This window comes from Dendrobates tinctorius, unplaced genomic scaffold, assembly GCF_039654945.1.
Source record: "Dendrobates tinctorius isolate UK_male_01 unplaced genomic scaffold, ASM3965494v1 ptg000073l, whole genome shotgun sequence".
NCBI lineage: Eukaryota > Metazoa > Chordata > Amphibia > Anura > Dendrobatidae > Dendrobates > Dendrobates tinctorius.
The window spans coordinates 2,173,588-2,245,676 of NW_027361741.1; positions in this window are offsets into that span (position 1 = coordinate 2,173,588).

Consider the following 72,089-nt stretch of genomic DNA (forward strand, 5'->3'; position numbering starts at 1 on the left):
ATGCTATATATGTCTTTTCAACTATGCAAGCTTATATCTGGTAACCTGCTTTTTCAATCTCTGCTGTGAATCAACTCCTGTGTGCCTCCATTTCATTCAATGTCAGCAAGCATTTAATCCTGAATGCTATATACAGTGTTGGCCATAAGTATTGACACCCCTGCAATTCTGTCAGATAATACTCAGTTTCTTCCTGAAAATGATTGCAAACACAAATTCTTTGGTATTATTATCTTAATTTAATTTGTCTTAAATGAAAAAACGTCTATACAGCAGTAAGTGAGGTTAAAAAATAACTTTTAATATGTAACTTGAAAGCTCCAAAACGATAATGTCACCAATAGTGATTAAAAGGATGCCAATAAATGGGTAATCCCTAAGAAGAGATGGGAACACCCAAACGCATCAATCAGGATATAAAACGTTGCTAATGTATCATATCAGGCAACAATTTATAAACAGGATACAGCATTTAACAGTTAGCACACAATGCCATAACCAAATGCATTTATGTCTATTGTGTTTGGCTAAACCAAAAGAGGTTTATAGCCACAAAATACTAGAAGGTGAGATATATAAAATAGGAACAATCTCACCGGTTTTTGCAGATGGCCAGGAGTCTCCAGGGATACTCTGTGTACACACAGGGAGGTAGCGATAGGAAGACAATACCCTGTCAAATCCCTCAAAAACTAACCATCATCTGATCCCCAGACTCCTGCCCTTACAAGGGCAGTCCACAGCTCACCCTATATTGCACATGCCCTGCACTTTCCCTTAGAAGAGCGTCCCAACGCGTTTCATCCAAGTAAATCTTCAGGGGACTAACTTGTTGCAAAGTGCCATAGTGCTAAAGCTCAAAATATGGATCCTTCCACTATAAATGCTGTCTGCTGTCTGCAGAGAGTGAAGGACAAAGGGCATATTTATATGGTAAACCATCAACACCTGATGCCACAATCAAACACACACTCCCATATATGATTAATCAAACATCGGTCATTAGGCGGTTCAGCATCTGTGGAACGCACGCCGAGGTCGGCGCTAACTCCGCCCATACCAGCCTCACAAGAATCAGGCAAATCAGAAAATAGAAAAAATGCCCCACTTCCGGTTGGACCACCAAGATGGAGGAGTGCCCCACTTCCGGTGACGTTCATCTAGAGGCGGGTCGCCTCAAAAACTAATACCAATGACGTATCTAGAGGCGAACCGCCACAGATGTAAATGCCACCGTTCCGGTCAGTGGACATACCGCAATAGCGCCCCACTCCCGGTAACACTTCATCTGCGGTATCGCTAGTCAGCGAAAAACCGCCACAGATGTAAATGCCACCGTTCCGGTCAGTGGACATACCGCAATAGCGCCCCACTCGCGGTAACACTTCATCTGCGTTATCGCTAGTACGCCTCTTGGAAAGTATTTTCCTTCTTGCGGTTGCGCCGTTTAAGCGCTACTTTTGCTGACAGGATCATCAGGCGACGTCGCAGATGAGATGTTACCGGAAGTGGGGCATTATCTTAATATGTCTGCTGACCGGAAGTGTGGCATTTGCATCTGTGGCGGTTCGCGTTTTAAAAGCGTCACTGGAAGTGTGGCATTTGCATCTGAGGCGATGTCACCGGAAGTGGGGCACTCCTCCATCTTGGTGGTTCAACCGGAAGTGTGGTATCCTTCTTCCATTTTGATTTGCCTGATATTGGTGACACCGTTGTGGGCGGAGTTAGCGCCGATCAGGCGCCTTTTTCGCTGACTAGCGATACCGCAGATGAAGTGTTACCGGGAGTGGGGCGCTATTGCGGTATGTCAACTGACCGGAACGGTGGAATTTACATCTGTGGCGGTTTTTCGCTGACTAGCGATACCGCAGATGAAGTGTTACCGGGAGTGGGGCGCTATTGCGGTATGTCCACTGACCGGAACGGTGGCATTTACATCTGTGGCGGTTCGCCTCTAGATACGTCATTGGTATTAGTTTTTGAGGCGACCCGCCTCTAGATGAACGTCACCGGAAGTGGGGCACTCCTCCATCTTGGTGGTCCAACCGGAAGTGGGGCATTTTTTCTATTTTCTGATTTGCCTGATTCTTGTGAGGCTGGTATGGGCGGAGTTAGCGCCGACCTCGGCGTGCGTTCCACAGATGCTGAACCGCCTAATGACCGATGTTTGATTAATCATATATGGGAGTGTGTGTTTGATTGTGGCATCAGGTGTTGATGGTTTACCATATAAATATGCCCTTTGTCCTTCACGCTCTGCAGACAGCATTTATAGTGGAAGGATCCATGTTTTGAGCTTTAGCACTATGGCACTTTGCAACAAGTTAAGCCCCTGAAGATTTACTTGGATGAAACGCGTTGGGACGCTCTTCTAAGGGAAAGTGCAGGGCATGTGCAATATAGGGTGAGCTGTGGACTGCCCTTGTAAGGGCAGGAGTCTGGGGATCAGATGATGGTTAGTTTTTGAGGGATTTGACAGGGTATTGTCTTCCTATCCCTACCTCCCTGTGTGTACACAGAGTATCCCTGGAGACTCCTGGCCGTCTGCAAAAACCGGTGAGATCGTTCCTATTTTATATATCTCACCTTCTAGTATTTTGTGGCTATAAACCTCTTTTGGTTTAGCCAAACACAATAGACATATATGCATTTGGTTATGGCATTGTGTGCTAACTGTTAAATGCTGTATCCTGTTTATAAATTGTTGCCTGATATGATACATTAGCAACGTTTTATATCTTGATTGATGCGTTTGGGTGTTCCCATCTCTTCTTAGGGATTACCCATTTATTGGCATCCTTTTAATCACTATTGGTGACATTATCGTTTTGGAGCTTTTAAGTTACATATTAAAAGTTATTTTTTAACCTCACTTACTGCTGTATAGACATATAAGTTTTGGGATGAGATATATGTGTCATTTTTGACCAAAAATTGGCATTTTTTGCTATATTTCTTAAATGAAAAAACACAAAAAGAATTGTCCTAAAGCCAAATTGGATATAATTCCACACCAAACATAAAAAAGAGGGTGGACAAAAGTATTGGCACTGTTCGAAAAATCGTCTGATGCTTCTCTAATTTGTGTAATTAACAGCACCTGTAACTTACCTGTGGCACCTAACAGGTGTTGGCAATAACTAAATCACACTTGCAGCCAGTTGACATGGATTAAAGTTGACTCAACCTCTGTCCTGTGTCCTTGTGTGTACCACATTGAGCATGGAGAAAAGAAAGAAGACCAAAGAACTGTCTGAGGACTTGAGAAACCAAATTGTGAGGAAGCATGAGCAATATCAAGGCTACAAGTTCATCTCCAAAGACCAGAATGTTCCTGTGTCTACCGTGCGCAGTGTCATCAAGAAGTTTAAAGCCCATGGCACTGTGGCTGACCTCCCTAGATGTGGACGGAAAAGAAAAATTGACAGAGATTTCAACAAAAGATTGGGCGGATGTTGGATAAAGCAGTGGTCCCCAACCTTTTTTGCACCAGGGACCGGTTTCAAGCAAGACCATTCTTCCATGGCCCGGCAGGGCGGGGATGGAGGTGTGGCAGGGGCGGGGCTTTTGTCATAAGGGGGCGGGGCTATGGACACGGTTGTAGTGTAGCAGTGCATACTTATAATTAAATAACATTTATAATGTGACTCAACTCACCATAGGTTTCGAATGAGTGCTCCATCACCCCCTTCTCCCCATCATTGCCTTCACCCCATCACTCCCTTCTCTCCATCATTGCCTTCACCCCATCACTCCCTTCTCCCCATCATTGCCTTCACCCCATCACTGCCATCTCTCCATCATTGCCTTCACCCCATCACTCCCTTCTCCCCATCATTGCCTTCACCCCATCACTCCCTTCTCCCCATCATTGCCTTCACCCCATCACTGCCATCTCTCCATCATTGCCTTCACCCCATCACTCCCTTCTCCCCATCATTGCCTTCACCCCATCACTCCCTTCTCTCCATCATTGCCTTCACCCCATCACTGCCATCTCTCCATCATTGCCTTCACCCCATCACTGCCATCTCTCCATCATTGCCTTCACCCCATCACTCCCTTCTCTCCATCATTGCCTTCACCCCATCACTCCCTTCTCTCCATCATTGCCTTCACCCCATCACTGCTGTCTCCCCATCATTGCCTTCACCCCATCACTCCCTTCTCTCCATCATTGCCTTCACCCCATCACTGCCATCTCTCCATCATTGCCTTCACCCCATCACTCCCTTCTCCCCATCATTGCCTTCACCCCATCACTCCCTTCTCTCCATCATTGCCTTCACCCCATCACTGCCATCTCTCCATCATTGCCTTCACCCCATCACTGCCATCTCTCCATCATTGCCTTCACCCCATCACTCCCTTCTCTCCATCATTGCCTTCACCCCATCACTCCCTTCTCTCCATCATTGCCTTCACCCCATCACTGCTGTCTCCCCATCATTGCCTTCACCCCATCACTCCCTTCTCCCCATCATTGCCTTCACCACATCACTCACTTCTCCCCATCATTGCCTTCACCCCATCACTGCCATCTCTCCATCATTGCCTTCACCCCATCACTCCCTTCTCCCCATCATTGCCTTCACCCCATCACTCCCTTCTCCCCATCATTGCCTTCACCCCATCACTGCCATCTCTCCATCATTGCCTTCACCCCATCACTCCCTTCTCCCCATCATTGCCTTCACCCCATCACTCCCTTCTCTCCATCATTGCCTTCACCCCATCACTGCCATCTCTCCATCATTGCCTTCACCCCATCACTGCCATCTCTCCATCATTGCCTTCACCCCATCACTCCCTTCTCTCCATCATTGCCTTCACCCCATCACTCCCTTCTCTCCATCATTGCCTTCACCCCATCACTGCTGTCTACCCATCATTGCCTTCACCCCATCACTCCCTTCTCTCCATCATTGCCTTCACCCCATCACTGCCATCTCTCCATCATTGCCTTCACCCCATCACTCCCTTCTCCCCATCATTGCCTTCACCCCATCACTCCCTTCTCTCCATCATTGCCTTCACCCCATCACTGCCATCTCTCCATCATTGCCTTCACCCCATCACTGCCATCTCTCCATCATTGCCTTCACCCCATCACTCCCTTCTCTCCATCATTGCCTTCACCCCATCACTCCCTTCTCTCCATCATTGCCTTCACCCCATCACTGCTGTCTCCCCATCATTGCCTTCACCCCATCACTCCCTTCTCCCCATCATTGCCTTCACCCCATCACTCCCTTCTCCCCATCATTGCCTTCACCCCATCACTGCCATCTCTCCATCATTGCCTTCACCCCATCACTCCCTTCTCCCCATCATTGCCTTCACCCCATCACTCCCTTCTCTCCATCATTGCCTTCACCCCATCACTGCCATCTCTCCATCATTGCCTTCACCCCATCACTCCCTTCTCCCCATCATTGCCTTCACCCCATCACTCCCTTCTCCCCATCATTGCCTTCACCCCATCACTGCCATCTCTCCATCATTGCCTTCACCCCATCACTCCCTTCTCCCCATCATTGCCTTCACCCCATCACTCCCTTCTCTCCATCATTGCCTTCACCCCATCACTGCCATCTCTCCATCATTGCCTTCACCCCATCACTGCCATCTCTCCATCATTGCCTTCACCCCATCACTCCCTTCTCTCCATCATTGCCTTCACCCCATCACTCCCTTCTCTCCATCATTGCCTTCACCCCATCACTGCTGTCTCCCCATCATTGCCTTCACCCCATCACTGCCTTCTCTCCATCATTGCCTTCACCCCATCACTGCCATCTCTCCATCATTGCCTTCACCCCATCACTCCCTTCTCCCCATCATTGCCTTCACCCCATCACTCCCTTCTCTCCATCATTGCCTTCACCCCATCACTGCCATCTCTCCATCATTGCCTTCACCCCATCACTGCCATCTCTCCATCATTGCCTTCACCCCATCACTCCCTTCTCTCCATCATTGCCTTCACCCCATCACTCCCTTCTCTCCATCATTGCCTTCACCCCATCACTGCTGTCTCCCCATCATTGCCTTCACCCCATCACTCCCTTCTCCCCATCATTGCCTTCACCCCATCACTCCCTTCTCCCCATCATTGCCTTCACCCCATCACTGCCATCTCTCCATCATTGCCTTCACCCCATCACTCCCTTCTCCCCATCATTGCCTTCACCCCATCACTCCCTTCTCTCCATCATTGCCTTCACCCCATCACTGCCATCTCTCCATCATTGCCTTCACCCCATCACTCCCTTCTCCACATCATTGCCTTCACCCCATCACTCCCTTCTCCCCATCATTGCCTTCACCCCATCACTGCCATCTCTCCATCATTGCCTTCACCCCATCACTCCCTTCTCCCCATCATTGCCTTCACCCCATCACTCCCTTCTCTCCATCATTGCCTTCACCCCATCACTGCCATCTCTCCATCATTGCCTTCACCCCATCACTCCCTTCTCCCCATCATTGCCTTCACCCCATCACTCCCTTCTCCCCATCATTGCCTTCACCCCATCACTCCCTTCTCTCCATCATTGCCTTCACCCCATCACTCCCTTCTCTCCATCATTGCCTTCATCCCATCACTGCCATCTCTCCATCATTGCCTTCACCCCATCACTGCCAACTCTCCATCATTGCCTTCACCCCATCACTCCCTTCTCCCCATCATTGCCTTCACCCCATCACTCCCTTCTCCCCATCATTGCCTTCACCCCATCACTCCCTTCTCCCCATCATTGCCTGCACCCCATCACTGCCATCTCTCTATCACTCCCCTCATGGCCTTCTCCTCATGTCCCCATCTCCTCCAGGGCCAGGCTACACAAACACAGACCAACACACATACACACACACACACAGACATACATGTACACACACAGACAGACATACATACACACACACACCACAACTCTCCTCTCACCTGCCCGCCGCCCGCGCTTCTTCGCTCTGACACAGCAGCGGCCGCGCTCTCCTCTCTGTGTCAGTCAGAGACAGGAAGCGCAGGTGCTGGGCAGGAAGCTGGACGCAGTGGACGGGTCCTTGCAGCTCCGCTCCTGCTATTCCCTCTTGCAGGCAGCGGAGCTGCTTGGATCGCTCCCTGGCCGCCGCTAAGAATTGCTGCGTGCCGCCCCAGCCCCCGCTACGCCACTGACCGCCCCTGGCTCCCCTTGTGTCCGCGGACCGGCAAGGGCACTGCAGCGGCCCGGTGCTGGGCCGCGGACCGGCGGTTGGGGACCCCTGGGATAAAGAACCTCGACTAACATCCAAACAAGTTCAAGCTGCCCTGCAGTCCGAGGGTACAACAGTGTCAACCCGTACTATCCGTCAGCGTCTGAATGAAAAGGGACTGTATGTAGGAGACCCAGGAAGACCCCACTTCTTACCCCGAGACATAAAAAAGCCAGGCTGGAGTTTGCCAAAACTTACCTGAAAAAGCCTAAAACGTTTTGGAAGAATGCTCTCTGGTCAGATGAGACAAAAGTAGAGCTTTTTGGGCAAAGGCATCAACATAGAGTTTACAGGAGAAAAATAGAGGCATTCAAAGAAAAGAACACGGTCCCTACAGTCAAACATGGCGGAGGTTCCCTGATGTTTTGGGGTTTGTTTGCTGCCTCTGCCACTGGACTGCTTGACCGTGTGCATGGCATTATGAAGTCAGAACACTACCAACAAATTTTGCAGCATAATGTAGGGCCCAGTGTGAGAAAGCTGGGTCTCCCTCAGAGGTCATGGGTCTTTCAGCAGGTCAATGACCCAAAACACACTTCAAAAAGCACTGGAAAATGGTTTGAGAGAAAGCACTGGAGACTTCTAAGGTGGCCAGCAATGAGTCCAGACCTGAATCCCATAGAATACCTGTGGAGAGATCTAAAAATGGCAGTTTGGAGAAGGCACCCTTCAAATATCAGGGACCTGGAGCAGTTTGCCAAAGAAGAATGGTCTAAAATTCCAGCAGAGCATTGTAAGAAACTCATTGATGGTTACCGGAAGCGGTTGGTCGCAGTTATTTTGGCTAAAGGTTGTGCAACCAAGTATTCGGCTGAGGGTGCCAATACTTTTGTCTGGCCCATTTTTGGAGTTTTGTGTGAAATGATCAATGTTTTGCTTTTTGCTTCATTCTCTTTTGTGTTTTTTCATTTAAAACAAATTAAATGAAGATAATAATACCAAAGAATTTGTGTTTGCAATCATTTTCAGGAAGAAACTGAGTATTATTTGACAGAATTGCAGGGGTGTCAATACTTTTGGCCAACACTGTATGTCTTTTCAACTATGCAAGCTTATATCTGGTATATAGTTATTTCAACTTACTCAGCTTGTCCCCTTATGTTGTGAGGTCAAGAAACTTTTCAGATTGGTTTATGATGCATGTAGGCCAGGACACTGGTTATCTGACCACTATATTTATTGGGCCCTGCTGTCTTAGTTTAGTTTGATTGATTAACGAGAAGAGAGAGGAAAAAAAAAAGATCTAAGCCTCAGCCTCCTATTTATTCAGACATAGCTTGGGGAAGGCATTTATGCAGGGGGAATTTATACACATTTAATCGAAGTACATTTTATCAAAGTATGAGGCAGTTATAACATGGCAGTTAGACAGGGCAGGAGACAGGTAAGACATTTATATACATGTATTCCCTGTACTTCTGGATTACAACAAATATATACCATATGCATTTGTGTAATTTATATCCTGGCCGCTGCGTTCACACACATCCACCGCCCTGGCATTAACTCTCTACACTCCATCCATATCAGCCCCTCACTCCTTTCCTCTCCTATGTAGAGCACTCACGCTCTTTTCACATTGCTACACAGAACAGATCCATTCAGTCCCACCATTCAACATCAGAGACGCTCTCACAAATCACTTAACCATCTGCTCACTCTTTCTATCCTCCTTCTCCTAGTCGCAGGGGATATTGCTCCCAACCCTGGTCCCCCATGTTATAGAAAGTCAAACCCCCCAACTGCTACACTCAGAAACCCCTCTAATCTTATTAATATTCCCTGCATGCCATCTGTCTCTCTTAATTGTGCCCTTTGGAATTCTCGCTCAGTGTGAAATAAACTCTCCTTCATCCATGACTTCTTCCTTTCAAATTCTCTGAACCTTCTGGCTCTTACTGAAACCTGGATCCAGCAGTCAGACACTACCGCTGCTGCTGCTCTTTCATATGGGGGACTACAGTTTTCTCATACCCCAAGATCAGACAAAAGAGCAGGTGGAGGCGTTGGTCTGCTCCTATCACCAAAATGTACATTTCAGGTTATCCCTCAACTACCCTCACTTGTCTTCCCTTCTTTTGAGGTCCATGCCGTCAGACTCTACACCCCCTTCTCCATGCAAGTGGCGGTGGTGTATCGTCCTCCCGGTCCCTCCCATCAGTTCCTGGATCATTTTGCCACTTGGCTTCCACATTTTCTCTCCTGTGACATCCCCACCCTCATCATGGGCGATTTCAACATCCCCACTGCTCTTCCCCTCTCCCCATCTGCTACTCACCTTTTATCTCTAACCTCCTCGTTTGGCCTTTCACAGCTTACTAATTCTCCAAAACATGAAGACGGAAACTCCCTCAACTTGGTCTTCTCTCGGCTTTGTGCAGTGGATGATTTCACAAACTCCCCTCTCCCGCTCTCTGACCACAACCTTCTTTCATTCTCTATCAAGAACTGCCAGGCCGCTCAGGTCACCTCCACTGTCTATATTTATAGAAACATACAGGTCATTAACACCCAGAAACTTATGAAGGACTTGCAGTCATCACTGGCTCCTATCTCCTCCCTCTCATGTCCTGATTCTGCACTGAAGCATTACAATGAAACACTTCAAACTGCCCTGGATGCGTTTGTGTTACGGCAGCGGAACACGCTTAAAAAAATATAAATAAACGTGTTCGCCGCCCGGGGTCCATCGTTCGGCAGGTATAATAACCTCTGCTGAAAAGGCAGAGCACCAGGACGATAATGTGCACAGGAAGAACTGAACCTGGTGCACAAAAGCAAACTCTGTTAAAACTCACAGAGCTGTACCCAAAACACATGCAAAAAACGCTGAGTCTGTATTAGCCTCACAAACACTCAGCGGCACACGTGCGGTAGCCAAAGCCGGAGTAGTTAAGAACAGCACTACACCCGAATGGACTTACCATAAGTAGGCATGTGCACGGCGTCGCAACTGCGAACGCCAAAAGTGGGCTGCAAGCGTGATATAGCAGGCGCGAAGCAGGACGCTGGCTGCTGCAACTGGCGGAGCTTGAGCACGCTGGCGCTAGCGCGCACACTGGCTGTATCCCAATCACTCACACATTCGTATTATCAGAGGGAAGGGGTTTCTTAATAAGTCATTCACCAGTCCAAGCATCTGTCACCAAACACACAGCAGCAAGTATGGAAAATACTAGCGCATGGCATAGCGGCCATGCACACTTTTTATAGCGTACGGGACCTGCCGGAAACCTCCAGAGGCCCGAGCATAACCAATCAAATCAGGGGCAGGACCTGAGCACCAGACTCCTGAACTCCAATGAGAGCTAGTCCTGTGAGCATGCTCAGAAGCAGGGAAAAAGGACTTAGCCTCAGGAGACAAATGTGAGAATCTGGGTTGCTGCATATACATAGAATGACCTAGATTCCTAACATTACCCCCCCTCCTAGGGCCCCCTCCTCCCTGAACCCTCCGATCCACCAGCCTGTGCCCGAGAGCAGCACAGGTCTCAGACTCGTCAAAAGGTGAGCCTGATCTCCCGGTAGGTGAAACCGAAAACCGGGAGATGTGGACGGTATCGGGGGAGACCAGATCACCAGGTCTCAGGAGGGACACCCGGGAAACAATGGGAGTTTTGGGAGAAGGCCGCTGTGTACTGGCGGGCGTAGCCGCTTTCCGTTCGGGAAGGCTATCCCAAGCACATAGGGTGCATGTCCGAATGAATTTCTTTACATTCCGAGCCCTGTGCGGCCACCAATACGAACCGGCCAGTGACTTCGTGGTCTGCATATAGCCACGATGGCCGTACGCATTGGGCGCGTGTGCCCACGTGAGAACTTTAGGCCGCTGGCAAGGAGGGACAAAAGTCTCGCCTACCGATTCGCAATCAGACCATTGCTGGGCGTTGTCTTCCTGAGAAGCAGCAGGCAGATGGTGACAACCGCACATGGTCTCTTGCGCCGGACATGTCTCCGAAATGGTGCGAGACACCTCCATGGGCTCGGGGGGTAGAACCTCTGGCTCGGGCAGATCCAAAGGCTCAAAAAATTTGGGAGCCGGAGTACCTCTACGTTTGGTGTGACAACGCTCCAAATCACGCTCCGAAAAACGGAGGTCAATACGGGAAGATATGGAGATTAGCTCCTCCAGAGTGGTAGGGGTTTCTTAATAAGTCATTCACCAGTCCAAGCATCCGTCACCAAACACACAGCAGCAAGTATGGAAAATACTAGCGCAAGGCATAGCGGCCATGCACACTTTTTATAGCGTACGGGACCTGCCGGAAACCTCCAGAAGCCCGAGCATAAGCAATCAAATCAGGAGCAGGACCTGAGCACCTGATTCCTGAACTCCAATGAGAGCTAGTCCCGTGAGCATGCTCAGACACAGGGAAAAATGACTTAGCCTCAGGAGACAAATGTGAGAATCTGGGTTGCTGCATACGCATAGAATGACCCAGATTCCTAACAATTTGCACCTCCTTCACATAGAAGAACACGACACAGATGGCGACAACCCTGGCACACCCTGCAAACACGTTTCCTGCAGCGGTGCTCTAGGTGTGCCGAACGTCTGTGGAGAAAACCTAGTCTACAGATTTCATCCATTATAAGTTTATGCTTAGAACATACAACACTGCCCTTCATCTCTCCAAACAAACCTATTTCAACACCCTCATCACCTCACTATCCAATAACCCTAAATGTCTCTTTGACACTTTTCATTCTCTGCTCAACCCAAGAGTGCAACCACGGAGCTTCGAGCTGACGATCTGGCCAATTACTTCAAAGAAAAAATTGACCATATCCGACAGGAAATTATCTCCCAATCACCTCATACCATGCACTGTCCTCCCTCCCCCACTGCATCTAGCTCACTCTCTGATTTTGAACCAGTCACAGAAGAAGAAGTAAGCAGGCTCCTTGCATCTTCTCGACCAACCACTTGCACCAGTGACCCATTTCCGTCACATCTCCTCCAGTCCCTTTCCCCTGCTGTCACCACTCACCTAACTAAAATATTTAACCTCTCTCTCTCTTCTGGTATCTTTCCCTCCTAATTTAAGCATGCCATCATACATCCACTACTTAAAAAACCATCCCTTGACCAAAACTGTGCCGCTAACTATAAACCTATCTCTAATCTTCCCTTCATCTCTAAACTCCTGGAACGCCTGGTCTACTCACGTCTGATCCGCTATCTCTCTGATAACTCACTTCTCGACCCTCTCCAATCCGGTTTCCGCTCTCTACACTCTACTGAAACTGCCCTCACTAAATCACTAAAGTCTCTAATGATCTACTAACAGCTAAATCTAATGGTCACTACTCCATGCTAATTCTCTTGGATCTCTCTGCAGCATTCGACACTGTGGATCATCAGCTCATCCTCACCATGCTCTGCTCCATCAGCATCAAGGACACCGCTCTCTCCTGGTTTTCCTCCTATCTCTCTGACTGCTCCTTTACTGTATCTTTTGCTGGTTCCTCCTCCTCTCATCTTCCACTTACTGTTGGGGTTCCTCAAGGATCAGTCCTAGGCCCCCTCCTCTTCTCTTTGTATACTGCTCCTATTGGTCAAACAATCAGTAGATTTGGGTTCCAGTATCATCTCTATGCTGATGACACCCAATTATACACTTCTTCTCCTGATATCATGCCTGCCTTTTTAGATAACACCAGCGATTGTCTAAATGCTGTGTCTAACATCATGTCCTCACTATATCTGAAACTGAACCTGTCAAAGACTGAACTCCTTGTGTTTCCTCCCTCTACTAATGTACCTATACCCGACATTGCCATTTCTGTGTGTGGTTCCACTATTACTTCCCAGCAACATGCCCGCTGTCTTGGGGTCATACTTGACTCCGAACTTTCATTCGCCCCCTACATCCGATCACTGGCTCGCTCTTGTTATCTGCACCTCAAAAACATTTCTAGAATTCGACCTCTTCTTACTTTTGATTCCACAAAAACTCTTACTGTTTCTCTTATTCATTCTCGTCTAGACTATTGTAACTCTCTTCTAATCGGTCTCCCTCTTACCAAACTCTCCCCCCTCCAATCTGTCTTGAATGCTGCAGCCAGGATCATATTCCTCGCCAATCGTTACACCGATGCCTCTACCTTGTGTCAGTCCTTACACTGGCTACCCATCCACTCCAGAATTCAGTACAAACTTATTACCCTCACCCACAAAGCTCTCCATGGCTCAGCACCTACATCTCCTCCCTCGTTTCAGTCTACCACCCTACCTGTGCCCTCCGTTCTGCTGATGACCTGAGGTTAGCATCCTCAATAATCAGAACCTCCCACTCCCGTCTCCAAGACTATACACATGCTGCGCCGATTCTTTGGAATGCACTCCCCAGGTCAATACAATTAGTCCCGAATCCCTACAATTTTAAGCGTGCTCTGAAAACGCATTTATTCACACTGGCCTACCGCCTCAACACATTAACCTAACTATCCCTGTGTGGCACAGTCAAAAATTTTACCATAACCAGGTTCCCTGCATTATGTTCCCACATGCTTTATGCATCTATTAGCCCTCTGTGTCTGTACTGTTACACACTTAACATTATGGCTAGTCCAAATAATCAGGGCAATTGTTACCACCCACCTTTCGTGTCTTCCTTTTTTTCCTCATAGATTGTAAGCTTGCGAGCAGGGCCCTCATTCCTCTTGGTATCTGTTATGATCTATGTGATTTTTGTTATGCTGTAATGTCTATCGTCTGTACAAGTCCCCTCTGAAATGTAAAGTGCTGCAGAATATGTCGGCGCTATAGAAATAAAATTTATTATTATTATTATTATTATTATATCCAGCTAAACCAACAATCCTTCTAAGGGTTAATTACGGGTTATATAGATTGCAGTGCTAGGTAGGCAGGGAGTGTATGTGTGTATATACATATTAGTGAAAGGCATGCAGGCACTGTATGTGGGTATATAGATAACATTGTGTACTGTACATCAAGAGGGTTCATTCCATTACTGTCTGCTGCTGCCTATTACATATATTGACCGTATATATGCAGCCCTAGGTATCAGTGGGCAGGAATAATTTTTTTGGCATCTTAATCCTGATTATTTTATTCTAAAGCAATCAGGAGCTCCCTTTTTTCTACATTTGCTTGTTGACACAGCAGAACACAGCTAGAGCCATAGTACAGTGTGAAAATCCAGCTATTTAAAATGGAGTTGCCCATCCCAGCCATCACATATGAGTGCGCAGAAATTTCTGACATTTTTGTGGGTACTGTTAAATTTTTTTTTTTTTCATGTTTTATAGATATTCTTGACACCATCTTGCTACCAAAAAAATACTTAGCTGCCAAAAAAATATTTAGCTACAGGGCAGATATTTTACACCGTGTTTTGTCCGCAGCACGGATCGCATATCATTGCGCTCAAAATTGTGCCATTGCATGCCTCCATAGAATTTTTTTTGCTGTGTTTTATCTTAGCCTACTTGTTGACACAATTTAGCTGGGCAAAAAAGTAAAAAAATACAGGCCACATATTGAACAGTCTAATTTCTCCGTCAGACGCCTGATCTATCTGTGGGCAACAAATTGTGGTATTTCAGGCCTCCATTCTCCTTTTTTGGCTGTGTCTTAAAGTAATTTTATATCACATTTTTCTGTAAAAAAGCAAACCTACAGGCCACATATTGAACAGTGTGGTATCTCCGTTAGATTAGCCGTTACAGGCGTCTTGATGATCGTAGCAGGCATCCGTTGTGTTAGACGTGCAGTAATACGAATAAGGCTTTATACTCATGAAATTACTAGATCTCACTATTTCGTCAAAAACACACAGACTCAGATAAAGTCTGTATTCTCATTTCAAGGGAGAAACTTCAGGCAGTAGCATACAGTGACATGTAAAAGTTTGGGAACCCCTTGTCAAAATTACAGTTATTTTAATTAAGCAAGTTGAAGATTAAATGATCTCTAAAAAGGCCTAAAGTTAAAGATAACACATTTCCTTTGCATTTTAGGCAAAAAAATATATTTTTATCTTTTACATTTTAAAAATTACAAATGGAAAATGGGCCAATGTAAATGTCTGGGCACCATTGGAGATTTGTGCATTCAGACTTTAATTAGCCTGTTAGGGTTATGGCTTGTTGACTCTCATTGTTAGGAAAGGCCAGGTGATGCAAATTTCCCAGCTTTATACAAACACAGCTTCCTCTAAAGGGCCCGTTACACATAGCGATATCGCTAGCAATATCGCTGTAACGTCACTGGTTTTGTGACGTAGCAGCGATATTGCTAGCGATATCGCTACATTTGAAACTTACCTCCGACCGGCTCCCCCGCTGGTTATCGCTGATCACGCGAGAAGGTCCTGGACCATTTCTCATCGGGCGCTTCCTGCGGCGCTGACGAGCGACGCGTGGACGAGGGCGGGAGGACGTCAGGATCGCTGTGTCTGACAGGTAAGTAGCGACCCCCTCCCTGTTATGTCGCTGGTGAGATCTGCCTGTGTGGCAGCTAACTAGTGACCACTTAGCGATGCACCAGCGATCCATAGCGTTGTCGGGATCGCTGGTGCATCGCTAAGTGTAACGGTACCCTAACCCTGTGCTAAAAAACAGCAGACATGGAGAAGGCTATAGGTAGATCGCAAAGTGTTTTCAAGTTGCCCTTTTTTCAGTTCCAAATGTAATTAAGAAATGGCAGGAACAGTGGAGGTCAAGATAAGGTCTGGAAGACCAAGCAAAATGTCAGTGAGAGCTACTTTTAGGATTGCTACGGAGGCAAATCAGAACACGCACTTGACTAAGCCATCACCCAACCTGAGATCATGAAATTAAACTATTTTTTTTTGCTTGGAATTTTTTTCACCACTTAGATAAAAAAGAACCTATACCTGTTTCGTGTCTATGAACTTGTAATGACCTGGAGAATCATAATGGCAGGTAAGTTTAAGCATTTACTGAACCAAGTAAAAAAGCAAAACAAAAACAACTGTGGGATTGCACTTTTTTGCAATTTCACCACACTTTGAATTTTTTTTTTCCAGGACACAATATGTTACAACCAATCGTGTCGTTCAAAATTACAACTCTTCCTGCAAAAAACAAGCCCCCATATGGCCATATTAACATAAAAATAAAAAAGTTATGGCTCTGAGAAAAAGGGTAGCAAAAAAAGAAATTGTATTGAGCGAGGAAGTGCCCCGCTTAGTGATGCGGTTTTCCAGTGGGTGTGGCCACCTAGTACCTCACTCAATACAAACGCATATGTACCCAGCGTTCCTGGTTCAGCAACAGTCGAATCCCCATAGCCCCTATGCAAGGCACAAAAAGAGCTTTTATTATACTCCCACTTGGTCCAATAGCATCTCTGGTCTTGATCTGGCCCCTTCTCTCTTCTTGCAATCGCTTTCCTGCTTAGTGTGGATGATGAATCCTATGTTATCCACACAGTGTCCCCCATCGTGCTCCTGCGCAGGCACACTTCTCTCTGTCCTGCCAAGGGCAGAGCATAATATTGTAGTGTGCATTTGTGGCACCCCAGAGTCTGGTTGCCACGGTGACATTGCCTCCATCTAAGGCAGTGGTCCCCAACCTTTCTGACCTTGAGATTCACATCCAGCTCTGAGAGAGGGTTGCAAGCCACATCCAGCTCTGAGATATGGTCGCGAGCCATGTTCAGCTTTGAGAGACAGTCGCGAGCCACATCCGGCTTACACACTCCCTCACATTAGTGGCAACCAAAGCCCCTATTATGGGTATAGTGACAGCCAAAGTTTTTCCACAGAAGCAGTATACCAAGATCCAAGGGTTCCCAAAATCCTCCCTTCAGTATTCTCCCATCAAGCACTCTACCACACTGTCGTATCCAGCTTCAAGCACCTCTTCTGACCGGTAGTATCATCCTGTCTCCAGAACACCATCCTTAAATTATCTCTAAACCCCAAAGACGAGTATATGTGCATCCAGATCTGCTCTTCTGTGCAGGGCTACTCACAAAATTCTCCATTTTGAGATGCACTCTTCATAGCTCTTTGCTAGACCTGTAGCTAATGCATCAAGCTAGCAGACAGTTGCGAGCCACAATTCATGAGATTGAGAGCCACATGTGGCTCCCGAGCTACACATTGGGGACCCTGTTCTAAGGGGTGATGTCATGCCTGGAGGCAGGTGGGATCCCCATGCCAGGTAACACAGTGTACATGTCAATTCCTGCTCCAGGCCAGAAAGGGGAGCTTCCTTATAAATTCTGGCCAGCAGGTAGGGTTAGTGAGTCAGAAAGAAGTCAGCTGAGAGAGTAAACAGGGGAGTTGTCATGGAAACAGGAGCCAGCTGGAGCTCATGTCAGGACAGTGAGAAAGGAGAGTTGGTAGTTGGTCTATGAAGAGGGAAGGGACAGGAGCAGAGACAAGGGCTCTGGGAAACTAAAATTGCGTATCGCTGACTCCAGAGCGGAGCGCTGATAATAAAGGACACCAGAGTCCTTGACTGGGTGGGTGCTGTATGCCCTGACAGCCAAATCTGGAGGGCAGGGGACTGCAAGCTCCCTGGCCACATCGAACACCTGAAGGCACGGCAGCAAACCAAGAGCCCGGGGCTGACAGTGAAAAGGACAGTGCCCGTGATATAGGCTCACGCTATCTGCCGTACAGGTTAGAAACCATCACGCAGGAGAGGGCCGCAGCTTAGCTACAAGCAGCAGGGACCCGAAAAGAGAGCCAGAAGAAAGGTCCCTAACCCAACCTGGCAGGGTGGATCCTTTGAATGCCTCCAGGAAAGCCAAACTCAATCCGTCATCTACTTTCAAGTAAAAGGTAAAGAAAACTGCACCTCTCTGTGTCCTTCACTTATTCTCTGTACCCCAATGTTCACCACCATCTGAACAATCAAATATATTTGCCATGGGGCCCCACTCTACCCATGGGGAGCTAAACCATCTTTGCTGTGTCACCATCAGCCCCAGTGGACCAAAACCGCAGCATCGGCCACCCATCGCCAAACACCACGGGTGGCGTCACGAATAAACACCACATAACTATTCTCTATTTTATGACACAGCCAGGGCCACAGAAACGGTGACCACCCCCATAGATCTCTCCGGTCCGATTCCAGGTACTCCACAGCCCTGGTGGGCGCGTCACATTCACCGGCTTTACTTCTGCGTTATCTTTGGCCTTATCCGACGTATGTGCATTAAAGTACTTGGCAGGGCAGAAATACAGGTGCTTCTCACAAAATTAGAATATCATCAAAAAGTTAATTTATTTCCATTTTTCAATACAAAAAGTGAAACTCCTATACTACAGTTGTGGCCAAAAGTATTGACACCCCTGCAATTTTGTCAGATAATACTCAGTTTCTTCCTGAAAATGATTGCAAACACAAATTCTTTGGTATTATTATCTTCATTTAATTTGTCTTAAATGAAAAAACACAAAAGACAATGAAGCAAAAAGCAAAACATTGATCATTTCACACAAAACTCCAAAAATGGGCCAGACAAAAGTTTTGGCACCTCAGCCTAATACTTGGTTGCACAACCTTTAGCCAAAATAACTGCGACCAACCACTTCCGGTAACCATCAAAGAGTTTCTTACAATGCTCTGCTGGAATTTTAGACCATTCTTCTTTGGCATACTGTTCCAGGTCCCTGATATTAGAAGGGTGCCTTCTCCAAACTGCCATTTTTAGATCTCTCCACAGGTGTTCTATGGGATTCAGGTCTGGACTCATTGCTGGCCACCTTAGAAGTCTCCAGTGCTTTCTCTCAAACCATTTTCTAGTGCTTTTTGAAGTGTGTTTTGGGTCATTGTCCTGCTGGAAGACCCATGACCTCTGAGGGAGACCCAGCTTTCTCACACTGGGCCCTACATTATGCTGCAAAATTTGTTAGTAGTCTTCAGACTTCATAATGCCATGCACACAGTCAAGCAGTCCAGTGCCAGAGGCAGCAAAGCAACCCCAAAACATCAGGGAACCTCTGCCAAGTTTGACTGTAGGGACCATGTTTTTTTCTTTGAATGCCTCTTTTTTTCTCCTGTAAACTCTATGTTGATGCCTTTGCCCAAAAAGCTCTACCTATGTCTCATCTGACCAGAGAACATTCTTCCAAACCGTTTTAGGCTTTTTCAGGTAAGTTTTGACAAACTCCAGCCTGGCTTTTTTATATCTCGGGGTAAGAAGTGGGGTCTTCCTGGGTCTCCTACCATACAGTCCCTTTTCATTCATACGCCGATGGATAGTACGGGTTGACACTGTTGTACCCTTGGACTGCAGGGCAGCTTGAACTTGTTTGGATGTTAGTTGAGGTTCTTTATCCAACATCCGCACAATCTTGCGTTGAAATCTCTTGTCAATTTTTTTTTTCCGGCCACATCTAGGGAGGTTAGCCACAGTGCCTTGGGCTTTAAACTTCTTGATGACACTGCGCACGGTAGGCACAGGAACATTCAGGTCTTTGGAGATGGACTTGTAGCCTTGAGATTACTCATGCTTCCTCACAATTTGGTTTCTCAAGTCCTCAGACAGTTCTTTGGTTTTCTTTCTTTTCTCCATGCTCAATGTGGTACACACAAGGACACAGGACAGAGGTTGAGTCAACTTTAATCCATGTCAACTGGCTGCAAGTGTGATTTAGTTATTGCCAACACCTGTTAGGTGCCACAGGTAAGTTACAGGTTCTGTTAATTACACAAATTAGAGAAGCATCACATGATTTTTCGAACAGTGCCAATACTTTTGTCCACCCTCTTTTTTATGTTTGGTGTGGAATTATATCCAATTTGGCTTTAGGACAATTCTTTTTGTGTTTTTTCATTTAAGACAAATTAAATGAAGATAATAATAACAAAGAATTTGTGTTTGCAATCATTTTCAGGAAGAAACTGAGTATTATCTGACAAATTTGCAGGGGTGTCAATACTTTTGGCCACAACTGTATATAGAGTCATTACACACAGAGTAATCTATTTCAAGTGTTTATTTCTATTAATGTTGATGATTATGGCTTACAGCTAATGAAAACCCAAAAGTCATTATCTCAGTAAATTAAAATAATTAGCAAAAACCTCCTGCAAAGGCTTCCTAAGTGTTTACAAAGGTCTCTTAGTCTGTTTCAGTAGGCTCCACAGTAATAGGAAAGACTACTGACTTAACAGATGTCCAGAAGGCAGTCATTGACACACTCCACAAGGAGGGAAAGCCACAAAAGGTCTTTCCAAAGAAGTTGCTGTTTACAGAGTGCTGTGTAAGGGAATGGATAATGTTATTGTTGTATCTTTTACCACTTTTTCGTATTTTACTGGTACTGCTACACGTTCATGTGTATTACCATTATGTGTGTCACATAGGTACTGCTACACTATTCTGTGTATAATGCAAGTACATGGTTAACAGTAGCACCTTCATCAGGGTGCTACAGATCTTAGAAGAGGCCTATGGGGACCCGACCGATGTGAGGGAACTGAGAACCCAGATGTTTAGACGCATGCAGAAAGAGGGGGAAACAGTGACCCAGTATATGAATGTTTTGCAGGAACTGTTTTTATCCATTGAAAGGAAGGGTGGAGTCGGTGTGGGGACCGTGGACGTAACATTACGTGACCTGTTGGTGACCGGGTTACGAGACACCTTGACAAGACAGGCTTTGCCAGAGAGGGTGCGAGTGGGCCCACATCTAACCTTTTCCGAAATAGGGAAGGAGGCACGGGTTCGGGAACAGGAGCAAGAGGTGACGGTCCCTGTGGGGATGGCTCGAAGTATCGAAGCATCCGTAAGTGCCCTGAGCGAACCCCACTGGGTACAACAGGTGAAGCAAGAGATACAGAGTATTAAAGGTGAACAGGCCAAGGCCAAGAAAGCGGCCACAAGGAGTCAGCCAGGGTCGGGTGAGGGAGGCATGAACCATCGCGGCCCTCGCCAAAGTCGGTCCCCGCGACCATTCGCCTGTTACGATTGTGGAGAATTGGGGCACTCCGTCCGAGAGTGCCCGCATTCCAGGGGGAACCCGTCCCGCTGGCCAAGAAGAACAGAAAACCCTGAGCCGTGGAGGCGCCGCACGGAGCCGGAGCCCACCACATGGGTTGGAGGGATTCATGAAGACCTGGCCGCGCGGTGCCCAGTGGTATGGGCAGAGATCGAAGGCCGTGCCATACGATGCCTAGTAGATATGGGATCGCAAGTAACAACCATGCCAGAGACTTACTTTTGGCAGAATTTTCCCGAGGCAGTGAGACCTCAGTAGGGGACCGTGATAAAGCTGGTAGCCGCCAACCAGCTACCAATTCCTGTCGTTGGAGTCGCCTGGATGCAGATTTCGATAAGCGGCAAATCACTTGGCCGCCGGGGAGTGGTCTTGACCCGGGGAGACACAAGCAGCAAACATCCGGTTACCCTGGGTATGAACATACTACGAGAGTTCGGCAACCTTCTCCTCAATGAGCCCACACAAGAGACTCTGAGCCACACTCGCACAGCCCAAGGGAAGGTCTTCCAGTGGTTGGTGCGGGAGGCGCGAGTGCTCCAGGAGTGCCAGGAGGGTGAGGTGCTGGGCATAGTCGTCGCGCCGGCGGCTCCCCCACTCGTGCTTCCGATCCGCACCCCAATGCGACTGGAGGGCGTGGAGGTGCAGGTGGAACCCTGCTACTCAGAGCGCCTGCACCCTGGCATACTGGTAGCCCGCTCTCTGGCCACGGTGCCGGAGGGGACCGTCCTGGTGTGTTGTGTCAACCTGGAAGACCAAGATATCACCCTGAAGCCGCAAGCTGAAACTAGTGAGGCCTTTGGAGGAGATGCTGCTGGACCCCGCGGTCCAGTTGAAGGTGCAGCCCGAAGATCCTTGGGCAGTAACGGTATGAACCCAACAGACTGCCATATCCTCGACCCAGGAGAAAGGTCGAGCCATCCTGGAGAGAATGCGGGCCGAACTTTCCGGCCTAGCGCCAGCCCAACTTCTCCAGGTAGAGACACTTCTTGGACAATATTACAGTGTCTTCGCCAGTCATGAGGATGACTTTGGATGTACCACGGCCATAACGCATGGGATACCCACGGCAGGGGCAGCCCCCATCCGGGAGCGATATCGGCAAATACCAACGCAGCTCTACCAGGATGTGAAAACTCTATTAGCCCAAATGCTTCGGAAGGGGGTCATACGAGAAAGCCAGAGCCCCTAGGCAGCCCCCATTGTTCTGGTTCATAAAAAAGATGGCACTCTGCGTTTTTGTGTGGATTAACGAAAGTTGAACCCCTGCACCATCAAGGATTCATATCCACTGCCCCGCATAGAAGAGTTTCTGTCCGCCTTGAGGAATGTGACATACTCTTCGACTCTAGACCCGGCCAGTGGGTACTGGCAGGTGCTGATGTCGGAGGAAGACAAAGCCAAGACGGCATTTATCCTTCCCATGGGACTGTTTGAGTTTAATCGGATGCCGTTCGGGCTGGCCAATGCCCCAGGAACCTTCCAGCGGCTGATGGAGCGGTGTCTAGGAGACCTCAACTTTGAAGCCACGTTGATATACCTGGACAATATCATTATCTATTCCGCCACGTTCGAGGAGCACCTGCGGCGGTTGGGGCAGGTGCTCAGCCGGCTGCAGAAGTACGGGATGAAGGTAAAGCCCCAGAAATGCCACCTGTTCCGCACCCAGATCGAATATCTAGGGCATACCGTCTCGGCGGAGGGTGTCAGACCATCCCTGGAAAAGGTTGCTGCCATCCAGGGGTGGCCTACCCCCGAAACGGTAAAAGACGTGCGGGCCTTCCTGGGGTTGGCCGGCTACTACCGTCGGTTCGTGAAGAATTTTGCACACCGAGCCTGAGTCCTGCAGGACCTGCTGAAGGGGGCTCCAGCCGGGGCGAATGGACGGAAGGTGCAGTGGCAACAACCGCAAGAGGATGCATTTCAAGATCTCAAAGCTGCACTCTCGGACGCCCCGGTATTGGCATATGTGGATTTCTCGCTAATGATCATCCTGCATACTGACAGGAGCCTCCAGGGACTAGGAGCTGTGTTGTCACAGGTGCTGGACGGCCGAGAGAAAGTGATCGCCTATGGTAGCCGGTTGCTGCATGACTCCGAACGAAACCCGGACAATTACAGCTCCTTTAAGCTCGAGCTCCTCGCAGTTGTGTGGGCAATGACGGAGTGGTTCGCAGAGTACCTGGCGGGCTCCGAGGTGGTGGTGCGGACTGATAACAACCCAGTAGCCCATTTGGAGAATGCCAAACTGGGAGCCCTAGAGCAGCGGTGGGTGGCTCGGATGGCCAAGTTCAACTACAAGATCATCTACAAACGGGGAGCTGAAAACTTGCACGCTGACACACTCTCCAGAATCTGACACACCACCCCAGGGAGGAATCGAGACGACGAATTAGAAGGGGAAGAGATGCCGTTCACCCTCACCACCGCTACGCTTACTGCTAACGCGCAATAGGCGCCCCATCCGGGACCCGTAGGGGGAATATTAGAACAGCCATGCGACAAGTGGATTCAGCAGCAACAAGAGGATGGAGAGATTGGACTCCTGCGCCGATGGGTGGCCACCGGCAAATTACCCACTGGCTCACAGAGACAGACTTTGACCCAGGATATGTTGCTGATGTTGTGCAAGTGGGAGAAACTAGTCATCAAAAAGGGACTTTTATATCGGAGAGCCGTGTCATGAACAACGTCTGCGACAGTATGGCAGGTGATCGTGCCCGGAACCCATCTCAGCCAACTGGCTTGGGAAGCCCACGAAAAGGGGGCTCACTTTGGTGCTCAAAAGACTTTGCAATGGTTGCAGCAGATAGTATACCATCCATGCTTGCATGCTGCTGTGGAAGAAGTTTGCCAAACCTGCTACCCGTGCGAGCTCGCTAAGCCTCCCGCACAACGAGCCGCGGTGCAGACAATTGTGACATCAGCTCCCCTCGAGCTCCTCACGGTGGACTATCTGACCATAGGTCCTGCCTACCAGGGGTATGAACATTGCCTCGTTATGGTGGATCATTTCACCAAGTTCGTCGTGGTCACCCCCACCCGAGAACAAACAGCGGAGTCGGCAGCCTATGCGATTTGTAAAAACTTTATCCAAGTTTACGGCTGACCGCAGTGACTACATTCAGACCAAGGAGCGTGCTTCCTAGGAAGAGTCATGGAAGAACTACATCATCTCTACGGTATTGATAAGTCTCGGACTATACCATACCACCCGCAGGGGAACAGAGCCTGCGAACGATTCAATCGGACACTAATGCAAATGCTGTGTACCCTAGAGAGTGACCGAAAGGCCCACTGGCCTGAATACGTCCCTGAGCTGGTGTGGGTATATAATAACCGGGTGCACCGGGTGACTGGTTACACCCCCTACTCATTGCTGTTTGGACGGGAGGGCAAAGAAATCACGGAAGTGGAGTTAAACCCAGAGGAACTCCAACCCTGGACCGGAGTATCCTCGTGGGTCTGAAACCACCGGCACCGGCTGCAGACTCTCCACCGAATTGTCCATACAAAGCTCCAGGATCTAGAACACCCGGGGGGAGCGCTGCCCCCACCAATTGACTTCCAGACTGGGGATCGGGTACTCGTACTAGATCAGCGCCCCCAGAACAAGTTAGAACCACGGTGGGAGGAGAACCCGTACCGAGTGTTGCTCTGGATAAGCCCCGATGGGCCTGTGTATGAAATACAATCCGAAAGAAACGACGCACCTCTCACTCGTACTGTGCACCGAAATATGTTGCACCCCTGTGCCTCCACTGATCCCATGCGACCCGAGCCGATCCCTCAGGTCCACGATCCCCCGTCACCAGTCTGGGACCTGGATGACGAAGAGGACATGCCAGCCACATACGCGAGCCCTCCAAGTAATGACATTGCAGCAGACCCAGTTAGCCCACCAGAGTCGACCGGCCTACCCCATCTACCACCCCAAAACGTCCCACCACAGTCAAACTTAGACGCTCCGAGCGGTCAACCGCTGGCAAGCCCCCTGAACGCTACGAACAGGACCAGTTCGTATGGCGACAAGAACTGTCATCTCCAAAGACTAACCCGAGTCTGCGAAAACCCTCGCCCGAGGACTGGCGAGCATACAGGGCGGAGGAATGTGGGAGGAACGGCCCTCGTCGAGTGTCCGGGCCGGAACCAAGGGAGCCGTCATCTAGGTTCCGGGGGAAACTGTTCCCGGGGGGACAGAGTTCGGGGACGGACCGTTGTGACAGACAGATGGGCTGGGGGAGGGACCAGTATAAAGGAGGCGGGGAATTCCTAGCACGATGAGTCAGCAGACCAGGACAAAAGCAACAGGAGACCGTGGGAGCGACTGAGAGCCAGAGCGACTTACCAGTGCCAGGGCAGATGCTAACGGAGGACATCAGGGGGACGGCACCGGAACAACTGTCCGAGACCCGCTGCCGCCTTACCTCAGCCCGCGGCCACTGCCGCCTCGCCTCAGCCCGCAGCAGCTGCCGGCCCGCCGTCGCTCGCGACCGCTGCCGCCTCGCCCCAGCTCGCGGCTGTGGCCTGTCTCCCGCCACCCGCTGCCGCCCTGCTCTCACCCGTGGCCGCGGCAAGTCCGGTGCCATCGGCGGCCACCACTGTCCCGCTCCGGTCCGCGTCAAGGCCCAGGCCTTTGCTCACCACGGAGTCCCCGTCGCAGCTGCTAGTTGCACAGGTGGCCTATCACCCGCCACCCTGCATCGCCTCCGCTTGCCCCAGTCCAGGGGCTGCGGCCCATCTGTCCAAGGACTCCGCCGGGGCCTGTCAACGCCTCAGCAACTGGGCCCAGCGACTTCTACGCCGAAAGACCACCATCCCGAACGGCGAGGGACGTCTGGACGGCTAAGTTGACTATATAATTAAGGACCCGTAGTCGGCCATACCACGGCCCTATAGTGACCGGCTACTGCCGGAAGTAGTCGTGTTCTACCCGTTTGTGTTTGCTTGTATAGAGCCCCTGCGAGGGCAATCCGTGTTACCCCTTTTGTTGATCAGGCCGTGACTGAGGAAAGTTCCCTCTAGTCTTATAAATGTTACTATAGAAAGCACTAAATTGTCTCGCGACTCGTCACTGCATCCTGCATACCTGCAAACCCCCCCACACAGAGGAGAACCAGAAGAAGTTGGACCGAAGGACACAGGTATGCTGACTAGTGAACAGTATTTCTCTGTGAGGGAAGGTCAGGACACAAGTACCCCGGTGTCCTCAGCCATGACTACGATCCTGGCTGACCCTTACAGCTGTATCCAAGCATATTAATGGAAAGTTGAGTGGAAGGAAAAAGTGTGGTAGAAAAAGGAGCACAAGCAACCAGGATAACCGCAGCCATGAAAGGATTAAGAAAAGGCCATTCAAATATTTAAGGGGAGATTGTCAAGGAGTGGACGGCTGCTGGAGTCATTGCTTCAAGAGCCACCACCACACACAGATATATCCAGGACACAGGCTAAAAGTGTCGCATTCCTTGTGTGGTACTAGCAGGTACGCAGGATGCAGTGACGAGACGCTAGGCAGTCTTGTGTTTTTGGTAACAACTTTTATAGGTTTATCGGTAACTATCCGCAGGATAGTCTAAACAACTGAACAAGATAACAGGAATTGTCCTCGCAGGGACTCAATACAAGCAACATGGAAATATAAGAACACGGCTACGGACGGCAAAGCCGGTCACTATAGGGCTATGGTATGGCCAACTACGGGTCCTTAACTATATACTCCTTCAAACCACATATCCAAGCCCTTTCCACTTCCTGCCGACTTCAACTCAAAAATATTTCACAAATCCGTTCATTCCTCAACCAAAAATCTGCAAAAACCCTAGTCCATGCCCTCATAATCTCTCGCTTTGACTACTGCAACCTCCTGCTCTGTGGCCTCCCCTTGAACACTCTCGCACCCCTCCAATCTATTCTAAACTCTGCTGCCCGACTAATCCACCTGTCCCCCCGCTATTCCCCAGCTTCTCCCCTCTGTCAATCCCTTCACTGGCTCCCCATTGCCCAGAGACTCCAGTACAAAACCCTAACCATGACATACAAAGCCATCCACAACCTGTCTCCTCCATACATCTGTGACCTCGTCTCCCGGTACTTTCCTGCACGCAACCTCCGATCCTCACAAGATCTCCTTCTCTACTCCCCTCTTATCTCCTCTTCCCACAATCGCATACAAGATTTCTCTCGCGCATCACCCCTACTCTGGAACTCTCTACCACAACATATCAGACTCTCACATACCATCGAAACCTTCAAAAAGAGCCTGAAGACCCACCTCTTCCAACAAGCCTATAACTTGCAGTAACCGCCGATCGACCAAACCGCTGCATGACCAGCTCTACCCTCGCCTACTGTATTTTCACCCATCCCTTGTAGATTGTGAGCCTTCGCGGACAGGGTCCTCTCTCCTCCTGTACCAGTTATGACTTGTATTGTTTAACATTATTGTACTTGTTTTTATGTATACCCCTCCTTACATGTAAAGCACCATGGAATAAATGGCGTTATAACAATAAATAATAATAATAATATAGCGTCACTTAACTGGCTCGACGACCCTCGGCGTCCCGGACGTTGGTTCTTCGGCGTAGCAGCCGCTGGGCCCAGACGCTGAAGATCTGTCACAGACTTCGAGCGTTCCGACGCTCCGGTGAGGCAGGGGCACGACAGGCCCTGGAAGAGTCCTTGGACAGATGGGCCGCAGCCCCCGGATCAGGGCAAACAGCGGCGATGAGGGGTGGCGGCTGGCAGGCCACCTGCGCTGCCAGCGACTGCACTGCGGGACCCGCGGCGAGCAACGGCTGCTGGTGACTGCAGGCAGTCCGCAGACGTGGGCTGGAGGGAGATGGCAGCGGCTGCTGGTGACCGCGGGCAGGACGCAGCCACGGGCTGGAGCAAGGCGGCAGTGGCCGCTGGTCCATGCGGGGCAGCGGTTCTGGGACGGTTGTCTCGGCGCCTCCCACTGATGTCCAGGTGGAGTGTCTCTCCTGTCTCTGGCCTCCTTCCTGGCTCCGGTGAGTCGCTTTGGCTCTCAGTTGCTCCCATGGTCTCCTGCTCTTTCTGTCCCATTCTGTGAACTCACCGTGACTCTCATTCCCCGCCCCTTTTATACCGGCTCCTCCCCCAGCGCATCTGTCAGTCTTACCAGTCCATACCTGAACTCTATCCCCCGGACACAGTTTCCCCCGGAACCTAGGTGACGGTCCCCTTGGTTCCGACCCAGACACTCGGCGGGGACCCTCTCTTCCACACTCCCCCACCCTGTATGCTCGCCAGTCCTCGGGCGAAGGCTTTAGTAGACTCGAGTTAATCTTTTTAGACGACAGTTCTTGTCGCCATACGAACTGGTCCTGTTTGTAGCGTTCAGGGGGTATAACCGGTCACCCAATGCACTCGGTTGTTGTAAACCCACACCAGTTCAGGGACATACTCAGGCCAGCGGGCCTTTCGGTCATTTTCCAGGGTACGCAGCATTTGAATTAGTGTTCGATTAAATTGTTCGCAGGCTCCGTTCCCCTGCTGGTGATATGGTGTAGTCCGAGACTTATCGATACCTTAGAGATGATGCAGTTCTTCCATGACTCTTCCTAGGAAGCACGCTCCCTGATCCGAATGTAGTCCTTGCAGGCAGCTGTACACTTGGATGAAGTTTTTACAAATCGCATAGGCGGCCAACTCTGCAGTTTGGTCTCGGGTGGTGGTGACCACGGCGAATTTGGTGAAATGATCCACCATAACGAGACAATGTTCATACTCCCTGGTATGCGGGACCTATGGTCAGATAGTCCACTGTGAGGCGCTCAAGGGGAGCTGATGTTACGATTGTTTGCACCGGGGCTCGTTGTGCGGGTGGTTTAGTAAGCTCGCATGGGCGGCAGGTTCGGCAAACTTCCTCAACAGCGGCGTGTAAGCGTGGGTGGTAAACTATCTGTTGTAACAATTGCAAAGTCTTTTGAGCACCGAAGTGAGCCCCTTTTTCGTGGGCTTCATGCGCCAGTTTGCCTAGGTAGGCTCCGGGCACGACCACCTGCCACGCTGTAGCAGACGTCGTCCGGGACACGGCCTTCCGATATAACAGCCCCTTTCTGATGACTAGTTTTTCCCATTGGCGCAACATCAGCAACATATCCAGGGTCAAAGTCTGTCTCTGCGAACCAGTGGGCAATTTGCCGGTGGCCACCCATCGGCGTAGGAGTCCAATTTCTCCATCTTCCTGCTGCTGTTGGATCCACCTGTCGCGTGGCTGTTCCAGCATCCCCCGAGGGGGGTCCCGGATGGGGCGCTCCCTGCACGGCAGCGGTAAGCGCGGCGGTGGTGAGGGCGAAAGGCGTCTCTTCTCCTTCCAATTCGTCGTCTCGATTTTTCCCTGGGGTGGTGTGTCGAATCCTGGAGAGGGCGTCAGCGTGCACATTTTCAGCCCCTCTCTTATAGATGATCTTATAGTTGAACTTAGCCATCCGAGCCACCCACCGCTGCTCCAGAGCCCCCAGTTTGGCATTCTCCAAATGAGCAAGCGAGTTGTTGTCAGTCCGCACCACCACTTCGGAGCCCGCCAGATACACTGCGAATCGCTCCGTCATTGCCCACACTACTGCGAGGAGCTTGAGCTTAAATGAGCTGTAATTGTCAGGGTTGCGTTCGGAGTCATGCAGTGACCGGCTACCATAGGCGATCACTTTTTCTCTTCCGTCTTGAACCTGTGACAACACAGCCCCTAATCCCTGGAGACTCCCGTCGGTATGCAGTATGAACGGTTGCGAGAAATCCACATACGCCAACACCGGGGCATCCGAAAGTGCAGCCTTAAGATCTTGGAACGCGTCCTTTTGCGGTTGCTGCCACTGGATCTTCCACCCATTTGCCCCGGCGGGAGCCCCCTTTAGCAGGTCCTGCAGGGCTCGGGCTCGGCATGCAAAATTCTTCACGAACCGACGGTAGTAGCCGGCTAACCCCAGGAAGGCTCTTACATCCTTTACCGTCTCGGGGGTAGGCCACCCCTGGATGGCAGCAACCTTTTCCAGGGATGGTCTATCACCCTCTGCCGAGACGACATGCCCCAAATATTCGATCTGGGTGCGGAACAGGTGGCATTTCTGGGGCTTTACCTTCAACCCGTACTTTTGCAGCCAGCCGAGCACCTGCCCCAATCGCCGCAGGTGGTCCTCGAACATGGCGGAATAGATGATGATATCATCCAGGTATATCAGCGTGGCTTCGAAGTTGAGATCTCCTAGACACCACTCCATCAACCGTTGGAAGGTTCCCGGGGCATTGGCCAGCCCGAATGGCATACGATTGAACTCAAACAACCCCATGGGAAGAATAAATGCCGTCTTGGCTCTGTTTTCTTCTGATATCGGCACCTGCTAGTACCCACTGGCCAGGTCTAGAGTTGAGAAGTATGTTGCATTTCCTAAGGCGGACAGAGACTCTTCTATGCGGGGCAGTGGATGCGAATCCTTGATGGTGCAGGCGTTCAACTTCCGATAGTCCATACAAAAACGCAGGGTGCCGTCTTTTTTGCGCACCAACACAATATGGGCCGCCCAGGGGCTCTGGCTTTCTCGTATGACCCCCTTCCGGAGCATTTGGGCCAGTAGGGTTTTCACCTCTTGGTATAGCTGCGGAGGGATTTGTCGATATTGTTCCCGGATGGGGGCTGCTCCTGCCGTGGGATTCCAGGCGTGATGGCCGTGGTGCATCCAAAGTCGTCCTCGTGGCTAGCGAAGACACTGTAATACTGTCCGAGAAGTGTCTCTACCTGGAGAAGTTGGGCTGGCGTTAGGCCGGAGAGCTCGGCCCGCATTCTCTCCAGGATGGTTCGACCTGGGTCGAGGACTCGGCAGTCTGCAGGGTCCATATAGTTACTGCCCAAGGATCCTTGGGCTGCACCTTCAACTGGACCGTGGGGGCTGGCAGCACCTCCTCCAAAGGCCTTACTAGTTTGGCCATTTCGGCTCGGGGCTTCAAGACGATATCTTGGTCTTCCAGGTTGACGCAACGCACCAGGACGGTCCCTTCCCGAACCGTGGCCAGGGAGCGAGCTACCAGTATGCCAGGGTGCAGGCGCTCTGAGTAGCATGGTTCCACCTGTATCTCCACGCCCTCCAATGGCATTTGGGCGTGGATCGGCAGGGCCACCACCATCTGCCCTGGGGGAAGCACGAGCAGGGGAGCCGCCGGCACGATGACTTTGCCCAGCGCCTCGCCCTCCTGGCAATCCTGGAAAACTCATGCCTCTCTCACCAACTGCTGGAAGACCTGCCCTTGGGCCGTGTGGGAACCCCACAGGCTCAGGGTCTCCTGCGTGGGGTCGTTGAGGAGTATATTGCCGAACTCTCGTAAAATGTTCATACCCAAGATAACTGGATGGCGGTCGTTAGTTTCTCCTTGGGTCAGGACCACTCCCCGGCAGCCGAGGGGTTTACCACACAGCATCATTTGGAGCCATACCACTCCGGCGACAGGAACCGGCAGTTGGTTTGCGGCTACCAGCTTTATCATGGGCCCCCACTGGGGCCTCGCTGCCTCCGGGAAATGCTGCTGAAAGTAGGTTGCAGGCATGGTCGTTACTTGCAACCCCGTGTCTACTAGGCACCGTACAGCGCGGCCCTCGACTTCTGCCCATACTATTGGGCACTTGGCGACCAGATCTTCGGGACTTCCACCACCCCTTGTTGTGGCTTCTGGCTCCGAGCGGCGTCCTCCATGCCCGGAGCCCTCTAGTTTAATGTCCGTCGGGGTGGGTATCTCTCACGCCGTGGACACTCTTGTGCAAAGTGGCCCGGTTCTCTGCACTCATAACACCGGAACTGCGAGGCCCGGCCGCCCCGGGAATTGAAGCCAGGCCGCCCAGGCGTGGGCTCAGTTCTCTTCTTTACTTCGGCCAGCTCGCCTCGGATACTCTTCAGCTTCTGTCTCACTTCCTCAATCCACTGGGGCTCTCCTTCAGCGCTCACGGATGCCTCCATGCCCCGGGCATTCCCCACGGGGACCGTCATCCCCTGCTCCTGCTCTCGTACCCGGGCCTGACTCCCCACCTCAGAGAAATCTATATGTGGGTTCACTCGGATCTGCTCCCGCAATGCCTGTTTTATTAACAGGTCCCGGAGTGCAGTCACTAACAGGTCACGTAGGGTAATGTCGATAGGTCCTACCCCTACTCCGTCCTTCCGCTCGATGGCTGTGTATAACTCCTGGAGGACATTCATATACTGGGTGATGGGCTCCCCCTCTCCCTGCATTCGACTGAACAACAGGGTCCTCAACTCTCCCACGTTTGTTGGATCCCCATGAGTTTCTTCCAGAATCCGCAAGACCCTAGCAAAGGTGTTGCGGTGTCCCGAGGGGTCTCAACATTACCGAATTCCGGGCTTTCACATCTAACGCCATGAGAGCTACCTCCGCTTCTAAATCAGGGGTCATTGGATGCATGCGGAAGAGCCCCCACATGCGCTCTTTCCAGCTCCACAACAGGGTATATGAGCCAGAAAACCGTGGCAGGTTGCTTAGCATAGCCCCCAAAGAAATGCTGGACCGAGGCCCCCATTATCGGTGGCGCCTGCGGCCCCACTTTGGTCGGGAGTACCGCTGTCTGCACTTGGAGACTGCATCCTGCAGACTACGCCAAATGTGGTACTAGCAGGTACGCAGGATGCAGTGACGAGATGGTCTTGTGTTTTTGGTAACATCTTTTATAGGTTTATCGGTAACTATCCGCAGGGATAGTCTAAGCAACCGAACAAGATAACAGGAATTGTCCTTGCAGGGACTCAATACAAGCAAACACGGAAATATAAGAACACGGCTACGTCCGGCAAAGCCGGTCACTATATGGCCGTGGTATGGCCGACTACGGGTCCTTAACTGTATAGTGTCACTTAACCGGCTCGACGTCCCTCGGCGTCCCGGACGTTGGTTCTTCGGCGTAGCAGCCGCTGGGCCCAGCCGCTGAAGATCTGTCACAGACTTCGAGCGTTCCGACGCTCCGGTGAGGCAGGGGCACGACAGGCCCTGGAAGAGTCCTTGGACAGAAGAACACAGCCCCCAGATCGGGGCAAACAGCGGCGATGAGGGGTGGCGGCTAGCAGGCCACCTGCGCTGCCAGCGACTGTAACGGGGACCCGCGGCGAGCAACGGCCCAGCCCTTGCCGCGGACTGGAGCGGGACAGTGGTGGCCGCCGACGGCACTGAACTAGCCGCGGCCACGGGTAGAAGCGGGGCGGCTGCAGGCGGCGGGGGACAGGCCCCAGCCGCGGGCTGACGTGAGGCGGCAACGGCCGCTGGGACCCGCGGGCAGGCCGCAGCCGCGGGCAGGAGCGGGGCGGCAACGGCCGTGAGTGGCCGCGGGCTGGAGGGAGGCGGCAGCGGCTGCTGGTGACTGCGGGAAGGCCGCAACTGCGGGCTGGAGGGAGGCGGAAGCGGCTTCTGGTGATCGCGGGCAGGCCGCAGCCACGGGCTGGAGTAAGGCAGCAGCGGCCGCTGGTCGATGCGGGGCAGCGGTTCTCGGACGGTCATCTCGGCGCCATCCCACTGATGTCCAGGGGGAGTGTCTCTCCTGTCTCTGGCCTCCTTCCTGGCTCTGGCGAGTCGCTCTGACTCTCAGTTGCTCCCACGGTCTCCTGCTCCTTCTGTCCCATTCTGCTGACTCACCGTGACTCTCATTCCCTGCCCCTTTTATACCGGCTCCTCCCCAAGCCCATCTGTCAGTATTACCAGTCCGTCCCTGAACTCTATCCCCTGGAAACAGTTTCCCCGGAACCTAGGTGACGGTCCCCTTGGTTCCGACCCGGACACTCAGCGGGGACCCTCTCTCCCACACTTGTGTCAAGCCACTCATGACTGATAGACAATGCCAGAAGTGTCTTACCTGGGCAAAGGAGAAAAAGAACTGGACTGTTGCTCAGTGGTCCAAGGTGTTATTTTCAGATGAAAGTAAATTTTGCATTTCATTTGGAAATAAAGAGAGTTTAAAGGCAGGTGACGCACTAGGACATATAATTAAGACACACACAGATGTGGCAAAGAATCAGGCTTGGGGCATGGATGATAAATCACGGTCTGGGGAGACGTACTGTGAGTCACTAAAATAATGGGCTACAATGGAACAATCAGAGCAGTCTGTACTCCTGACTAACTTGACACAGTAAAAAGGAGAGAGTGTAGAGATGTACTTTGGACAGTTACAACTGAAATGGGCAGACATGGGGTTACATTTGCATAAATCCACTTGATGTTAGAATACTGGTGAATGCATTCATTGACGGTATGAACAAAGACTTACGAGACACAGTACAGACAGCCAGACCTGAATGGAGATATGTAGATCCGAAAGACCTCCTTAAGGTAGCTAAAGAAGTTGAGCAAACAAAGACGATAAGACAACCTGTCATGTATGCTGGAGCACAAGGAAAACAGTGGAGACGTAATAGGGGACCAAGGGACCTAGAAACAGTGAGGTGTTGGAATTGTGGTACTTACAAAACTTATTGTTAGTGACAATACCCCTATGAATTTACTGTCATGATTAAATTGGGAAGAAAAAAAAAAAAGGAACCACTCCTCCCTGTTTAAAGCAATACCCCTTGAGCCTAGCCAAATCAATGGCCCCGAGCAGAGATATTAAAGAGTATGTTAAGGCAGGGGTTCTAGTGCAAAGATCTTCCCCATGCAACACCCCTTTGTATCCCATTATGAAAAAAGGACCGAAGGGTTCCCCTGACACTTATAGAATGGTTCATGACTTAAGGGCTATTAATGATGTTACAGAAAGTGTGACCTCAATTGTCCCTAACCCACGCACAATACTGTCACAGATCCCAGTGATGTCAAAATGTTTCACAGTCATTGATTTAGCGGGTGCATTTTTCTCTGTACCCCTGCACCCTGACTGTCAGTATCTTTTTCCTTTACTCATAAAGTAAAAAAAATATTGTTGGACAGTCCTCCCACAAAGGGGGAAAGAAATCCCCTACCATCTATTCAACAGCAATGGCAGGGATCCTTGAGTAGTGGCAATCACCTCATCCGCAGATTGTACTATTATAGTACGTGGATGACCTCTTGCTGTTCTGTCTGGACCAGAGGTCCTGCAGGGAAGCTACAGGTTTCCTTGCTGGTTTTTTTTAGCAGAAAAGGGCTGCAAGGTCTCCCGTGCTCATTGTGTCAACCCCGGCCTTAGGCATTCTAAACTATGGCCAGCCATTTTTCTTGTTTTGCACAGAGCAGGGAGGACATGCTACCACAGTGCTAACACAACAACATGGAGGGAAAAAGACACCAATAGCTTATTACTCAGCACAATTAGACCCAGTGATCAGAGGGTCACCTACGTGTGTCCGTGCGGTAGGAGCAGCTGCACTACTACTAGGAAAGGCATGTGAGATCACACTGATGTTTCCTTTGACAATCTATTCCCCACATGACATCCATTCCATACTCGTACAAGTTCAACCAAAACATCTGTCTATGGTCAGATAGCTCCGACTTGAGTGTGCTCTACTAATTCCTGAGTATGTCACCCTCAAAAGGTGTAACGTTCTGAATCCCGCCACCCTCCTGCCTGTGGATTCAGAAAAGGGGGAATTGGTGATCGTATTAGCAAGTGAGGAAGAATACTTTGACATGACGCATGAACATGACTGCATAGAACTGATGAGTCAGGAGACAGTTGGGTTTGCACACGTTCATGAAAAACCTGTTCCTAATGCAGATTTTGAGTTTTTTGTAGATGGCTCCAGATACCACCAGGATGGACGATTCTACACTGGATATGCAGTAGTATCCTGACATGAGGTAATCTGAGCGGAACCACTCTCGCCTCACATGTCGGCACAGGAGGCAGAGTTGAAGGCACTCACTGAGGCGTGTAGAGCCGCTGCAGGTAAAGTCGCTAATATTTACACAGATTCGAATTATACATGGGGAATAGCCCATGATTATGGCCCTATCTTGAGAAGCAGAGCGTTCCTTACATCAGCCGGTAAGCCCATTAAAAATGCAGAGCTGGTGAAACAATTAATGGAGGCATTGATGTTACCAGTCCAGGTTGGCATTGTCAAGGTAAAAGCACACACAAAAGGTGACTCCGTGGAGGTAGAGGGCAACAGAAGGGCGGACGAGGCTGCTAAAGTAGCAGCAAGGCAGCCGAGGGAGCAGTGGACGGTGGCGGGGAGTCAGCGTATTCCAGCCACACTGAGCCTAGATGTCCTGAAATCTCTCCAGCAACAGGCTGCCCAAACAGAGAAGGAGCACTGGGGGAGACTGGGAGCTGAGCTGAACTCGAACGGAGTATGGGAGAATAAGACTAAATTGTGCCTACCGAAGTCCCTGTTCCCAATCATGGTGCAAGCAACACATGGCCCCACTCACTCCTCAAAAAGTCACATGTGTGCCATGGTAGATACCTTCTGGATCGCTCCTGGTTTCAGTTACGCAGCCGCAAAACTTGTACAATCATGCCTCATCTGTGCACAGCACAACCCAGGTAAAACAGTAAAATTCCCGAAGACAGTGACACCTAGGTCTCTCTACCCGTTTCAGAGACTGCAGATTGACTACATACAGCTACCAAGGTAGGAGTGTATGAATACGTGCAAGTATGTGTAGATCTCTTCTTTGGTTGGCCGGAAACCTGTTCGGTAAAATGTGCAAATGCTAAAACAACTGCAGACAAACTGATGAAAGTACTGATCTGCAGGTATGGTGTCCTAGAAACCATAGAAAGCGATAGGGGTACACACTTCATGGGAGAAATAATGAAGGAAGTCATGCAGGCCCTGGGTGTACAGCAAGCATTTCATACACCATATAGGCCTCAAAGTAGTGGGAAAGTGGAAAGACTAAACGGGACACTTAAACTGAAAATTCAAAAGGCCATGGCAGACACAGGAAAGAGCTGGGTAGAGTGCTTGCCTCTTGCACTCTTTTCAGTCAGACACACTCCAAATAGAAACACAGGCTTGTCTCTTTTTGAAGTCCTGTTTGGTAGTGCACCAAAGACTGGTCTGTACTTCCCACAGGCGCTACAAATGCAACACAGTGCTACAGTATGACAGCCTATGTCCAGGCCTTGCAGAAAAGACTTAATGTGGTGCATAAACATGTGTTCTCATCCATTTCAGATCCTAATGCCAGTGCAGATGTGCATCAGCTGAATCCAGGTGATTGGGTGGTTATACGCAGACACGTAAGAAGGAGCCTGGACCCACGATTTGATGGCCCCTTCCAAATCCAGCTGACCACATCCACCTCAGTAAAACTTGAGGTAAAGCCCACCTGGATCCACGCCAGTCACTGCAAGAAGGTCATTTTAACAGCAGAATGACTTCTCCTCATCACCTTGCTGGCAGTGACAGGGTTACTGCACTCTGCAGTGACACAGGATAAACTCTTAAATGCTGACTGGGACAACAAACTTATTCGGCATCATGCTCTTCTTATAAAGGACATGGAAGGACAGAAACCGAAAGACTGTTGGATCTGTACACACAGCCCAGTATCTGCAAGGACTATGCCATACTTAGCGTTATCTCTGGAGCCATGGAAGGTATTAACCCCACACTGCATACACAATGAGACTTGGACTCAATCTAGGTTTTGGGGAAAAGATGTGCCCTGCGATATATCTGCCTCATTGGCTATAATCGGATGGGCCGCTAATCCCTGGATTCAGTTTAATATAACGCGGCCTAAGGTACAAATGTGGTGGCAGGAATATGATTCAGATGTTGGAAATATGGTCACCAGGAGGAGGACTGAAATCCCTCACTCAGACCCCATTCCCAATGATGGACTGTGGTTTCTTTCTTCAACACACTGGAGCAAATACCTGCGGTGAGGACAATAATTGCTTCCGTATATACACTCATGATCAAACACAGGTTAATGAGACGGTGTACCAAGATGGCGTTGAAGGCTGTAGAGCATCTACGGGTAAAATAATAAGGAAAGAAAGGGGTAAATGTACATCTGGTATAAGTGGAAAACAAATGAATAATACTTGGTGTGCCCATAAGCCTATGTCAGGACTTTTGAGTTTATACCAATGTATACAGACCCCTGGTCATGCTTTTGTTCTTCCTGAAGGAGTATTCTTGGTTTGCGGACATCATGCCTACAGGTGGGGGAACCCAGACATAAGAGGAGTTTGCACTCTTGCCAAACTAACATCAGCCACTTTCATAGTTCCTCATAGTAAAATAGACACAGCAGCAGTTCCAATTCATACTTTGTATAGAAGGGCTGCAGACAATAAGCCCCGTCCAAATGGTAGGCCGCATCTAGTAGAAATGGGGATAACAAACAAAATATTCAGTAGTATGCTAATATACCCCTTCATAACACAAATGTGGGATAAATTAGTGGAAGCTACCTAGATGATCAGATTTTCCAGATTCTTGAAGTTCTTAATGAAACTAATACAATACAGAGACAATTAATCATAGTTACTAACCAACATACTATAGTACTAGATTACCTGACAGCAAAAGAAGGAGGAATGTGTCAAATAATTGGTCCCACCTGTTGTAATTATATCGACCCAGCTGGCAATCTCCAGATCAGGGCCAGTATAGACAAAATAGGTGAACTTAGAGACCAATGGTTAAAACAACACAGTGCAAACAGAGACTCCTGGTGGGGTAACACATTCTCTTTTCTAAATCCAGCAAATTGGTTTAATGGCCTTGCAGGATGGATTTTTGGCATTGTACAGACTTGTATGCAAATTTTGTTGTTTTGCTTATTGTTTTATGTAGCCGTAAAAGTGCTAATATATGTATTACTTAAGCTACTGAATAATGTATGTGTGAAAAAAGAATCTAAGGCTGAACCTTTTGTAGTTTATCATAGACCCCAGATAGCCATTGCTGATGGGGAAAGTGAGTGTCCACACTGAGGGTGGATGGGCGAAGCAGGTAGGAAGCCCCCTTATGGGTACTAGACCCATGAGACAGTAGCTCCTTTGTGGACATCAGCTAACCTTGTGGCAAAGGTTATACCATTTACAAAAGGGGGAAATTGATATAGAAATGTTAATGATTTGCCTTTAAAAGCCTAACTGCCTTTAATTCTTGATTTGCCTTTTGCCTTTCAATTATTCTTATGACGCTGCAGTTTGCCTGTCTCCTCTTCAAGTGAAAAATGCTTCGTATCATGTATGTTCTCAATAGTCAGCCACAACGTGTTCTTGGTACATTGTAAGCAAGACATGACCTTGAGGTAATGGTGGGGGCCACAGGAGCCCCATAGAATTACATATTGTTGTAAATGGTATAAAAGATTGCCTTGTATTTCATTATGTCAGATAAAGTGATTTGCCCACGGCCCGTGTGTGAGCAGTCTCATTTGTCTCCAAGCACTTGTAAATTAAGGGCGAAAACTCCTAATCTGGACTCACTGGTGATCTAGCTTACCTGACTTTGGGTCAGAACGAAAAGCAGCTACGACACCAGTGTCTGGAGGAAGAGTGGAGAGGCACACAGTCCAAGCTGCTTGAACTCTAGTATGAAGTTTCCACAATCAGTGATGGTTTGGGGAGCCATGTCATCTGCTGGTGTAGGTCCACTGTGTTTTATCAAGAGCAAAGTTAGCACAGCTGTCTACCAGGAAATTTTAGAGCACTTCATGCTTTCCTCTGCTGACAAGCTTTTTGGAGATGGAAATTTAATTCTCCATCAGGACTTGGCACCTGTCCACACTGCCAAAAGTACCAATACCTGGTTAAAAACAACAGTAACACTGTGCTTGATTGACCAGGAAACTCGTCTGACCTTAACAGCATAGAGAATCTATTGGGTCTTGTAAAGAGGAAGATGAGAGATATCAGACACAACAATGCAGGCGAGCTGAAGGCTGCTATCAAGGCAATCTGAGTTTCCATAACACCTCAGCAGTACCACAGGCTGATCAACTCCATGCAATGCTGCATTGATGCTGTAATTGATGCCTAAGGAGCCCCGACCAAGTATTGTATGCAATTACTGAACATACATTTTCAGTAGACCAACATTTCTGATTTTAAAATAATTTTTCAAGCTGGTGTTATAAAGTATTCTAATTTACTGAGATAATGACTTTTGGGTTTTCATTGTCTGTAAGCCATAATCATCAACATTAACAGAAATAAACACTTGAAATAGATCACTCTGTTTGTAATGACTCTATATAATATATGAGTTTAACTTTTTATATTGAAGAATGAAAATAAATTACCGTAACTCTTTAAAGATATTCTACTTTTGTGAGAAGCACCTTTAAGTGCACCTGTGCAGGAGCGCGATGGGGGGTACTGTGTGGATGATCTAGGACACATTATCTACATGAGGCGATTGTAAGAAGAGAGAAGGAGCCAGATCAAGACCAGCAACGCCTGTCGGACTGGACGTCTCTTTACAGGAGTATAATAAGAGATTTTTTTGTGCCTTTCAGAATGGATTGTGAACATATATACAGCATACTAGTATGTTGTAACAGAGGGTTTAAAGATGCTGACTGTACTTCATAGGAGATAACACTGGAGACAGGGTCCCTTTAGCATATTTGTCTGAAACTGCCCCTCCATCTTTCAGTCTTTCACATAAAAATTAACGGCTTTCAAAACCAGCAAATACCTGGTGTATTGTGTGTAACAAAACACACCAGGAGCAAAATCATGTCAATCATGTAAAAGGGCTGCTGTAATTAGATGGGATCTGTCAGGAGATTCATGTTGCCTACACTATGGGCAGCATGAATCAGACTCTGGCTGCATGATTGTCAGCAGGTATATTATTCTCTGAAATGCTCCAATGTTTCAGTTAAGATTTACATTAAAGATACTTAACTTCTCCCACATGCACACAAGAGGAACAGACCTGTCAATCATCTGCTCCTGTGCTGGAAAGAGCTGCCCAGGGGCGTGCCGGACTTGTCTCATCCTGTCCAAAGATTTTCACGGTATATTTTCTCTGAAATCCCGGAGCATTTCAGAGAATAATTTACCATTCGTGCAGCCAAACTCTGATTCATGCTGACCGTGGTTTGGGCAGAATGAATTGCCTGCCATGTTCCCTTTAAGTTAAACTAATTTCTCTGTATTGTGCACTCTGTGTCCACTGCTGGTACATTTGTCAGTATAGGGTGGGGTCACACCAACATTCTAAGTGCCATTCTGTTCTGTATTAGGAGCAGAACAATGGAATTCATGTCAAAGATGGATCTGTTACATGACGGACCCCACTGGCTTACTACGATGGAATCCCTCATGGTTCTGTTAGTCTGTCTATCATTTAAGCAGAAAAATAGTGCAGCAGTAAAACTGCCGAAATCTGCAATGGAACCTCCTATTAAAGGCATTATACCTAAAGGAGTCTCCAACGTACATATGGATAATTGAGGTTCGGAGTATACCAACTCTTCATTTCCACTATATCCACCATGCTTTTTTGGACATACTGCCATATACAATATTTCTCACAGATTCCTGGTTTGGTTTTCCAGGCATTATTTGTCATCATCTTGACAAACTGTACAATTTTATTAATTTATTTTTTACAATAACCCATTGAATTTGGTTGAAAAGAAGTAGTTCTATGCTGTTTTCTGAGTCAAAGCTAAAAATAGAGCCAGCAGGAATGAGAAGTATAAGCCCTTGCTTTTTATTTTTCTTTCCTTTTATGTGGCGCCCCTGAGGGTTCAGTCGCCACAGAGGTACTGCACCTCCTCATGAGGTGTGGTACCCCACCATTCAGGTAAGGTGGAGACACCTGACCACGCTCCAACACCTGCATCCCACACAACACAGTAGTGTAGCAAAGCACCCTTTCGTGGCTCCCTGCTTGGAACATGAAGCATGCTGGGAGGCGTGTGGAGTTTAGTTGGCACCAAAAGAGCGGGAAGAGTTTAGGATTTAGTCAGTCTGACAGAGTCAGTGGAGGAGTGAAGATCCCCAGAGTGGGATGGATGAAGGAAGTGCTGCAGCCGACCTCAGTGACCTGGGTCCGCTGGCATAGGAAAGAGACATTGATGGAAAGCCTGACTCTCTCCATAAGAAGGAAGGATTAGTACGGAACGTAAGGAGAGGAGGACTAAGGATTAGGGTTAGAGCAGAACCCTTCCCAAGTTCACAGCGCAAGGCCGGGGTCCGGTCCCCGAGGTTGTATGGATACTAATGGTCCTGCAGCTGACACCGGAGGAATAGAAGTTGTCACCACTTTATTACCACACAAGACTTGGGGGCACAACAGCAACGAGAGTGAGCCGGGACTTGGTAGCAAAGAGTCCCCGAAGCAGGCTACAGCTGTCTGCCATACAAGTAGAGTTCATAGGAACATCTGACAGGAGGAACTGCAGTGTAACTCAGTACTGAGAGTACTTCACTATAGGTGCAAAAGGGAGGCGTTCAGAAAAGGCACATATGTTGGCGGAGTATTGGAAGTGAGTAATTAATCTTGCCTGGAGGTTGGCTGAGCCCCTGACCTGGAGGACACGGTACCGAGGCGGGCACCTGTATGCTCAACAGACTGTGAGTAAAGCTTTGGAACTACATGCCCTGGTGTCCTCCGCTTATTACTGCGCCAACCCACTCAGCACTGCTACATCTCGGTGCCGGACATTACACTCTCTCCCTTAACACCTATCTTCTTCATCTACTCTGCCCTGGGACTACAGCCCTACCTGTGGAGGGCTACACCATCATTGCTGCACCACACCATCTGTCCCAGAGGATCTGTCTGCAGCGTCGGCTTAACATCTTCATTGCCGAACACCACAGGTGGAATCACGAATCATTCACTAATAAACTTTATTCCATCACCCTTAACTCCCCTTTTACAATGGACGCCCAGGGCCACGGACCGGGTCACAGCTACGGTGACATCTCCCATTGAAATCCACCGGGCCCGGCTCCGAGTACCCCGCCGACCTGGCGATTCCTGGGGGCAATCCATTTACATACACTTTTGACTTTGGCTCAATAACTGTAAAAAAATGCACATGTGAATACAAGTTACAATACAGAAAGGAATTTTTTTTTAAGGAACATGGCCTTTAAAAAGGGTAGAGTGTATGTTCGTAAACAATTTGAGCTGTCTGTGATTTTTTATTCAATTTTCAAGAAACAAACTGGAGGCCACGTTGACAACCCTGCACTACCAGACGTTGCACAGCTGCTGTTTTTCAAAAAACAGAAACTGCACTGATAATGCTGGTCCTGCAATATTGGTCTGTATTAGAGTCTGTAGAAATTGAAGAGGAGAGAGACTGGTGGGCTCTCTATACTCTTCCTGTGTATATGGTGCAGACAATGTGTGTATGGTATAGATTACATTATATATATACATATAAATATATATACAGTGCGTTGTGAAAGTATTCGGCTCCCTGGAACTTTTCAACCTTTTCCCACATATCATGCTTCAAACATAAAGATACCAAATTTAAATCTTTGGTGAAGAATCAACAAGGGGAACACATTTGTGAAGTTGAACGAAATTTATTGGTTATTTAAAATTTTTGTGGAAATTCAAAAACTGAAAAGTGGGGCGTGCAATATTATTTGGCCCCTTTACTTTCAGTGCAGCAAACTCACTCCAGAAGTTCATTGTGTAGGAGGAAAGCCGGACACCAATGGGTAACCACTGAGCTGGTGCTAGCAGGCACGAGCTCCATTACTTCACGTAACACGTACCAGCCTACGAACAAACGCAACCTGTTAGTGTCACAGGTCACGGTGGTGTGAACCACTGCTTGCAACGTGTGCAGTGTCCGCCCTAACGGACTCCACTAACCAGTCAAACAATGGTGCTGGAAAGTGCACACACGGCGCACAGCACTACTGTAGCGGACACTGCGGTAGCAGTGGCCAAGGAGGCCTATACTGGCCATCGCCCTAGGCGCTAGCGGTAGATGAGGAGCAACACTGCGGCGCTATGCAGTGATAGAGCTAATGTGCTGACTCTAATTCCTAACCCTAACTCATACGTAATATCCAAGGAGGAGGGAATTATAATGTGTTAGTCACCAGGCTCATTCATCCATCATCATACATACACTAAATACATTAGCCTCAGAGTCTATCATAGCGCATGGCGGGGCGGCCATGCAAGCCTTTTATAGCCGTGCCCTTCCGGGACCTTCCTGATCCTCCAGATGGACCAATCAGAACTGGAGAAGGACCTGAGCATGTGACTCCTGATCCCCAATGGGAGATCGTCTCATGAGCATGCTCAGTAGACTGAAGGAACGACTTAGACTCTGGAGTCTTTTGTTGCTGGACAGGTTGCATTGCCATAACTGGACCAGAGGTGGCAGCAGCAACCGAACCCACAATGTTGGTGTGGGCAGAACGCCGGGATTGTGGAGTCTGCTGAGCTGGCTCCACTGCGGCCAGAGGGGAATGGGAGACTGCCGGCGGCAAGGCTCGGGATTCGCGCTGTGCGGCGCTCGGAACCCGATGCCTAACATTACCCCCCCTCCTAGGGCCTCCCTCCCTGTGAGTCTCACTGTGGTCAAATGCCATGATAAGGAGGGGGGATATTCTCCACTGGCTTCCAGGTCCGAGCCTCATGACCATGTCCCTTCCAGTCCACCAATAACATTTTTTGCCACGCACCACCCTGCATCCCACAATGCCATTGACCTCGAACTTGTCCGAGGACAGGTCGGATGTCCCGGCAGATGACTCGGAAAACCGAGAAAAGTGGGCAGGCTTAAGGAGGGGCACATGAAAGGTGTCAGAAATGGCCAAGTGGGGAGGAAGAGCCAGGCGATAGACCACAGAGTTGACCTGCTCCAGGACCTTGAAGGGACCAATGTATCGCGGCGCAAACTTGGTGGACTTGGCTTGCAGCCTGATACTACGGGCAGAGAGCCACATCAAGTCGCCAGGGGCAAAAGTGGGAGCGGGATGCCGATGCATGTCGGCAGACGCCCTCATTCTCTTCTTAGAGGCCCGGATGGCATCCTGAGTGCGATCCCAAATGTCGCGAGCCTCCACTGTCCAGTCTGCCACCCTGGAATCAGTGGAAGACACTGGCATCAGGACGGGAACGCGTGGATGCTGGCCGTAATTAAGGAGGAACGGGTTCTGACCGGTGGAATCAGCTACTGCGTTGTTCAGCGCAAATTCTGCCCACAGTAGTAAGGATGCCCAGTCATCCTGCATGGCCGAGACAAAATGTCGCAGGTATGTGACCAGAGTTTGGCTAGCTCTCTCAACCAACCCGTTCGTCTCATGGTCATAGGCGGAGGACAAATTTAGCTCAATGCTGAGCAGACTGCAGAGCTCCCTCCAAAACCAAGAAGCAAATTGGGGACCCCGGTCACTAACTATCTTGTCCGGCATACCGTGGAAACGAAATACATGCTTTATGAACAGCGCAGTGAGACCACGGACAGAAGGCAGCGGCGCGACTGGCACCAGATGCACCATTTTAGAAAAATGTTCGGTGACCACCCAGATGACCGTGCTGCCACTGGATTTGGGCAGGCCGACCACAAAATCCATGATGACCATTTCCCAGGGTATGTCTGCCACCAGCAAGGGGTAAAGTACCCCAGCCGACCTCTGCCTAGAAGACCTGTTCCGAGCACAGGAAACGCATGCCTGAATGTATTCTCTCGTGTCCCGAGCCATGTACGGCCACTAATAAGTCCTTGCCAGGAGTTCCGTGGTCTGCCTAGTTCCAAAGTGACCACCCACCCTGGACGCGTGAGACCATGAGAGGACCTCTGCCCGCAGGCGAGGAAGAACAAAGGTCTTGCCCGGCGGCACTGACTCAAGAGCTACCGGGGCCACGGTCCTCAGACTCTCAGAGGGGATGATTAGCCAAGGCTTAGCCTCCTCCTCCTCCGCTGACACAACCGAGTGAGAGAGGGCATCAGCCTGGACGTTCTTCTCACCGGACAGATAGTGCAGGGTGAAGCGGGAGAAGAAAAGAGACCACGTGGCTTGGCGAGAGTTCAAGCGCTGGGCTGTTTGTAAGCACACCAGGTTTTTATGGTCGGTGTACACCTGAAAGGGAGATGTCTCCACTCAGAAAAGGCCAACTTCATTGACAGCAGCTCCCTGTCCCCGATGGAGTAGTTTCTCTCCGCCGGTGAGAAGGTCTTGGAGAAAAAGAAGCAGGGATGCTTCCGACCTTGAGCATCCTTCTGGAAAAGGACTGCTCCTGCACTGACGGATGAGGCATCTACCTCTAGGATAAAGAGTTTATCCACATCGGGACTATGGTGGATAGGAGCGCCGGCAAAATGGGTCTTAAGAGACGAGAAGGCCACGGAGACCTGTTCCGACCAGACCTTAGGATTGTCTCCCTTTTTGGTGAGGGCAACCAGAGGAGCCACCAGTGTGGAGAAGTGGGGAATGAACTGGCGGTAGTAATTAACGAACCCCAAAAAGCGCTGCACCGCTTTAAGAGAGTGAGGCTCCTGCCAGTTCATTACCGCCTGCAATTTGGCAGGATCCATAGCCAACCCCTGGGCCTAGATGATATAGCCCTGGAAAGGCAAAGACTCTTGCTCAAACTGACTCTTCTCCAACTTCATGAAGAGGGAATTCGCCCGCAAGCGGTCGAAGACCCTGAAGACGTCTCTCCGGTGAGAGGCCAAATCCAGAGAAAAGATGAGAATGTCATCCAGATAGACCACCACCGAGGTGGAGAGCACATCGCGAAAGACATCATTCACGAAGTCCTGGAAGACAGCTGGTGAGTTACAGAGGCCGAAGAGCATGACCAGATACTCATAGTGGCCATCCCTGGTATTAAAGGCTGTCTTCCACACGTCCCCTTCACGTATAAGGATCAGGTTGTAGCCCCCCGTAGATCTAGCTTGGTGAAGATCCGGGCCCCACGCAACCTGTCGAACAATTCAGAGATCAGGGGAAGAGGATACTTGTTTTTGACAGTTATGGCATTGAGACCTCTGTAATCAATGCACGGACGCAGCTCTCCACTCTTCTTCTGTACGAAGAAGAACCCCGCCCCTGCTGGTGACACGACTTCCTAATAAACCCTCTTGCCAGGTTCTCCTGGATGTATTGTGACATGGCTTCCATCTCCGGCAGCGACAGAAGATATACGTGGCCTCGAGGAGGCTCCGCGTCTGGCAAAAAGGTCTATAGGACAGTCGTAGGGATGATGGGGTGGAAGGGTCTCTGCAGATTTTTTAGAGAACACGTCCGCGTACTTTTGGTAGTGTCTTAGGAGTGCGGAGAGGTCTGCGGGACCTTCAGTGGATGCTACCTGAACGCAGTCCCTCACGCATCTACCCTCGCAGGACTTGCTCCAACCCAGTATTCTCCCCGAGGACCACTCAATTTGAGGAGAGTGGCAACGGAGCCAGGGAACTCCCAGGAGAACCTGGTCGATGCCCTCTGGCATAATGAGCAGAGACGTCTCGTGATGGGACGGCGAGAGTGAGAGCCCAAGGGGTGCTGTCTGATGTGTGATTTGGGATGGCAAGGTCATACCGTTGACCACCCTGATGGTCACGGGGTGAGGAAGTAGCACCAAGGGAATTGCATGCAGTTGGGCGAAGGCCGAAGACATGAAGTTCCCCTCTGCCCCTGAGTCCACACAGATCTCTACCTCCCAGGTGGAAGCACCATTCTCTAATGTCCCTCGGAAGGACAGTTTGGAGAAGGTTCCAGTGTCTAGTAGGCCTCCTCCGACTACCACTAGACGCGATTGTTTCCCGACCGCTGAGGGCACCTGTTGGCCTGGTGACCAGGCTGTCGACACTGGAAACAGCGTGTGGGGATTTGCACCGGGCGCGACTTGGAGCCGGTGCGAGACACCTCCTTGGCCTCCGGGGGTAATACTCCCAGAACGGGGGGGTTCAAGAGGTTTAGAGAAGGCTGGAGCCAACCTAACCCTCGGTCTGGACTGAGAACGCTCCAACCCGTGCTCCGTGAAACAGAGGTCTATGTGAGTGGAGTTGGTAATCAGTTCCTCCAGACTAACGGGAACATTTCTGGTGGCTAGAGCATCCTTAACGTGCTCAGCCAAACCTCTCCAGAACACAGGGATGAGTGCTTTCTCAGGCCATTCCAGCTCGGAAGCCAGTGTCCAGAAATGGACGGCATAATGGCTGACCGAGAGGGGTCCCTGTGCTAGTGCCAACAACTCAAGAGAGGTGTCGTGTGTTACCCGTGGCCCCAAAAAGACCTGCTTTAGAGACATCAGGAACTGAGCAGCACTCAGAACCACGGGGTCACCACGCTCCCACAATGGAGTGGCCCATTCCAAAGCCCTGCCCGACAGGAGGGAGATGATAAACCCCACCTTAGCCCACTCTGAAGGGAATCATGTGGCCAGTAACTCAAGCTGGATAGAGCACTGGCTCACGAAACCCCTACAGGCGGCGCTGTCACCTGAGAACTTGTCGGGCAATGGGAGACGGGACAATGTCAGAGCAGGAATGGATATAGAGGCGCGGGAGACCGCCTCTGCTGCCGCCTGGACGGCGACTGCAGTGACGTCCGCAGCTGAGGCTGAGCGCTCGAGAGCGGAAAACCTGCCCTCCAGCTGCTGAACATATTGCTGCAGGCGCTGCTCATCCATCATTGTTAGCCAGGCCCTGGCACTAAGATAATGTTACGGGCTGGCGGAACGCACCCAATAAATAAAGATGAAATAATAGAAGAGGTGCGTTCACAGGCCGGGCCCACCGTGCAGAGGTGAGCAACTGCTGCTGAACAATGAGGGAAAGGCATGTCGGAGGAAAGCCGGACACCAGTGGGTAAAAGTATACTCTGAGGGGGGCTGCATTATACTCTGAGGGGACTGTATTATACTCTGAGGGGGGCTGAAGTATACTCTATGAGGAGGGCTTCAGTATACTCTATGAGGGGGGATGCATTATACTCTATGAGGGGAGCTGCATTATACTCTGAGGGGTATATTATTATAGGGTGCTCTCAAGGACCATGGGGAGTGCATTACACTATATGTACTATATTGGACCTGGGTTATACTGTATCGCGGACTCTCTGTCCCCATCATTCTTCTTCAGCCAGTGTAAAGAAACTCAGGAACAAGCATCGAATGACTTCCATATTGTCAATCACGCTTGTTTAACGGCCTGAACTCCGTGTGAGTAAATACAACCAAAATGTTTGTGTGATGGTGCAATATGTTAGCAATTTAAACTTTTGCTCAGGGTTCTACTTTGTCTAAAATTGACCCTGCCAGATGGTGGCTCCATGTGGAGCTGAAGACACATAGTGGTCCGAGTGGGCGAACCCCTCAGACATATGGACTTTGCTATACGTTATCTTTTTGTTTTGCCGTTATGCCAGAAATGCCATGTTTACTTTGCTGAACCCTGCTATGCTTTATGCTGTTCCAGGTGTTTTACCACAAGAAGCGTTCCTGTGTTTACCTCTGCAAGCAGCTGAGTGAGTCAACCCCTCACATGTGGTGGAGAATGCGGGCAACATTCCATGAACACCTGTAGAGACTGTGGACAACTGCATGTCCTGGGTAAAATCCACCATCCAACACGAGACATCCGGCAGAATGGAGGAGCTTGTGAAACATCTTGTTCAGCTTCAACAACAGCAGCAGCGACAGCAACAGGAGGTACTAAAGTGGAAAATGGTACTCCGCACAGAGGCAGTTTGTGGGAAGCCGGCGGTGTCCTCCCCAATTCCAGGTGATGACTCGTACATCCAGAAAACATTAAGACGAGCTATGCAAAAAATGACCCCAGGGATGATATGGAAGCTTTTCTGACTGTTTTTAGAGGGGGGCTGAACAGGAGAAACTTCCGCCAGAGCAGTGGGCGAAGGTGCTGGTGCCATATTTATTGGGACAACCTCAAAATGAGTATTATCACTTAGCCCTCCAGGATGCCAAAGAATACACCAAATTAAAGACTGAAATCTTGGCACACCTGGGAGTAAGGATGTCCGTTAGAGATCAGCAAGTCCACCGCTGGACGTATGTTGGCAACAAACTCCCTCACTCACAAATGATTGATTTGTTGCACCTTGTCCAAAAGTGGTTGCAGCCAGAGACTTTCACACCTGCCCAGATGGTCGAGCGGGTGGTGATGGAAAAGTTCATCCACTCCCTTCCCAGGCCAATACAGACCTGGGTTGCCCAGTGCGACCCTTGGAATGTGGATGACCTGGTTAGGCTGGTTGGTAGGTTGTTGAGAAATCCCTTGGGAAAGCAGACATTGCCATTTCCCCAGACTGGTATACCCAAAGATGGGCAGGCTCATCACAGAGGGTGGCTATACCCACAAATGGGGGGATCCCAATCCCACTAAGGGGTCCCATAAGGCTGTTTTTAAGGATATAGTCTGTTGTCAATGTCACAATACTAAACACGTAGCCACCCAGTGTCATATGTCTCCTAAACCAATGAATTGCGGCCTAGGCAAGCATTGCTCCTATTATGCCTATCCGACCTGCAGTGTTGACTGACAACCTGGCGAGGGCCACAGGTGTGTGCCTTGTCCGTCAATGGGGTGCTGGTTCTTAGACTTTTGGACTCTGGAAGTCTGGTGACCCTAATCAGTGCTCCACCAGTTGATCCCTAATAAGTTTGTGGGTGTCCCTGGATACACGGAGATGCCAAGCACTACCCTGTAGCCAGAGTGATCATGGAAACAGACTGGGCACTAAGTCACATGAGGTTGGGGTAGTAAAAGACATAATACATCCTGTCATACTGGGATGGGATTTTTCACCATTTTGGAATTTGTGGCAAAAGGGGTCTGCACAGAGTGTACTGGACAAAAGTCAGGTCCCTCGGGAAGAGGCTCCATCAAAAGTAAAGATGGAGGAGTTTCCCCTAAGTGTTCTTGCTGGAGAAGAACCGAAGATGGTGACAGGAAGGCCCTTCTTCCCTGAGTTTGAAGCGCCCGAAGAGAACTTTTTGGGACTGCTCAACTAAGATATCTTACATTAAAGGGGGAATTTGATAATGTTACCATATGTAATGGGGTTGCTCAAGAGCTGAGGGTGACACCAGGTTCCCTCACTTTGTAGTCAATGCGATTTGTTGCATCAAGTGACCAAACTGAGGGGAGGTGAGATAGTGGAGTGGTTCCAGGACCCTACTGGCAGAGGGTTTAGACATGGACTATTCGCATGTTTTGGAGGGACATTCGGGGGTAAAGAAAACTCAAGAGAGAGTAATGCGGAGGTTCTATTGGCCAGGATGTTACCGAGAGATCCTAAATTATTGTACAGTTGTTCCTGCCCCACCTGTCAGATAACCACTTTGACTTCTCACTTCTGAAGCCCATTAGTCCCATTGCATGTGATAGAGGTTACCTTTGAGAGGGTTGTCATGGACCTAGTTGGTCCCCTAGTTAAATCTGCACGGGGCCATTAGTACATCCTAGTGGTCATGGACTATGCGACCCGGTATCCTGAAGTGGTGCCACTAAGGAACTCTTCAGCTAACAGTATTCACCGGGAGCTTGTCCATATCTTTGCTAGGATGGACCTACCAAAGGAGATTTTGATGGACCAGGCACCCCCCCTTATGAGCAAAGTGATGAGGGAGCTGTGTAGAAGCCTCTAGATTACCCAGCTGTGAACTTCAGTTTACCATCCACAGACCGATGGCCTGGTGGAGCGCTTCAATAAGACCTTAAAGGCCATGCTCAAGAAGGTCGCTGAGAAGTATGATCGACACTGGGACTATCTGCTTCCATTTCTGCTTTTTTCCATCAAAGATGTCCCTCAAATCTCCACTGGCTTCTCGCCGTTTGAGCTCCTGTTTGGTCGACATCCGCAAGGGCTCCTGGACATTGCCAAGGAAACCTGGGAAGCCAAGGTCATGCCACATCAAAACATCAATGAGTATGTTGCAGGAGAGGATGGCACACGTGATGCCTATCGTGAAGAAACATCTTCTCCAGGCCCAGGAGGCACAGACAAGGGCATACAACCGATCTGCAAGGCTGAGGCAGTTCCAGCCCGGGGACCGTGTGCTAGTGCTTATCCCCATGGTGGAGAGCAAGTTCCTAGCCAAGTGGCAAGCCCATACAAGGTGGTGGAAAAATTGGGTGAGATAAATTACAAGGCACACCAGCCTGGTAGAAGGAAGCCGCACCAAGTGTACCATGAGAACTTGCTCAAACCATGTCAAGATCGGGAATCGCTGAAAGCTCTTTCCCTGGGGGCCATCCCGAAGCCAAAGTGGAGGAGGTCACCATTTCAGAGACGCCAACACCGGCCCAGAAGAAACAATTTCGGAAACTATTGCACCAGAACAGTGACTTGTTCTCAGAGTTGCCAGGACGTACACAGGTAATGCAGCATGGCATGTTTACAGAGCCACATGCAAGGGTGAACCTCAAGCCCTATAGGATTCCCAAAGCAAGCTGGGAGATAATATCAATGGAGGTTAAGAGAATGCTAGACCTCGGTGTGATAGAGGAGTCAAAAAGTGGATGCTCGAGTCCCATCATCCTCGTGCCGAAGCCCAACGGCGAGTGTCGGTTTTGTAATGACTACCGCAGGCTGAATGAGGTGTCCAGTTTTGATGTGTATCCGATGCCCCACGTAGACAAACTCACTGAACGACTTGGGCCTGCTTAGTACATTACAACCCGACCTGAAGAAGGGGTACTGGTAGATCCCCATGTCCCAGAGTGCCAAGGAGAAGACGGCCTTCTTGACACCTGATGGGTGTTTCCAGTACACCAGAAAGCTTTTCGGACTGCAGGGAACCCCAGATACCTTTCTTCTTTACCTTTCTGCAGCTCTCAACACTATTGACCACTGTCTCCTAGTCTCTAGGTTCCAGTCACTAGGCATTAAGGACACTGCTCTCTCCTGGTTCTCTTCCTATCTTTCTGACCGCTCCTTCAGTGTTTTGTTCGCTGGCTCCACATCATCTCTTCCTCTCGCTGTCGGGGTACCTCAGGGCTCAGTCCTTGGCCCCCTTCTCTTCTCTCTCTACACAGCCCCAATTGGACAGACCATCATCAGATTTGGCTTTCAGTACCATCTTTATGCTGATGACACACAACTATACACGTCATCCCCTGACCTTACCCCCGCAGTACTACAGATCGCCAGTGAATGTTTGTCCACAGTCTCCAACATCATGTCCGCTCTCTATCTGAAACGTAACCTCTCAAAAAATGAAGTTCTTCTGCTCCCTCCATCTACTAACCTCCCTAAATCTGACATTTCCCTCTCCTTCGTTGGCACCATAATAACACTCTGACAGCAGGCGCGCTGTCTGGGTGTTATGTTTGATACCAATCTCTCCTTCACATCCCATATACAATCTTTTGTCCGCTCTTGCCACTTACGCCTAAAGAACATCTCCAAAATCCACCCTTTGCTCACCATGGAAACAACAAAACCTCTCACTGTCGCATTGATCCACTCCCGCCTGGACTACTGCAATGCTCTATTAATTGTCCTCCTCGTTACGCGACTTTCCCCTCTACAGTCCATACTTAATGCAGCAGCCAGGGTCATCCATCTGGCTAATGGGTACTCAGACGCGTCCGCTCTTTGCCAATCGATACACTGGCTGCTCATTCATTATAGGATCCAATTCAAAGTACTTGTTCTCACCCACAAAGCTCTCCACAGTGCGGCACCCCCCTACATCTCCTCCCTAATTTCTGTCTATCGGCCTAACCGACCGCTGTGATCTGCAAACGACTTTCGACTAACCTCTGCACTAATCCGTACCTCCCACTCCTGACTCCAAGACTTCTCCTGCGCTGCGTCAATCCACTGGAATGCTCTACCCCAATAAATTAGGACTATCTACAATTTGCAAAGTTTTAGGAGCTCCTTCAAAACGCATCTGTTCAGAGTGGCCTATCATGTTCACTAATCAAAGTCATTTTACAGTTGTGGCCAAAAGTATTGACACCCCTGCAATTTTGTCAGATAATACTCAGTTTCTTCCTGAAAATGATTGCAAACACAAATTCTTTGTTATTATTATCTTCATTTAATTTGTCTTAAATGAAAAAACACAAAAAGAATTGTCCTAAAGCCAAATTGGATATAATTCCACACCAAACATAAAAAAGAGGGTGGACAAAAGTATTGGCACTGTTCAAAAAATCATGTGATGCTTCTCTAATTTGTGTAATTAACAGCACCTGTAACTTACCTGTGGCACCTAACAGGTGTTGGCAATAAGTAAATCACGCTTGCAGCCAGTTGACATGGATTAAAGTTGACTCAACCTCTGTCCTGTGTCCTTGTGTGTACCACATTGAGCATGGAGAAAAGAAAGAAAACCAAAGAACTGTCTGAGGACTTGAGAAACCAAATTGTGAGGAAGCATGAGCAATCTCAAGGCTACAAGTCCATCTCCAAAGACCTGAATGTTCCTGTGTCTACCGTGCGCAGTGTTATCAAGAAGTTTAAAGCCCATGGCACTGTAGCTAACCTCCCTAGATGTGGCCGGAAAAGAAAAATTGGCAAGAGATTTCAACGCAAGACTGTGCGGATGTTGGATAAAGAACCTCGACTAACATCCAAACAAGTTCAAGCTGCCCTGCAGTCCGAGGGTACAACAGTGTCAACCCGTACTATCCGTCGAAGTCTGAATGAAAAGGGACTGTATGGTAGGAGACCCAGGAAGACCCCACTTCTTACCCCGAGACATAAAAAAGCCAGGCTGGAGTTTGCCAAAACTTACCTGAAAAAGCCTAAAACGGTTTGGAAGAATGTTCTCTGTTTAGATGAGACAAAAGTAGAGCTTTTTGGGCAAAGGCATCAACATAGAGTGTACAGGAGAAAAAAAGAGGCATTCAAAGAAAAAACACGGTCTCTACATTCAAACATGGCGGAGGTTCCCTGATGTTTTGGGGTTGCTTTGCTGCCTCTTGCATTGGACTGCTTGACCGTGTGCATGGTATTATGAAGTCTGAAGACTACAAACAAATTTTGCAGCATAATGTAGGGCCCAGTGTGAGAAAGCTGGGTCTCCCTCAGAGGTCATGGGTCTTCCAGCAAGACAATGACCCAAAACACACTTCAAAAAGCACTAGAAAATGGTTTGAGAGAAAGCACTGGAGACTTCTAAGGTGGCCAGCAATGAGTCCAGACCTGAATCCCATAGAACACCTGTGGAGAGATCTAAAAATGGCTGTTTGGAGAAGGCACCTTTCTAATATCAGGGACCTGGAGCAGTTTACCAAAGAAGAATGGTCTAAAATTCCAGCAGAGCATTGTAAGAAACTCATTGATGGTTACCGGAAGCGGTTGGTCGCAGTTATTTTGGCTAAAGGTTGTGCAACCAAGTTTTAGGCTGAGGGTGCCAATACTTTTGTCTGGACCATTTTTGGAGTTTTGTGTGAAATGATCAATGCTTTGATTTTTGCTTCATTCTCTTTTGTGTTTTTTCATTTAAGACAAATTAAATGAAGATAATAATACCAAAGAATTTGTGTTTGCAATCATTTTCAGGAAGAAACTGAGTATTATTTGACAAAATTGCAGGGGTGTCAATACTTTTGGCCACAACTGTATGTGTAAGTGTGCGTGTATAGCCCATTCACTATCTACATCTATCCCTCACTCCCTCAAGATGGCTGGACCATCATTGTAATTAAATCAATGTAAATACACACCTGTACTCTGTATCTCCCCCCACCTCATTGTAGATTGTAAGCTCTCACGAGCAGGGTCGTCTTACTTTGCTTTAATTATTGTATTATTAATGCTGTTACTTATGACTCATATTTTGAAATAAATAAAGATTATTATTATCATTATGGATCAGATCTGGGCTCCACATAAGAAGTATGCTGCTGCCTACCTGGATGACATTGTTGTCTTGAGCCCTGACTGGAGTAGTCATCTACCACAGGTACAGACGATCCTGGATGAATTAAGAAAATCTGGGTTCACCATAAATCCAAATACTATGCCATAGGGAAGTAAGAGGACATGTACTTAGGCTACATTGATAGGAGAGGTGAAATCAAGCCACAGTTAAAGAAGATTAAAGGGAATCTGTCATCCATATTTAGTGATATCATGGGCGTGGCTTAGTCGCCTTCTTCCCCCCCTCCTCGGTTTGCTGCACGTAATCTTCATCTGTGAATATCACAGATAACGTTGGTTTCCGCGCTTGCGCATTGTAAAGGCCTCCGGAGCCTGCGCAGTATGCTTTGCCCAACTGTGGGCGAAGCATATAATCGCTACTGCGCATGCGCCGGTATTTTCCAGCGCAGTCTATGCCCCGGAAGTGTGTCCTGCATGTGAACGTTATCTGTGATATTCACAGATGAAGATTACGTGCAGCAAGCTGAGGGGGGGGGGGGAGAAGGTGACTAAGCCACGCCCATCGGACCGGACCGCGATGATTTGCATACATCCCCAACAAGATAAAAAAGGTATTTATGCCTCACAGGTGCGGGGTCAGGGGGAATAAAAAATCCTAATAGAATCCTTATGGGACGCACAATTGGGTGATATCTTTACATGATATCACTAACTATGGGGGACAGATTCCCTTTAAAGCAATTCAGAAGTGGCTGCAACTGCTCTCCAAGAAGCATATTACCAGCAATTTAACCCAAATTTCGCCATAATTGCCACACAATTAATGGATCTCCTTAAGGGCACCAAGTCGGCTATGGTGAAATGAACTACTGACACAGAGGTGGCATTTCAGGAGCTTAAGCAGGCTCTGTGCAAGCATCTGGTCGGACCGGACTTTAACAAACAGGCAATCTACACATGTATTCAGGCTGTCTAGCAGTCGCAAATCATGCAGCTGCGGCGACAGAAGCTTAATCTCCAAGCACTTCCAAATACTCGGAGACCGCCCGAGCATGCTCGGGAAAACCCGAGCAACGAGAATACTCACTCATCACTAGTAAGGAATTATTATAGAGCATGATTCACTCCATTCACATTATCGGCATCCTCCAGTACAAAATGCACATGTCAGGAAGTATAAAAAAGTTTAGAAACAATGTATAAAGCCAGGCATGAGAGGTTGCACTCACAAGTATCTCACGCCATCTTGGTATATAATAATCTTCTGCGTATGCATGTGTACGTCATTACAACATGATGCAACACTACACATGCACTGTTGGTACAGTGTATTCATAGATGCCATCTTGGTTAGGAGAATTAAAGCACATACCCTATCAACATTGTATAGATAAACAAGGTATTTTAAAGCGCACATCCCACAAGATGAAGGCACATTCCCTAGTACCATATATGTTAGCATTTAATCTGTATCTCAGTAGTACAATATACTCTATTCTCAGATAACTACATGAGGGATCATATTTTAATTACAAAGGTAAGAATGGCTATGGATTAAATCCAATTGGTACAGGAACACCCCCCTGTTCACTGGGGCTAGAAACCTGCTAACCATGGAAAGCAGTGGGAGATATGTATGTTCCCCGTAAAGGGCATAAGTCTCAGCCTCTGCCTCCAACTGGATATGCATATCGTATATTGCCATACATATTTTTTTTTAGCAAATCCATTTATTCTTTGCATATTTAGTTTTAAGAGCCTTTTTTATATACAAAACAATCATTTTAATAAAAAATGAAACTAATCCGTGCAAAAATATAAATACAGGAAAAAAGTAAAAAAAGAAGAAGAAAAATGTAAGACATGCCAATTATATATTTATAGTGATGTTCAATAATCGGATGAGTCATGTGTCCCAACATCTCCACAGCAGTTATATAATCTACAAAAAAAGAAGAGAAAAATAATGACTTTTGTATCTTAGGTAATATATATGACGGGCGTAATCTGATTTTCAACTTGTTAATATTTATACAATTCTTCATCAATAATGTCATAATATTGCCCTTCATCTAGTATATCTATAATTTTTCTTGAAATCGCATATTTAGGATCCCTTTTCAACTCTTTATACACTTCCAAATCAGAAAATTACCATTTGATTTCAACAAAATATTTGCACGTGTCCATGACGACGACAGAACCACCCTTGTCGCACTAACTTGATGATGATGTCATGGACAAGCGTGTCCAATGCCATTCTTTCTTCACTAGTGAAATTGGGGTGTTCAAATCTACCCTTCTCATATGTTTTCTTTGCATGTAGCACAACAAACTAATAATTCAACTTTTCACTTTTTTTCCACAAATGATGCATGATTTAGAGTGCATATATATCAAAGGGATCACTATCACTTCGGTCATATTCTTAGCAACCCAAGATGCTCATAATTCATACAACAAACTATCCTTCAGTCTATTAAGCCTCCATATTGAACCAAATAGTTGACATACGCCAGTGTAATGCGATCCTCTTTTCAATGTGTTGTTGGGAACCTTGGGTCTTGGCATTCATGTGAATATTACTTTGACATGTTCCTTCTGCGGTAGACCATGTACACTTCTTCATGGATAGGGTATTCCCTATTGGTAGCTGTGTCTTTTGGTAAGATTATACTCTATGCCAGACTACAAGAATATGCTAAGAAATGTTCAGAAATCTTTTTAGGAACTGGACATACAGTTTTCTGCGAAAATTTGTTTTTCCAAATCCCTCAGATCTTAAACCCTTCACGACATGTGGTATCCCTGACTTTGAGGCGGGCTCTGACGCTATGCCCGTGTAAGGTTCGGGCTGGACCATAGTCATAGCCAAGGACACCTGGGCATTAGTGTCCTGGCCTCCCATCACAGAAACATATTCTACATTTGTCAGCATACCTGTCCCTTCTGGTCCAGCTTCTTCGAATTATCTTTGCTACTGTGGGAGATCCTCTCCGGATCGGTCAGGAGAAACTGAGACACAGTCCAAATCAACTTCAACAATAACGTCTTTACTGGTTTTGTCACACAGCACATCCAAAGACTTCAAGTTCTTTACAACAGGCTTCACAAAACAATGTCCCTTTTCTTTCCCTGCGTTACTCTCATGATCACAAAGCGCGGTCCTGGGTCGGACTGTCCCTGATGGTTCCTCAGCATTTTCTCTGTGCAGCTCTGCTACTGGTTTGCTTAACTCGGTCATTTTCGCCCCAGGCACAAGATCATTAATCTCCGGAGTATAAAGCCACTGAAAGAGAGTACTGCCCTTCTGTTCTGCTTTCTGCCTTTGCACCACGTCTTTACTGTACATACTCACTGCTTTCGTGGTGTCCCTTGACCATTTCGCCCCGGTTCTAAGGGTTTCTGCCCAAACAATCAGGTGCCACATACTGACTTTCCTAAACTGCTCTAGCATACTGATTTTTCTATGGCGTAACTGTGGATGGTTGAGGTTCACTTTGCTTCTAGTTGTGTGACTGCTGTGACGTCTTGGGCCTAAAGCATGTGTGGATGGTTTGGGCATCCCTAGCCCTCTGAACTACTCTAAGACTAACACTAGCTTACAAAGCAGCAGCCCCTCCTACAATTAACGATATATACTTACTTTATGTTCTACTTAGAGAGCGTGACGTCATCCGCGGTCTGTCGCGCAAAGCATTACTGGGAAAAGAAAAGATGCCGGGAGCGTGGAGAGGCAAGAAAGAGTCCGGGGGCTGTCGGAAGGTGAGTATATCACTCTTTTTTATTTTAATTCTAATTTTTACAGGTTGATGGTACTCAGGGTCCGGAGGAGTCTCCTCTCCCGGCTGCGTCGCCGCTGACGTGCGTGTGGCCGGAGATGACCCGCGGCAACTGTCGGTGCTGCTGATCTCCCGATGGTAGTGGTGGCGTGCGTCCTTCGAATTCTGGACTGCACCTGCGCACTGCGCCTGTCGCTGATTGGTCGAGGCCTGGCGGCCACGACCAATCAGCTCCGCGGGATTTTGGTTACAGACAGACAGACAGACACAATAAGATGATTATAAATATAGATTATTCCCATCTGTAAACCGCAAAATGAGAAAAAATATAGAAACACCAGCATTCCTTTTTTTTTGGCACCACAACATTACAATAGAACACAATAAGATGTAATCAAAACATTGTATCTACTGTGGTACAGCAAAGGGTGTAATGCTGGATGGGAGATACAGTACATTCCTCCTAGCAGGATAAAGTTTGGTCGGGATTTTCCGTAAAGTGGACGACCTGCAATGATGTCACGGTCATGTGATCAGGCCATGTGATGTGTACCTCACCTGTGGGTGGAGTTATGGGCTATGTAATGGAGATGTTGTTTGGCGCATAGTGAGTGTGTGTGTGGAAGATAGGAGGAACTTGGCTGGAGTTAGCCTGAACTTGTTTTGTTGGACTACCCATGCTGCAAAGTTTTAGCAGCAAGACTCAAAACAACCCTGGGAATGGCACCTGGTGGAAGCAACTGACCAGGCAGCTGCTTAGTTAAACCTGTCCCGTGCAAGTGTGAGCCTGATACGAGTGGTTCTCCAAGCTGGAGTATGTTTGTGTTTTCTTTACTTTCTGCTAACCTGCTGTTTAAAAGTGTCATTAAACCACTGAAATTGGACTCTAAGCCTGTGTGTTGCCTCGTTACTGCGGTCCAGCCACTGCCTACCAGAGCAAATCCCTACACTGCTCTAAAATGGTATGAATAAAACATCCCATAAGGTTACAAAAAATGGAAATGTTACAGCTCTTGAAAAATGGCAACAAATGCAAAAATGTTTTCATACAAATTTCAGAATTTTTTTCACCACTTAAAGGGGTTGTCCAGTCCAGTCAAAAATGATAAGTCTACAGTCACTTTGTGTGACTGCAGACTTATGAATCCCCCCAGCACACGCACCATGCACTGTGAGGATTCTCCGGTTTCTAAGCTGGGAACGGCGGTGATGTATGCGTTATGCATACTCCTAGCCAGAACAGTGGTTGCGGCGGCCTCGCTTCATACACTTGTATTGAGAGAGGCTGCACCCCCAATAGTTGCCCACTCCCACTGGATGACCACATCACTAGACGGGGTGCGGCCTCGCTCAATGCAAGTGTATGGAGCAAGGCTGTGCTCACTGGTCAGGTTCTGGCCGAAAATATGCATATTGCATACGTACCTGCTGGTGCCACCTCAGAAATTCATAGTCTCATGGATTCAAAGGTCTTCAGTCACACAGAGTGACTGCAGACTACCATAATCATTTTTGACAGCTTCTTTAAATAAAACATAAACTATACATGTTTGATATCTGTGTACTCATACTGACCTTGGGAATAATACTGCCAGGTCAGTTTTACCATAAAGTGAACACTGTAAATAAAAAACTTAAAAGTCAACTGTGGAATTGCAATTTCACCCCACTTGGAATTTTTCCTCTGTTTTCCAGTACTCAATATGGTAATATCAATGGTGTAATTCAAAAATACAACTTGTCATGAAAAAGAAGCGCTATATTGATGGAAACACACTGCTCAAAAAAATAAAGGGAACACTCAAACAACACATCCTAGATCTGAATCAATGAAATATTCTCATTGAATACTTTGTTCTGTACAAAGTTGAATGTGCTGACAACAAAATCACACAAAAATCAATGGAAATCAAATTTATTAACCAATGGAGGCCTGGATTTGGAGTCACACACAAAATTAAAGTGGAATGTAATGTCCTTAAAACAAGTCAAAATGATGTTCAGTAGTATGTGTGGCCTCCACGTGCCTGTATGACCACCCTGTGCTTTATTGACCTCCCTACAACGCCTGGGTATGCTACTGATGAAGCGGCGGATGGTCTCCTGAGGGATCTCCTCCCAGACCTGGACTAAAGGTACTGTCACACTTAGCGATGTACCAGCGATCTCGACCAGCGATATGACGCGGTCAGGATCGCTGGTACATCGCTAAGTGGTCGCTAGTGAGCTGCCACACAGGCAGATCTCACCAGCGACATCGCTGGGGACGGGGATCGCTACTTACCTGTCACACCAGGCGATCCTGCGTCCTCCCGCCCAGCTCCACGCGTCGCTCGTCCTCACAGCAGGAAGCGCCGCAGGAAGCAGACGACGAGAAACAGTCCTGAACGTTCTCGCGCGATCAGCGATAACCAGCGGGGAGCCGGTCGTAGGTAAGTATCACACATAGCGATATCGCTAGCAATATCGCTATAACGTCACTAGTTATAGCGATATTGCTAGCGATATCTCTTAGTGTGACATGCCCTTAAAGCATCTGCCAACTCTTGGACTCCTCTGTGGTGCAATATGACGTTGGTGGATGGAGCGAGACATGATGTCCCAGGTGTGCTCAATCAGATTCAGGTCTGGGGAACAGGAGGGCCAGTCCATAGCTTCAATGCTTTCTTCTTGCAGGAACTACTGACACACTCCAGCCACATGAGGTCTGGCATTGTCCTGCATTAGGAGGAACCCAGGGCCAACTGCACCAGCATATGGTATCACAAGGCGTCTAAGGATCTCATCTCGGTACCTAATGGCAGTCAAGCTACCTCTGGCGAGCACATAGAGGGCTGTGCGGCCTTCCAAAGAAATGCCACCCCACACCATTACTGGCCCACTGCCAAACTGGTCATGCTGAAGGATGTTGCAGGCAGCAGATCGCTCTCCATGGCGTCTCCAGACTCTGTCACGTCTGTCACATGTGATCACTGTGAAGAGCACAGGGCTCCAGTGGCAAATTTGCCAATCCTGGTGTTCTGTGGCAAATGCCAAGCATCCTGCATGGTTGGGCAGTGAGCACAACTCCAATCTGTGGACATCTGGCACTCAGACCAACCTCATGGAGTCGGTTTCTAACCGTTTGTGCAGACACATGCACATTTGTTGCCTGCAGGAGGTCATTTTGCAGGGCTCTGGCAGTGCTCCTCCTGTTCCTCCTTGCATAAAAGCTGAGGTAGCGGTCCTACTGCTGGGTTTTTGCCCTCCTACGGCCCCCTCCACGTCTCCTGGTGTACTGGCCTGTCTCCTGGTAGCAACTCCAGCCTCTGTACACTACGCTGACAGACACAGCAAACCTTCTTGCCACAGCTCGCATTGATGTGCCATCCTAAATGAGCTGCACTACCTGAGCCACTTGTGTGGGTTGTAGAGTCTGTCTCATGCTACCACAAGTGTGAAAGCACAACCAACATTCAAAAGTGACCAAAACATCAGCCAGAAAGCATTGGTACTGAGTTGTGGTCTGTGGTCCCTACCTGCAGAGCCACTCCTGTATTGAGTGTCTTGATAATTGCCAATAATTTCCATCTGCTGTCTATTCCATTTGTACAACAGCATGTGAAATTGATTGTCAATCAGTGTTTCTTCCTAAGTGGACAGTTTGATTTCACAGAAGTTTGATTTACTTGGAGTTATATTCTGTTTTCTAAGTGTTCCCTTTATTTTTTTGAGCAGTGTATAAAAAAGTTATAGCTCTTTGAAGGAGGGGTGGATAAAACAAAAACTGGCCATGGCTTGAAGGGGTTAATCCAATTGAGCATCTTTGTTATGTGCTGTACATAACAGCCCATTCAAGGGAGGCCCCACCTTACAAATTACAGGACATTGTGTCAAATACCATAGAGCACTTCAGAGAACTTGTGGACAAGGCCGAACTGTTTTGATGGTAGTTTTAATACTATGGCTGATCAGTGTATATCCTTTATTGTATGTACAGTAATAGTACTCTATAATATATTTTCATATAGGTTTTTTTTTCTAAGGAAATTGTAATTTTTTTTATACAGAGAACTTTAAAAATGTAATATATAACAACTGTATCAAAATAGAATTGCTCGAAATTAGTGACCAATGGTCAGAATTTTATTTTTAGTAAATGAGTATTTGAATATAAGATACTTTTTTTAAACATATTATCTCATTATGGGGACAGTGCTGTGAGCTGTAGTTTCCTTTTTACCTGCTGTATGTTTAGGAGAATCCTCAGTCATCAAGAAAATGTATCTAATAGGAAAGGCAAGCCCGGACGCCTGCCCCAAAGGGGCTACAGGGAGGGCGCACATGACTAAGGAGGGATGCTAGGCCTGAGGGTTAGTGAAGGGTAAGGTGTAGTGCTTTTGTGTTTGTGGGGAAGGTGTGGGTTGGAGCTATGGGGCTTATGGTGCAATGTGAGTTGGCAGGGAGTGGTCAGTAGTGCTTTGTGCTTGTGGGGAAGGTGTGGGTTGGAGCTATGGGGCTTATTGTGCAATGTGAGTTGGCAGGGAGTGGTCAGTAGTGGGATGGATATATAGGGCAGAACTGTGGGGGGATGGTCATTCCTTACCTTGCAGACATCCGGAATCGTCAGCTCCTCACAACTGGGACTTCAGCTTGAATCTTTGGATCCAGAAGATGGAATACCTCGTGGCACAGATGAAGAGGATGATGGAGCAGCGCGGCCAGCAGTGGATGAAGGAACAGCTGCAGCGATGGTCTGGTGATGGCGACGGTGGAGAAGATGGGACCCCTCTGCCTCCGAAGCGGCAGCGACGATCACGGCCTGCTGAGCACCTCAGCCCGGAGTTAAGTTTGCAGCGGAGGATGAGCCCCATTAGCAGACCTGTTGCAGAAGACATCGCGGGGCCGGACCAAAAGTCGAGAAGCAGGCAGCAAGGTAACGGGGCGGTGAGTGACGTGGCCGGCCTCCCCTCCATTTCGGATCGCGTCACACAGTGGTGACGCGCACGTCGCGGCCACGTTACCCGGCGTGGTCACCTGACCCGGCGCGGTCATCTGCATCGGTGGACGGCGGTGACGTGACGCGGCAAGGAGCCCGGTGGCGAGGTGGTGTGTGACTTCACCAGCCTCATTTCCTTTCTCGCGGCGCTGGGGGGAAGCGGGCGGTGGCTCGGTCATGTGGCCACCCTTCAGCTGCCAGGGGCCACAGGTCATGTGGTCCGGCGTCGCGTTCCCCCGGCGTTGGGTGCCATATTCAGGAGGTGTTGCCTGCGGCTGGAGCGCCAACCCCCCCCCCTGTTTGAGGCTCCGAGCCAGTGACTTTTTGCCATGCGTTCCCGGACGGATAGTCGGTCTGGGCGCTGGCGCTGCGGCCCAGGAGGGCTGCAGTCGGCGTAGATCCATGGAGAAGATCGCAGTTGCGGTGCGGAGGACACGTGACGGCTGTTCCGTGGGGTTCCGCGGAGTCAGCCTAGTATGTAAGGCTCACTTAAACCTTTATTAATGTCTAGATTATATTGGTTGGGAAGGGTGTTGCTACGTATGGTTTCGGGTGTTTGTCTGGGGGTTCGGAAAGATGCGCGGCTGGTCCATGTGGACAGCGTTCGAATCTGTGAGGGAATGGTTGCTTTGTGGTCCAGGAGGCTGTTTTGTGCACTTCATGAGTGTTGGGAGGTATTTTTTAATTTCATGCTAGTTTGCTTTTATGATAGTGGGTATATCTATAGGTGACGACATCATTTTATTTTGGTTAGTATAATTGTGCTTGCATTCTCTGGGTGTTTGTGTATGACTGGTGGTGATTCCATGGCGGTTTGTGAGTAATTCAGGTGGTGATACGGATATTGGCAGAGCGGTGGTGGATAGCCATATCCATGCCAGTTTTATGGTTTATTGTTATAGGCATGGGGTCTTTGGGCTGGAGGATTATCGCCGCGCCAAGTATTTGATATTGGTTGGATGGCAGTTCACTGACGTGGTGATCTGTTTGGTTAGTGCATCAGGCGGCTTAATCTTTCACGTTACAGTGGGGTGTGTTCTATTGCTGGTCAGAGGTGAGGGGGTAGGTGGTCGAGTTTTCATTAGGGTGTGTTTTATTTATATGCCGGGTTCGGTTCTCCAATAGGGGCTTTGAGTGTACTAAAGGTTTTCATGTTCACTAGGGGCATTTTGGTTTGTTGCGGCAGACGTTCTGGTGAGGTCGAGATGCTTGGGACGGCAGATCTTTCGGGAACCTGCCTTTCTGGCAGCAATGGATGACATTTCCCCCGGGGGGCTTGGAGTTGACCTTTTACCGGATTTGTTTTCCTGGTTAATTTCTGGGGATACGTAGATATGGCGTGGAGCTGGGGTTATGGTTGGTCAATGTCCGGTTGTTGAGGTCCGTGGTTTGGTTTCTGTGTGGTAGTCGGGGATTATCTGGTATTAGGGATGGTGCAGTGCTTATTTTCTGTTCATGGTCCAACCTGGAACTACTATCTGGTATTAGGGAAGGTGGTGTGCTTATTTCTGTTCATGGTCCAACCCTTGACTACTTTGGGTTTCTTCATGCTCAGGGCGTTGTTGCGGTTATCATGTGTTTGGATAAGTCAAAGTGTTTGATTCACCTGGGGCCCTATGTCTAAGTCAGGTTAGGTTAACGAGTACATCGTGTCAGGTCGGGGGTCGTTATTAGGTTCCCGTGTATATCGCGCTGCTGTTTTGGGGGGTTGATTTTGGTTATTGAATACGTGGGGCTACGATCCACTGGGGGTTTTTGCATGATCTGCAGTCATATGGCGTTCTTACGGTAATTTGCTGGTCGTGGCTGCCCTGGGGCAGTTTTAACAACTTTTGTACGTAAGGACTGGTGGGTTCTCACTGTGGTTCTTTAGGGTTGCCGATTGAGCTTTTGGCAGACTGTATCGGGGGGTATTTGTTACAGCCGTTGATTGTAGCTACGTAGGAGTTTAATATACAGAGTGGATAGTTTTTCGTTACAATGGGCTAGGAGGTTTATTGTGGGTGCAGCTGGTCCTGCTTTGCCTTCTGGGTATACAGCTCTCCTTAGAGTCTTTTCTTTTTGGGTGCCCCCGGACGGGGGGGCCAGGGTGAAGTGTTGCGCAAGGATGATGCAACATTTGAGTTGGGTAACCCAGCGTGTGCTTTACTGGTCTCGGGGGTCCTGGTTGGTGAACGGTTTGTTTATCCAGCGGGTGTTGTTCCATTTGTCAGGAATTCTGTATAGAGCATGAGGCAGGATATGTTGTTTCGATGGCTGTGTGAATGGTCTCCCGCGTGGGTGTAGCCCGTCCGGCAATACATGGCTATGTCATTTATTCCGTTATGCGCACTTGTCAGGACCGGCTGGTATTAAGGGGACACGGTTGTGGTGCAGCGCTGCTGCGGGGGAGGTGTACTTTAGGTAGTGGGTTAGCAGGTTGCAGCTATAACATTACTTTCATTAATGTTGGGCTGGTGGTACGCTGTGGCAGGGGAAGCTAGTGCGATGTGCATTGACTTTTAATGATTCTAAGGACCTGGTAATCATCTGGGGCTGTGCTCCGTTTGGGGTTGCTTTTTGCGGTGCTTTAAGGCTGAGTGGTGGACAAGCATCGGGCACCAGTGAGTGCAATATTTTGACGGATGGCCCGGGTTTATGGTGTCTGGGGTTTTCGGGAGACGTGATGTGTGTCTGAGTTTTTCAGGTGGTGTGGAGTCGCTTTTCTTTCTTTTGTGAGTAGTGTCGAATCCGCAGTTCAGCGGGGAATGGGTGCGGAGTACATCTCACTTTTGGTAAGAGGGTGGCAACAATAGTGTTGTGATTCTGGGTTCGAAGTGCACGGGTGATGCACACAATTAATTCGTTCCGGGTCGTGGCGATTACGGGGTGGATTGGTTTATGTTTTCTAGTTGGGTGGATATTTTAAGATAGATGCTATCACGCAGGGTTGACGGGACCAACAGCGTTTTGGTACTGCACGTGTGTGGTGGAGACTTGGTCGCTGGGGCGTCAAGGAGTTTGATCTGAGACATCGGGCCTGAATGCTCCTGCCTGGGAGCCATGCTCGTGTTGTTGTTCATGACTATATAGTGGGGCACGTTTTTCAAGAATCTGTCGGAGGTTGGGGAACCAGTGTAGGTTCTGTTGTTACGTCTATAATGGTTGGCTTTGATTATTATCAGGTGGAGTGCATTTTTCTGCCTGGGAGCCGTGCTCATGTTGGTGTCCATAGGGGCTCCTGTTTGGAATGACTACATAGTGGGTTTTACTGGGCACATTTTCAAGAATCTATCGGAGGTTTGGGGAACCAATGTAGGTTCTTTTGTTCACGGCAATAATGGTTGGCTTTGATTAATTATTAGGTGAAGTATAATTTTCGGAGGCGCCTGCAATGTTGCGGTCTCAACGAGGCAGAGGCGGCGGCTCAGGTTGGGGACTGGTCGCGCAGGCGGTGCATAGGATTGGACGATGCGGTTGGCTAGTTGCAGGTCTTGGGTGTGGCTGACCTTGTTGTACTGGTATTTTGGTGTAGGTTGGCATTGTGAGGTCTAATGGGGATCAGTTTTGATTGATTGGTCTAGGTACAGAAACATTGGTTACTCGAGCCGCAGAGTCGGCTCGGGTTGGGTTTTTGGTGGTGGTGCTCGCACGTACAAGGTGTCATACGTGCTCGCGGTGGCGGAAAGGAGGGGGGTATTTGAAGTCGGTGGATTGCACAAAGAGCGGGGGGGTGAACCCAGTGCAGGAGCGGGTTACCCCTGGTGGTGCAATGGTATACTTGGTTAAGGTGGGTCCCAGCTGTGCTGGGTCACAGCGGGACATGTTAACGTGGGACCCTGCTGTGCTCGGTCACAGCGGGGCATGTTAACGTGGGTCCCTGCTGGGCTGGGTCCCAGCAGGACATTGGTTGGGCAACACTCGGCTGGGTGTCCTCGAGCCGGTGTGGTGCGGCTGAGGGCACGTGGTGGAGCTGGTGTTGCAATCATGTACAATGGGTTTTGCAACACTCGGCTGGGTGTCCTCGAGCCGGTGTGGTGCGGCTGAGGGCACGTGGTGGAGCTGGTGTTGCAATCATGTACAATGGACTCTTCATTTACCCCCCTCCTTTTGCTGGTGGTTATGTTTATGGAATATTTCTACGTTTATGGATAAAATGTTATTGCTTGTTTGGTGTTAATAAACGGGGCTGCTGTGGCCTTTTACATCCAATGTCACACAGTCGTGTCTTATTTAAGTTCAGAAGGGGTAAGTGTGGGTTTTGGGAGGGGTCATTACAGTGAAGCCGTCAGTCAGACTTTCCTAAGTCAAGGCAAGCCCGGACGCCTGCCCCAAAGGGGCTACAGGGAGGGCGCACATGACTAAGGAGGGATGCTAGGCCTGAGGGTTAGTGAAGGGTAAGGTGTAGTGCTTTTGTGTTTGTGGGGAAGGTGTGGGTTGGAGCTATGGGGCTTATGGTGCAATGTGAGTTGGCAGGGAGTGGTCAGTAGTGCTTTGTGCTTGTGGGGAAGGTGTGGGTTGGAGCTATGGGGCTTATTGTGCAATGTGAGTTGGCAGGGAGTGGTCAGTAGTGGGATGGATATATAGGGCAGAACTGTGGGGGGATGGTCATTCCTTACCTTGCAGACGTCCGGAATCGTCCCGCCCTCCCGCCCTAATTTTAGGATCTTCTGGAGATCGACATGGTGAAGAGAAGAAGAGGTTTGACGTTGTCACAGCAGTCGGCGGAAAGGAGGGGGGTATTTGAAGTCGGTGGATTGCACAAAGAGCGGGGGGGTGAACCCAGTGCAGGAGCGGGTTACCCCTGGTGGTGCAATGGTATACTTGGTTAAGGTGGGTCCCAGCTGTGCTGGGTCACAGCGGGACATGTTAACGTGGGACCCTGCTGTGCTCGGTCACAGCGGGGCATGTTAACGTGGGTCCCTGCTGGGCTGGGTCCCAGCAGGACATTGGTTGGGCAACACTCGGCTGGGTGTCCTCGAGCCGGTGTGGTGCGGCTGAGGGCACGTGGTGGAGCTGGTGTTGCAATCATGTACAATGGGTTTTGCAACACTCGGCTGGGTGTCCTCGAGCCGGTGTGGTGCGGCTGAGGGCACGTGGTGGAGCTGGTGTTGCAATCATGTACAATGGACTCTTCATTTACCCCCCCTCCTTTTGCTGGTGGTTATGTTTATGGAATATTTCTACGTTTATGGATAAAATGTTATTGCTTGTTTGGTGTTAATAAACGGGGCTGCTGTGGCCTTTTACATCCAATGTCACGCAGTCGTGTCTTATTTAAGTTCAGAAGGGGTAAGTGTGGGTTTTGGGAGGGGTCATTACAGTGAAGCCGTCAGTCAGACTTTCCTAAGTCAAGAGTAATATTACAGGAGAAGTCTCATATTATGAGAAGGTGGGCTCAAGATACAGCCTCTTACAGAAGGCACTTCATAGAGATAGCTGATTTGCTTAGAGCACTGTTTCCCAAACTCCAGTCCTCATGGCCCCCCAACAGGCCATATTTTCAAGATTTCCATAGTGTTGCAGAGATGAGACAATTCCTGATGCCTTGATGATACTTCCAAGAAATCCTAAAAACATGACCTCTTCGTGGCTGTGAGATCTGGAGTTTGGGAAACACTGGCTTAGAACATACAGCAGCAGAACAGAAAGACCTATTCCACAGGATATGCCATGCATGCTCGATAAGTGTGGACCCTCACCTATTAGAAGATTGGTGAGTCATATTATAATCATGGGACACCAATTTTCTGCTGCCCTTGCTCCATATTGAATTTTCTGGGTATCAGAGAGAGCTAAGCAAGCAGCGACTTTTATAAACTTCAATGGAGAAAGCTTGGTACTGGAATACAATTTTTATGCTGCTTTAATAGTTACTACATGAAACCAACAGGTATTGTATGAGGCTATGAATTCATGGAGATTTGGCAAAAAAATATAGTTTACAAAAAAATTTTTGGAAGCTAAAAATATTTAAACTTTATTAATGCATATCATATAAACAATATACAAAACAAAAAATGCATAGGATGGCAAAACCAGATTAAAGGGTTAGCTCACATCACCATATTAAAAATCACTCCGATGTTCATCCCAAAAAGGTGGACGAGTGGAATCCATGTGGTTGAATGGAATCTGTCACCCTTTGACATCAGGGGCTTATCTACACCGCACTGCAGTATTCTGCTCTGCCCTCAACATGGCAGAGCAGAGCACCGGTGCCGGAGCTACTGCAGGAAGGGAAGAAGAGGATGGCATCGTATGAAGATGGGAGGAGCTGGCCCGGACCGCGACACCCATCAGACCGGATTGCCCCCTCCGGTGAGTATAATCTAATGTGTTTTTCTTATCTTTCAGGTTACATCGGGGCCTTATCTACAGCATTACAGAATGCTGTAGATAAGCCCCTGATGTCAATGCCGGCAAAAAAGTGTGACAGATTCCCTTTAACCTTTTGTTATGTGAGTGCTATGCAAGTTGCAATTTTTTTCTCGCCTAGCATTCATGTGAAATAAATATGCAATCCATAAGGTGTTTTTAACCCCTTAAGCCCCAGAGGAATTTTCGTTTTTACGTTTTCGTTTTTCACTCCCCTTCTTCCCACAGCCATAACTTTTTTATTTTTCCATCAATATGGCCATGTGAGGGCTTATTTTTTGCTGGAGGAGTTGTAATTTTGAATGACATCATTGGTTTTAGCATGTCGTGTACTCAAAAACAGGAGAAAAATTCCAAGTGCGGTGAAATTGCAAAAAAAGTGCAATCCCACACTAGTTTTTTTGTTTGGCTTTTTTGCTAGGTTTACTAAATGCTAAAACTGACCTGCCATTATGATTCTGCAGGTCATTGCGAGTTCATAGACACCAAACATCTCTTGGTTCTTTTTTATCTAATTGGTGAAAAAAAATTACAAAGTTTGCTTAAAAAAAAAAAAAAAATTGCTCCATTTTCCGATACCTGTAGCGTCTCCATTTTTCTTGATCTGGGGTTGGGTGAGGGATTATTTTTTGCGTGCCGAGCTGATGTTAAGGACACCATTTATGTGCAGATACGATCTTTTGATCGCCCGTTATTGCATTTTAATGGAATGTTGCGGTGACCATAAAAACATAATTCTGGCGTTTCGATTTTTTTCCCGCTACACCGTTTAGCGATGGGGTTAATCCTTTTATCTATTGACCAGGTGATTCTGAATGCCGCGACACCTAATATGTGTATCTGTGATTTTTTTATTGTTTTATTTTGAATGGGGCGAAAGGGGGGTGATTTAAAATTTTATATATTTTTTTATTTTTTTCATATTTTTTAAAACTTTTTTTTTAAATTTTGGCATGCTTCAATAGCCTCCATGGGATGCTAGAAGCATCCATTACTTGATCGGCTCTGCTACATATAGGTAATAATCAGATTGCCTATATGTAGCAGAA